The sequence below is a fragment of the Dipodomys spectabilis genome, unplaced genomic scaffold, assembly GCF_019054845.1.
Source record: "Dipodomys spectabilis isolate Male_0828 unplaced genomic scaffold, ASM1905484v1 ptg000002l, whole genome shotgun sequence".
NCBI classification, from domain to species: domain Eukaryota; kingdom Metazoa; phylum Chordata; class Mammalia; order Rodentia; family Heteromyidae; genus Dipodomys; species Dipodomys spectabilis.
Genome location: NW_024870679.1, coordinates 158,711 through 223,372, shown reverse-complemented (window position 1 = coordinate 223,372; position 64,662 = coordinate 158,711). Strand labels below are relative to the sequence as shown.

The 64,662-nt window shown below is 38.7% G+C and overlaps 1 protein-coding gene and 1 pseudogene across 1 annotated transcript; both read left to right on the top strand.

Moving 5' to 3' along the window:
- Positions 1–4,047: 4,047 nt before the first annotated feature.
- Positions 4,048–35,144, top strand: LOC122107252 (guanylate-binding protein 4-like). Its single transcript, XM_042678858.1, has 11 exons — positions 4,048–4,162; positions 10,522–10,717; positions 18,290–18,417; positions 20,538–20,647; positions 21,815–22,011; positions 24,207–24,452; positions 28,146–28,426; positions 29,466–29,678; positions 34,012–34,114; positions 34,416–34,609; positions 34,912–35,144. The coding sequence occupies exons 1-11, from the start codon at positions 4,061–4,063 to the stop codon at positions 35,092–35,094; spliced, it is 1,953 nt and encodes a 650-aa protein (XP_042534792.1). The 5' UTR covers positions 4,048–4,060; the 3' UTR covers positions 35,095–35,144.
- Positions 35,145–62,844: 27,700 nt separating this feature from the next.
- The window catches only part of LOC122108451, a 12,397-nt pseudogene continuing 10,579 nt past the window's right edge, over positions 62,845–64,662 (top strand).

Here is a 64,662-nt window from a genome sequence, read left to right as displayed (position 1 = left end):
TCAGGGACTAACCTGGACTGGCAGAAAAAAAGTGGATATCATTCAGGACCTGGTCCAATCAATTTATGTTCTTTACAGCATCCAAATCCATATCACTCCTTTCACTATCTCCTCCATCACTCCAAAGCCACCCTTATCCTTGTTTGCTTAGAAGATATCCATGGACGATTATGAATGTATTCTCCTTCCCCATTCTTCTTTGTCTACCCGTCTACTCATTTTGAGCAGGTCCATATTCAACTTCCCTAATTGGAAGTTTCTTGTGTGCCCCTTTCATACTCACCCTCTGCTACTGAGATTTCTCATCTGGAATGAGACTGCTTCTGCAACCTCCAACATTATTTTCCCTAATTGGAGAATCAAATAATGAGACAGTGTCTTGTCTAGCTTCTTTCCTTGGACATATGCTCAGTCATACATACACTGGACCACTGAAAAGCTCAGTGGTTGTAGTATCATTTTTCCTGCCTTGGCATACATGGAGTCATGAGTTATTGAGGTCCCTGGTGTGGTTTCTTCCTCACAGTCCCGATTAACCTTGAACTGCAGGTCCAATGTCAACCAGACCTGGAGGCTGCTGAGGTTGGGCAGTAGAACATATCTCCTCCTAAACAAAAACTTCCTTTGATCCTCTTAGTCAATGCCAAAAAATCCAAGATGGGTCCTAAAAGTGTTGGAAATATGTTGAGAGATTGGAGTGTCACACTTGTAGGAATAAAGGCACCAACTTGAACTCAGCAAGACAAAGTTCTTTTAGACAGGAAGCCACGTAAGCAAGTACCCTGAGCCAGAAGGCCATCCGAGTTTTATGCCTAATATGTCACTGCCCTTTGTTCTGATTAGTCAGAACTTAGTTTCACAATCTGTGCAAATAGCTAGTTTAAAAGTGTTTAAAAATTTACCTGAGCAATAACTAAAACCAAGATACCTATAAAAAGCAAAAACTCAGAAAAACCATTTGTACTCACCTGAGTAAGAATTGAACCACACCTTCAACCCCTAGGAAAACAGTTCTGAAAACACAAGGTGTCTAAGTTAAAATACCTTCTTGTAAGATGGAGGCTATCCTTAAAATAACAGTGCTTATGCCAAGCAACGTCTGTGATAGAAAAAAATTCTAACTCCTAAATCAAGCAAGGCCCAGTGGGTACTGGGTAGTAATTTCCCAGCTTCCTTTTGAGAGCTAGATTCTACTCTTTGCAGGGCAAAGCTTGTGTTCCTTCAAGATACCCAGAAAAATCTTGTATTTGTCACAATGTTGTTCTGACATGGTTCATTGATACCTGTCTGAAGGAAACTCTCTATTGGAACTGAGAACATTTTGTCCCACATGCTCTAGTCTCTCTATGAACAGCTTTGATACCCCAGGTAGGCCTTCCACATCCCCCCTCATTCCACTAAGTTATCACTTGTATGTGCTTTCAAGCAACTTCAGACTTCCCTCTTACAGCCCTGATCATCCCTGAGATTATTCACAGTCACTCAAGGTCTTAATATAGAAGATGCCTACCTGATTAAGGCTGAGGCTATAATTTACTTACGGCTTTGAGCTGAAAATGTAGATCAGTGAAAATGGGGTGTAAAGTAAAGGAATAAAGGATTAGCTCAGCAGATCACTTATAGCTTTCCCTGACCCAGTAAAGTACCTCAATGTCTGACAGCAGTTGCCTTGCGCTTGTGAGACAGGTTTTCAGACTCTCAGGGAGGACAGAGATGAGGAAGCCACTGACCATTTTGGTGGCTACAGTTGAAGGTAAGTTTTCCTCCACTGGGATGGGCTCTCGACAGTCATTCCTCCCAAGTGAACTTTCTGCAGGTAATACATTGTCCCAAGTCAGTTTGTAATGTGGACCAGTGAAGCCACCCATTAACTGGATAAGTAGCTTGAGGTGTGCGAGCTGCAATGGCAGGAACCACCTCTTGCAGGAGGGAGGCTTTGGCCCTGGTGCCTGTAGATAGTGATAAGTGGGGATGGGGTGGGCCAGATAGCTGCGGTAATTTCATTTGTTTATGAATATAGCAAGTTAAAAAAGATAAGGGAGCTACATGTGGTGGTACATGCCTGTAATCTCAGCAGGTGAAATTATGAGTTCCAAGCAAACCTGGAACTCATAGCAAGAGTTTATCTTAAAAATTCCAAATAAATGACTTGGCACTGGTGGCTCATACCTGTGACCCTAGCTACTCAGAAGACTAAAATTCAAGAATTGCAGTTTGAAGTCAGCCCAGGTAGAAGAGTCAGTGAGATTGTTATCTCAACCAGCACAATGCAAAAAGTGGAGGAATGGTTCAAGTGATAGAACCAGCCTTGAGGGAAAAAGGCAAACAGCCTTGAGGGAAAAAGGTCCTCTGAGTTCAAGCCCCAGTACTGGTTTAAGAAAAAAAAGTCAACAAATTTAAACTTAAAAATATCTTGGCAAATTCCCACCAAAGTGAAATACTGGTTACAGCAAAAGGCAACATTTTTTCTGTTCAACAAGGCCCAGGTGCTGTGCTAAACAACTGACATATTGTTGGGTTGAACTCAGATAAAATCCCTGGGAGATATTCTTCATTTATTGAATACCACCCACCCCTCAAGTTGTACAAGCTCCAGGCTTCAGCCAAAAGCATGGCAACAGGGTGCATACTTGCTTGCAGGAAGCTTGAAGCCCAATAAAGAGGACTCCCAGAAAGGCAAAGAAAGGTGTTCTGGAAAGTTCACTTGTTTGCTCCAATCCTTGCTTTAGTCATTGATCAGGCTAGAATTATTTGTTGATACCTCTGTCTCATCCCCTACATGGTCATGCCCTCTGCAGGCTGCTTCCTTCTTGCCTATTCCCAAAGTGCTTGGGCAGAGGATCACAGTCTGGGCATGTGCACACACACACTTGTCTTTCTTTTAAGGACAGAAAAGGTGCACCAGAAATCTGTGGGAGTGTGGAGGTGTTGAGCTGCTTCAATGTTGTCATGAGCAACAAAATGTCCTCCCTTGTGTGCTGCTTTCCTAGTATCAGGTGGAAATTCACAGCATCCACTTTGCATGGCCTTGAGAACTGACCATTGCCTAATTAGTGGATTTGTCTCTGAGATCTGCAAATATTTGGAAATGTTCTTGTTTGGGGAGTATGTTTTTTTCTGAACTTCTTACAGTGGTAGGAGTATTCTTTTTTGATTATTTATCTTTTCTTTAAATATGATTATATAATATAACCCAGAAACATAAAAGATGCAACAAATGCCCTGTTCCCCTGTCCCAGTTTTCCTTCCAGTCGTCCTCTGGGTTCACAGGGGGAAAAATAAAACATTTACGGACAACCAATTTTTTGGTTCCCCTGCTCACTCTCCTGTGTTCAAAAACCTCTTTGCGGGGGTGGGTGCTGGCCTCGGCAATTAGACAGAAGAAAACAGGAGACGGTTCCTGCTTGCCAAGCAAAGACAAGGGCTCCAATATCTCTGGGCTTATGTTGCTGAAGTGTGACAGGACCTCCAGTTAACCCCCAGTTCACATTAAAATTACCTGCCTATGACCATGTTCCCATCTGGTAGGAATTAGTGGATCCCTCAAAGAGTATTATTCAGCTTGGTAGATGATCTTAGTAATGAATGCTACTTTCTAGTTTATACCATAATAACCTTTCAATTTCAAGTAGAGTCTAAAACAGAAACAGACATTACATGTTATCCAAATTATATGGCATATTTTATGCCATTTTATGTGGGTGAAAGAAAACTTTTCTGTTTGTTGGTTTAAAACCAAACATCATGATATCTCAAGTTCTTTGATTACTCCTGTGCTTCACATAGCAGGCATATTTCCATTATGATACCCTGTTCTTCCTGAATAAATACCAGTGATCTTTGACTATTCTGCTTTGGTTTTATTATTTGCTTGGTTTACAGTTTGAGAAGCTGATGCAGAACATTGGACTTTTCCTCCCTTTGCTCATAAAGTTGATCCTCTTACTAACTAGGAACTGTGCTCAAGCTCTCTGATTACCTCAGCAACACATGAGTACAGTTTCATTTTCACTGTTCCTCTTGCACAACACTTACTTGGCAGGCTGCCTTATGTGATTTGATGCTCAGCTTTAAACGCAGTGCTTTCCTGACTAGCCAGACAGAAGAACTCAGAGCCAAGGCAATTGAGAACTTGTCTCCTGACTACAGAGCCCACACAGAGGTGAGTTCTGTGGAGAAACACGGTCATTGGTGTGCTATTTCCTTAAGGACCAGCAACAGGGAGCTAGGTCCATAGCAATTTTACTATCTGGGAGTGGGGTGGGGTAGGATGTCGGGGAGGGGTCAGAGGTTAAGGCAGCAGTGGAGTGGGAAGACATGGGAAGCTCCATGGTGTGTAACCCTCCAGAGTGCTTCTGGTAGTTCAGCTCCTAAGGCTCCTTCAGTCCCCAGGCAGCCATGGGGTGGTGAACCCTACCAAAGCATATACAGGAAGAGCTGCTCTTCCTCAGGTGTCCAGCAGGGGCTGCAGCCGAGAGCCCTGCATGGGACACCTACCCTCCTCTGCCTCAAGGGACCTTAATTCCCTCCTGGCACAGAGGGACCAAACCCTAGCCCCAAACCCCAGCAGAGTCACTGCTGGAGGGTCGCTCCTTCCAGCTCTCTCTTGCCCCAACTTCACCATTACCATCAGTTCTCAGATGTTTCCCTGAGGGTAGTCTCCTGGAATTGGAAAAGCTGAGAGCAAAAGTAGTCTTCACTAGTCCATTTTAAACCTCATTGCACGGCTTGCCCATCTTCATGCTGTCCATGTGCACTAGTTCATGGATTCCCGGCAGCTAAGCAGTTTGGACTACGTTCTTTTCTCATTTCTTTATTTCAACATTTGTTGAATGTTACAAACAAAGAATGGTCAAATGTTACAAAGAACAGTAAGGTCTCAGCCTGGGGTCTATTCTGAACTGTTTAACTCCATTAAACAATTCACTGTGTTGAAGCTGAACATGTGAACATGAGGTCAAGATGGTGGGGGCGGGGTGGGCGGAGAGAGGAGGGTGGGCAAATGCAGTCATAATATTCAGAATTCATAGGTGAAAATGAAACCATGTAAACTAAGGAGATGGGCGGGTTGAGGAGAAGCATGAAAGGGGTGTCTTCGATCAAGATTATTATACTCACAAATTGACATGTGAAATTGAATCTCCTTTGTGCAAATTCTTAAAGATAATTTTTTTAATGTGTAATCGTTCCAAGAAGGACCCAAGTGTTTGCTTTGTTATTTGGAGAAAATCAGTTTGGGATAGTTTTAATTGTGTCTTGGTCTAATTCAGGCAATACCTTTTGGAAACCACTAATCCTGTATATGACCTTCTTCTCTTGTTTAATTTGGATTTGAAATCGTCTATGCTCAGCATCTTAGTCCTGCACTGGAATCGGACATGGGGGAGAAAGAGAAAGAAGTAGAGAAAAAGAGAAGTGAGGGGAACAAAGAGTAGGGGAGGTGAGAACGGCAAAGACAGGCAGAGATAGGGAGAAAAGGGAAGTGGCAGAGAGAGAGAATGATGAAAAGGGGAGAGGGAGAGAGAGGAAGTCAGGGGAATTATTGAGAAAAGATAGAGGAGGAGGAGGAACATGTGAAGAAAAATAAGAGGAGAGAAGAGAGAAAAGGAAAGAGACAAAAAGGATAGGAAGGGAAAGAGAGAAGAGAGAAAGAAAGTGAGAGTGGGGAAGGAGAGAAGAGAAAATGGAAGGAGCGGTGGGTCACCCCTGCAATCCTAGCTACTCAGGAGGCTGAGATCTGAGGATCATGGTTCAAAGCCAGCCCGGGCAGGAAAGTCCATGAAACTCTTATCTTCAATAAACCACCAGAGTACCAGAAGTGGCGCTGTAGCTCAAGTAGTAGAGCACTAGCCTTGAGCTGAAGAGCTGAGGGACAGTGCTCAGGCCCAGAGTTCAAGCTCCAAGACTGACCAAAAAAAAAAAAAAGACAAAGGAAGGAAGGAGGAAAGGAAGGAAGTATAGAATAAAGAAAGAGAAAAAAAGCGAAGACTAGGAAAGAAATTAATATTTACAATTTTATCATCCTTTTCCCAGTGCTTTTTGTTTGTTTGTTATGGAGATTAAACTCAGGGCCTGTCTCTGAGCTCTTTCACTCAAGGCTAATGCTCTACCAGTTTTGAGCCACAGAACCAATTCTAGTTTTCTGGAGGTTAATTGGAGGTAAGAGTCTCACAGACTTTCCTGCCCTAGCTGCCTTTGAACCACGATCATCAGATCTCAACCTCCTGAGTAGCTAGAATGATAGGCATTAGCCAGCCACCAGCGCCCAGCTTCCCAGTGCTTTCTTAAAAGTCAAATCTAAAGAAAAGCAATCTTGAGTTTCCCTTGTGTCTAGCACAGTAGTTGAAAGGTCATGGTTGACCCCATTTCTTTGTGTTCTCTAACAGCTACAGAAGAAAGCAAGTTTTACAGAGTAACTCTTTGAAGAAGCCAGTTGGAAGGCAGGTTTTTGGTTTGTTTTTTTCTGACAGAAATGTTCTTCTTCTTTTTTTTTTAATTTTATTTTATTTTATTTGAGAACATACTGTACAGAGGGGTTACAATTACATGGGCAGGATAATGCATACATTTCTTACCAAGCATTGCAGCCTCCTCCTTTGTTTACCCTTCACCTCCCTTCCCAGCCTCCCCCCTCCCTCCCACCCAATCATACCCCCCCCCCCCCACTGACATTGTAAAGCTGGTTTTGACATGACATTTTGTACTTCTCATTGTTGCAACAGGTCCACCTGAAGAAATGTTCTTCTTTAGCCTAGTTTCTTGGTAGTTTGTAATTTTCAGGACACAGTGACACTTATTAACTCATTGTCTCATTTGTTCACTGGAGGTAACAGGACAATCCTATGGCAAAATTTTTTTAAAAAACATTATTGATTTCCTTAACCTCTACAGTAGTGAATCAGGCAGGACTAGTTTTATTTATATTGTTGACAAGATAATGAAGGTGTACAGAGGCAAGTTCTCTTTCCAGGTCTGATAGTGAGTAAATGATGGGAAGCCTGGGTTTTGACCCCTGTAAGACTGTCTTCTGAATCTTTGCTGTGACATCTCCGTTGGCTCTGGATTCTTGTTTCCTCATTCATCCTCCATGGATCCTACTTGCTGCATCTTTCCACTGCTTCTCTCCTGCCTACTCTTCCTCCTCACAGAAAGCCCCTTTCTTTATTCCCATGGATCCTTGTCTCCTTCATATTCAAACTGACTCTTGGTTTGGAGCCATGGAACTGAATCTACCCAAAGCCAGTACCTTATTCTTTTAGAATTTCACTCTTCTAGCCCTGGTACATACTGAAGTTTATATAATAGGCAGGATTTGATATATCCCACAAATATTATGTAGTATTTAAATCCTTCAAAACCAACTGTAGAATTTCTAATGACAAGAGGTAATAATGTGTGTGATACACTGCATAAAATCCTTTACTGAAAATATGGCTCTGAAATACGGGCACTGTAATTTGCATCATTTTATTAGAATTATTTTGGCTCATGTTATATTCTTTTTTTGTTGTTGTGGAAATACTGTTGTTGTGGAAACACAGAGGAGGCAACAATGCTTGATAAGTAATGAGTACATTTCTTATCAAGCATTGTTGCCTCCTCTGTGTTTCCCCTTCCCACTCCTTCCCATCTGCCCCCACCACACTCCTTCCTACCCCCACAACCCCTAGCCAAATTTGTAAAGTTTGTTTTAGACATAACGTCTTCTATATCTCATTGTTGCAATGAGTCCACCGTATCCCTATTTAAACAATTTGTTTTTCCCTTTCCCTCCACAAATTATACCAACATCAAATACAGTGAAAACAGGGGTTATACCATGGAGAAGGGACATACAAAGCAACAAAGAAAATATCTTATAAACATGTAAGAAACAATTTCATGAAAAGAAAAAAACAGAAAAAAATCCATTGGGGTTCATTCCCCTAACATCTACTTATCTGACCTTTTCTGCTTGACTCAGGCATATACTAGTAATTGCAAATAAGGGAAACCATGGGACTTATGTTTCTTTGGGCCTAGCTTACTTCACTTCATATAATATTGTCCAAGTCTTTCCATTTCCTAACTAATGGGGCAATGTAATTCTTTCTGATGGAGCCATAGAATTCCATTGTGTATATATACCACATTTTCTTTTTTTTCTATTTTTTCTGTTTATTTCTTTTTATTTTTATTTATTTTATTTTATTTTTTTATTGTGAAAATACTGTACAGAGAGGTTACAATTACATGGGCAAGATAATGGGTACATTTCTTATCAAGCATTGTAGCCTCCTCCTTTGTTTGTCCTTCCCATCCCTACCCTTCCTCGCCCCGCCCCCCCACCCAATTCTCCCCGCTCTCCCCCCCACACTCCCCACCAAAGTTGTAAAGTTCATTCTTGACATAAGTAATTGTACATCTCATTGTTGCAATGGGTCCACCTGAATCCCTATTTAGACTGTTTTTCCCCTTCCCCTCCACAAATTATACCGACATCAAATACAGTGAAAGCAGGGGTTATACTGTGGGGGAGGGATATACAAAGCAACCAAGAAATATTCTTATAAATGTATTAGAAACATTCGCATGAAAGAAAAAAAACATTTGAATACATATCTTAGGGTTCATTTCCCTAACATCACCTTATCTGACCTTTTCTGCTTGACTCAGACATATACTAGATATTGCAAATAAGGGAAACCTTGGAACCTAAGTTTCTTTGGGCTGGCTTACTTCACTTGATATAATTTTTTCCAAGTCTTTCCATTTCCTAACAAATGGGGAAATGTCATTCTTTCTGATTGAGGCATAGAATTGTGTATATATACCACATTTTCTTGATCCATTCATCTACTGAGGGACATCAGGGTTGGTTCAATATCTTAGCAATGGTAAATAATGCTGCAATGAACATAGTTGTGCGGGAAGATTTAGTATGGTCTTGTTTGTGATCATTTGGGTAAATGCCCAAAGGTGGGATTGCTGGTTCATAGGGGAGCTCTATGTGGTGTCTTTTGAGGAACCTCCATACTGCTTTCCAAAGTGGTTGAACAAGTTTACACTCCCACCAGCAATGTAGTAAGGTTCCCTTGTGTCCACATCCCATCCAGCATCTGTTGTTATTAGAGTTCTTGATTGTAGCCATTCTAACTTGTGTGAGGTGGTATCTCAATATTGTTTTGATTTACATTTCTTTTATGGCTTGGGAGGTTGAGCATTTCTTCATGTGTCTATTGGCCATCCTTCTTTCCTCTTCAGAGAAGTTTCTTCTTAAGTCCTTAGCCCATTTATTTATAGGGCAGTTGTTTCTTTGATGATTTGTTGTTGTGAGATTGAAGTTTTTGTGTTCCAGGTATATTGTAGATATGAGACCCTTGTCTGTTGTATGGCTAGTGAAGACCTTCTCCCAATCCATGGGCTTTCTATTGATATTGCTATCCATGTCCTTTGCCATGCAGAAGCTCTGCAATTTCATGAAATCCCATTTCTCCAACCTTTCTTTGATTTGTTGTGTTTCTGGGTCTCTTTGAAGAAAATTTCGTCCTATGCTAAGGAGACCTAGGGTTTTTCCTATTCTGTCCTGTAATATTTTCAGAGTGTCTGTTTTGACTCTGAGGTTTTTGATCCATTTGGAGTTGATTCTGGTACAGGGTGATATATAAGGATCTAGCTTTAGTTTTCTACAAGTGATTAACCAAGTTTGCCAGCACCATTTACTGAAGAGGCTGTTGTTCTTCTATTCTAAATTTTTAGCTTCCTTATCAAAGATTAGATGGCTATAGGTCTGTGGGTTCATTTCTGGGTTTTCAATTCTATTCCATTGGTCATGTTATACTCTATTTTAGTTCATCCTTCTTTTATTCTACTAATAGCTTGTTCATGTAACCATCATGGTATTTTCATTCTTATGCTGCCATAGTGGTATGCTCTCTATACCAGCATATGATAAGATTTTTGAGATCCTCAGGGTTACTCTGAGAACACCTTTCATCTTCCAATTTTTCTTCTTCTTTTTTCCCACTTTAATAAAACATTTGCATTCATCTAGATAATTAACAGACTACTAGAAAGAATAAATGTTTTTAGCCTTCTTTGTGATTGGAGATTCAATTTTTATCAAACAGAGTGTGAGCAGAGTTATTATGCAATGATGAGTCATCTAAGAGACGTCCTTGAAAAAGAGTTAGCCTAGCCTTTCCCTTACTGATAGGATGGTTCCTATGACAATGAGCTATTTTGGCCAGGAGTTGTTATGTTGAAAATTGAGGGGATGAGTGGGGTTGGGAGACATGGAGAAGAATGAAGGAAGGGTGATGTTGATCAAGATGCATTGTTCTCACAACTTACATGTTGAATTGAAACGCCTTTTTATTGCAACTAAAAGATAAAAATGTATTAAAAATAAATTAATTTTTTAAATAGAGCTTAACACACTTTCTACAAGTGAGATTGTGCTTGCTCCTGGGGTTGCCACTAGATCTGTATTCTATTAATCTTTTATTCTTTCTTCTACTTCTTTTTTTTGGGGGGGTGCAGGTTAACATGGCATCAGAATCCACTGTGATGGCCCCCATTTGTCTAGTGGAAAATGAGAAAGAGCAGCTGATGGTGAACCCCAAGGCAGTCAAGGTTCTTGAGGCGATTACACAGCCTGTGGTGGTGGTAGCCATTGTAGGAAAGTATCATACAGGAAAATCCTACCTGATGAACCGCCTGGCAGGACACAACCAAGGTGAGTGTTTTCCAGGACAGGAGGCATTTGCTGGGATCATTGATAATGCAAGGTAATCATGCTTGTTGTACCATCAAGAAGAATCTGACTCCTGCTAAGGGAAAAACTTGCAATGTTTATTAAGATTGACATGATAGCTTATCAATTTAAATCCATACTCATAAGTTCTCACCCAGTCCTGTAAAAAACAGGAATTTTCCTTATTCTGTTTAGTGACCTTCAAAAATAGTATTCTGGTGCAATCCAATCTTACCTACTCAGTTCCTGTCTTTATTTCCTTCCTCCCACTGACATAATTTTGTTAAGGCTGTAGAATCAATGCAAATATCACCCAGTATGCTTTGTTTATAAAAGTGAAATGAAGGAAGATTGTGAGATATAAGGAAAGCTGTAAAAATTTCATTTTCTAGAAAAAAGAATGCTTTATAATTTTTACTAATTTGGTGAGTCTATAATTACAAACTAAAGGCCTTATAAATAAGGTACAAAAATTGTTCCCCATACTGTCATTTGTATTCTTTATTTTGTTAAATGCAGGTGATTTTCATTTCATTTTATTTTATTCTATTTTTTTTACTAATAATACTGATTTTATTATTTTAATTGTCATAGAACTTAAGGTGTAGTATTAGTATGTATAATAAATATTATAGTAGTATAAATAATATATAGTATATATACCATATACTATATATACTATAAATACTATTTTATATAGTATATATTATATATGCAATAATTATATATATTGTATTATATATATATACTATATAGTATTATACTATACTAATATGTATAGTTTTTTTTATAAACATATTTTTCATTGTAAAAATACTGTACAGAGGGGCTACAATTATATGGGCCAGATAATGAGTACATTTCTTATCAAGCATTGTAATTCTTCCTTTGTTTCCCCTTCCCATCCCTTTATATGCCCCCTGCCCCGTCCCTCCCAGGAAAGTTGTAAAGTTCAGTTTTCGACATAACAACTTGTATTTCTCATTGTTGTAATGGGTCTTCTTGTATGCCTGTTTCAACCAGTTGTTTTTTTTCCCTTCCCCTCCACATGCACCAACATCATACATAGTGAAAGCAGGAGTTATACCATGAGGGAGAGACATACAAAGCAACAAAGACATAATCTTATAAATATGTTGGAAACAATCGCATGAAAGATCTTTTTTTTTTTTTTTTTTTTTTTTTTGTCAGTCGTGGGGCTTGAGCTCTAGCCCAGGGAGCTGTCCCTGAGCAATTCAGCTCAAGTCTCATGCTCTACCACTTGAACAATAATGCCACTTCTAGTTTTCTGGTGTTTTTTTAAATTATAATTGTGATTAAGTGATTACATAATTTCCCAAATTTCACAGTATTGTGGGGTAGTGATGTTCATTTAAAGTCACAAATTCATTCTACCTTTCCTGGAGCAAATTGTCTATCACAGTCTATAACATATAATGGTGTACACATATACACCATAAACTTGATAAGCAGCATGGGGATATTTAGTAGTTGTTCAACCAGATGAGTATAAGTTCTTTGTTTCTTAAGTCCTGTTAATTTTGTTCTATCACCTAACATTTTGGATTTAGCATCACTTATCAGGGAGACCATGTACCGTTTGTCTCTTTGCTCTTGGCTTACCTCGTTCAACATGATTCCTTCAAGCTCCATCCATTTCCCTGCAAATGCCATTATTTTGTCCTTTCTAATGGCTGCATAGTATTCCATTGTGTATAAATACCACAATTTTTGGATCCATTTATCTGTGTTGGGGCATCTGGGTTGTTTCCATATCCTAGCTATTATGAACAGTGCTGCAATAAACATGGAGGTGCATGTGTCCTTGTATATTGGTTCCTGTTGTTCAGGGTAGATGCCTAGACGTGGTCTGACTGGGTCATAAGGGAGGTCAATATTTAGCTTTCTGAGGACCCTCCAGACTGCTTTCCAAAATGGTTGTATAAGTGTACATTCCCACCAACAGTGTAATAGGGTTCCTCTTTCTCTGCATCCCCTCCAGCATTTGTCGTTGGCTGACTTGTGGATGGGGAACATTCTGACTGGGGTAAGGTTGTATCTCAGGGTTGTCTATATTTGCTTTTCCTTCATAACCAGGGATGGTGAACATTTCCTCATGTGTTTCTTTGCCATTTTTATTTGTTCATCTGAGAAGTCTCTCTTTAGTTGTCTTGCCCATTTAGTAATTGGTTTGTTAGGTTTGGGAGGGATTAGTTTCTTCAATTCCCTGTATATACTGGATATTAACCCCTTGTCTGATATATTGTTGGTAAATATTTTTTCCCATTTAGTTTGTTGTCTTTCTAGCTTGGTTGCGATAGCTTTAGCTGTGCAGAAGCTTTTTATTTTAAGCTTTTTATTTTATTTATTGTAGAGTCTCTCTCCAATTTTTTTGACCCTGGGACTCTATTTCAGGAAGTTCCTTCCTGTGCCTATAAGTTCAAGTGTCTTTCCTACTCTGCCCTGAAGTAGTTTCAGAGATTCAGGTATAATGTTAGGGTCTTTAATCCATTTTGAGTTGACGTTTGTGCATGGTGATAGGCTGGGGTTCACTTTTAGTCTTCTGCGTGTGGTAGCCGAGTTTTCCCAGCAAAAGTGGTTGAAGAGGCTGTGTTTCTTCCATTGTATGTCTTTGGCTCCTTTGTCAAATCTCAGCTGACTGTAGGCCTGTGGATTTATTTCTGGATCTTCTATTCTATTCCATTGGTCTTCAGGTCTGTTTTTGTGCCAGTACTATGCTGTCTTTGTTATTGTAGCTCTATATTAGAGTTTGAAGTTCGGTGTGGATATCCCTCCCATGTTGTTTTTATTCACTAGAATTGTTTTGGCTATTCTAGGTCGTTTGTTGTTCCATATGAATGTTTGGACTGTTTTCTGCATTTCAGAGATGTACATCATTGGCATTTTAATAGGAATTGCATTGAATTTGTACATTAATTTTGGCAGTATTACCATTTTCACTATATTAAGTCTGTCTGTCCATGATCATGGGAGGTCTTTCCATTTCCTAGTGTCTTGTGCAATTTCTTTCTTTAACATTTTATACTTTTCATTAAACAGTTCTTTTCCATCTTTGGTTAGGTTAATTCCTAAATATTTTATTCTTGGGGAGGTTATTGTGAGTGGCGTTGTTCCCTTTATTTGCCTTTCTACTTGTACATTGTCAGTGTACCGGAAGGCAACTGATTTTTGTGGGTTGATTTTGTATCCTGGTACTTTGCCTAAGTGATTTATGATTTCCAAGAGTTTGGGGATGGAGTTTTTGTGATTGTGAAGGTATAGTATCATGTCATCTGCAAAAAGGGAGAGTTCAACTTCTTCTTTCCCTATGTGGATCCCTTTAATGTCTTTTTCTTGCCTTATTGCCCTGGCTAAGGGTTCCAGGACTATATTGAAAAGGAGTGGAGACAGTGGGCATCCTTGTCTTGTTCCTGATTTTAAAAGAATTGGTTGTAGCTTTTCCCCATTAAGTATAATATTGGCCATTGGTCTTTCATAAATGGCTTTTATTGTTTAAAGAAATGTTCCTTCTATTCCTATTTTCTCCAGAGCTTTTAGCATGACTGAATGTTGAATTTTATCAAAGGCCTTTTCTGCATCTGTGGAGATAATAATGTGATTCTTCACCTTGGCTCTGTTGATGTGTTGGATTACATTTATTGACTTACGTATATTAAACCATCCCTGCATCTCTGGGATGAAGTCTACCTGGTCATAGTGTATGTTTTTATTTATGTGTTTCTGGATTCTGTTAGCTAGAATCTTGTTAAGGATCTTTGCATCTGTGTTCATCAAGGAAATTGGCCTGTAATTCTCTTTTTTGTTGTGTCTTTGCCTGGTTTGGGGATGAGTGTGATATTGGCTTCATAGAATGAGTTTGGGATAACTCCCTCCTTCTCTGTTTCTCTGAAGAGCTTGAGGAGTATGGGTATTAGTTCTTCTTTAAAGGTCTTATAGAAGTCTGCTGTGAATCCATCGGTCCTGGGCTTTTTTTTTGTTGGAAAACTTCTGATTGCTTCTTGTATCTCTTTGTAGGATATTGGCTTATTTATTTACTACTTCTTTGCTTGTATTTATATAAAAATGCACCCATTCCTGCCAGATTTTCTTCATTTAGAGAGTATAACATTTGTAAGTCGTCCATTGAGATTGTTTGGATATCTTGGATATGTGTTGTGATTTTTCTCCTGGCATACCTAATCCTGTTTATATGGGTTTCCTCTCTTCTTTTTTTAATTAATCTTGCCAATGGTCCATCAATTTTACTTATTTTTTCAAAGAACCAGCTTTTTGTTTGGTTAATTTTGGCTATGGTTCTCCGATTCCCTAATTCATTAATCTCTGCTTTTAGTTTGGTTATCTGGCTCCGTCTAGTAACTTTAGGTTCCCTTTTTTCATGTTTTCCTAGCTGTTTTATTTGCAACATGAGATTATTTACTTGGTCTGTCTCCATTTTCTTGATGTGGGCACTGAGGGCAATATATATGCCCCTCAGGACTGCTTTTACTGTGTCCCACTAGTTTCTTTGCCAGGTATTTTCATTTTCATTGAGTTGTAGGAAATTTTTTATTTCTTCTTTGAACTTTTCCATTACCCAGGCATTGCTAAGAAGTGTGCTGTTCAATTTCCATGTATTAGAGTAATTTCTGTGGTCTGCTTTGTTATTGAGAACTAGCTTGATTCTACTGTGGTCAGAAAGGATACAGGGGATTATTTCGATCCCCTTGTATTTGCTTAAGTTCCTTGTATGAACTAGGATATGGTCTATTTTGGAGAAAGTTCCATGAGCTGCTGAGAAGAATGTGTACTGTGTTGTTTTAGGGTAAAATACTCGGTAGATGTGAGTTAGTTTCTCTTGAAGTATGGCCTCACTTAACTCAGTAGCTTCTTTGCCAATCCTCTGGTTGGTAGACCTGTCCTTTGGTGAGAGTGGCGTGTTAAAGTCTCCTAGTATTATCGTATTGGTATCTATTTTATTCTTTAAGTTTGAGAATATTTGCTTAACATATTTGGGTGCACCAATGTTTGGAGAATAAAAGTTGATAATAGTAATATAATCCTCTTGGATTGTTCCCTGTATTAATACGTAGTGTTCCTCCATGTCTTTTTGTATTGTTTTTAATGAAAATTTATTTTGTCAGGTATCAGGGTTGCTACAGCTGCTTTCTTACTGGAGGCATTTGATTGGTAGATCCTTTTCCAACCCCTCACTCTGAGTTTGTTTATATGTTTGCTTGAGAGGTGGGTCTCCTGAAGGCAACAGATGGATGGGTCATGTTTTCTGATCCCTTCTGCAGTTCATTTTCTTTTGATTGGCGAATTAAGCCCGTTAATATTAAGAGATAGTATAGAGACATGCATTGTGGTCCCTGTCATTCCCTGTTTTCCTCAGTTTTTCTTCTTTCCTTTCCTCCTGTGCTTGCTCACTTACTTCTAGAAATGCCGGTCTGGGTGCAGGTCCCAGTTTCTGATTGCTTTCTTCAGGTTGTGTTCCCCCTCTTAGTATTCTTTGTAATTCTGACTAAATGTTTATGTATTCATTTAGTTTCTCTTTGCTATTAAAAAGTTTCAGTTCTCCATCGAATGTGAATGCTAGCTTTGCCGGGTATATCAATCTGGGTTGACAGTTATTGCCTCGCAGGGCTCGTATGGTACTTTCCCAGGTCTTTCTTGCATTCAGTGTTTGTGTGGAGAGATCTGCAGTGATTCTAATTTTTTTCCCATTGTAGTATAGTTCCTTCTTCATTTTTCTGCATGCAAGATTGTTTCCTTATAGTTCAGATCTATCATTGTTACTATCATGTGTCTAGAAGCGTTTCTCCTGGGATCTTGCTTATTAGGTGTTCTATATGCTTCTGTTATGTAGGTAAGATGTTCTTTTTTGAGATGGAGAAATTTTCACCGATTATCTTGTGGAATATGTGTTGCATTCACTTGCTGTGATCTTCCTCACCTTCGTCCACTCCAATTATACGAAGGTTAAATTTCTTGGCACTATCTGCTTGCTCTTGAATTTCCCTTTGGCATAATTTAAGTGATTTCCCCATATCTGTCATTTTTGGTCCAGTTGTTGTATTCTGTCTTCTGTATCTGACACTCTACATTCCATTTCATTCACTCTGTTAACTGTGGCTTCCATTGTGGTTTGCATGGAGGAAAAGGACTCATTTATGGATTCGATGTTGGTTCTCAAAGTACTGATCTCACCTCTTAATGAGGTATATACTGCCTGTATTTTTGCATGTACCTCGTAGTTGATATCCTGCATCTCTTTCCATATTTCGACCCTGTGTTCTTTCAATTTCATGAGTCATTGCCTCCAGCATCTCTTGGATGTAGCTTTTATCTTCCATTTCTGCTTGCCTCCCACTGGGGTTCTCCCCTGGGTGTCTGCTGGCTATTGGGAATAGCTTGCTATCCTGGGTGTTGATAAACCTTGTAATTTGTTTCTGTGTTTTTCTGCATGGGGATTCAGGGATTATTGGAGAATAATCTGAAATTTTGTTTTGGTCAATAGGTGTCTATCTTTGCTTGGTTGCTGTTTCTGTATTGGTAGCGAGCGTCTTTACCTGATCTCGGTTCTGTTGGGGGCCATCCTCCAGCTGCTGGTCTGACCCACATAGGGTTCTCGGCTCTCTGCTGTAGATCACTGGCAGTTCCCGACTTTGGAAGGGTTGAGCAGCCTAGACTGCTTCAGTTTGCTCCTACAGGTACTCTTGGCAAGATCGGATGTGCTGGATGCACTCTCCCAGATGCTGTAATCTGGTATGGGCTCCTGATGATTTTTTTTTTTTTTTTGGCCGGTTGTGGCTTGAACTCTGGGCTTGGGCTCTGTCCCTCAGCTCTTCAGCTCAAGGTTGGCACATTACCATTTGAGCCTCAGCACCACTTCTGGCCCTTTCTGCTTATGTGGTGCTGAGGAATCAGATCCAGGGCCTCATGCACCCAAGACAAGCACTCTACTGCTGAGCCACCTTACCAGCCTGAGCTCCTGCCTACTATCAGGTACTGGTGGCCTGTGTTGTCCAATTCCCAGCCTAGAATATATGGGTCGGATTCTGGTGGGGTTTTGGCTTCTCTTGTCCTGAGCCCCTGGGTCTTTTGTTGTCACAGGCGTGCTTCACAGGGGGTGCAGTTCCCTGTTTCTCTCCTCTCTGCTGAGGCATATGCTCAACTTTTGACTTTAATTGGGAGGAGTTGGTTGTGTTGCTCAGGCCCCAGATCCCTAGGCCTGGTCGCGGCCCCCCTCATTTTATTTTCTTTTCATTTTTCTTATCTTCAAGTCATTGTACAAAGACATTGCCATTCAACAAAACAGTTTATGAATGCAGTGCATCTCGCTGAGTGTGGGGGATTTTTTTTAAAATAAGGTCATTTTATTTGGTCATTGATTTCCAGAAAATCTGTCCTAGTTCTATTAATCCTCTGCTTATGAAGGCTCCCTTCTTTTTATTTTTCATCATCTCTATTAGCTCATTATCTTATAATATCTCACAATATTAGATTCTCAGAACTTAAAACACACTCATATTATTTTTTTCCCTTTGGTTGCAGGTTTCCCTGTGGGCAGAACAGTGAGGCCTCAAACAAAAGGCATCTGGATGTGGTGTGTGACTCACCCAACGAAACCAAATTTCACCTTGGTCCTCCTGGACACTGAGGGTCTGGGTGATGTGGAGAAGGTAAATCAAAATCATGAATAATTCTCCTTTGGTTTGTTTTTAACTTACCATGTATCACCTTAATTAAATACACACTGTTTACTTCAGTTCCCTAAACTACAAATCCAGTTATGAATTGAGGCTAAATTGTTTCTTTGCATTACTCTGATAAACCCTAATATTTTGTTGTATTATTATTATTAAAAAACTATCCTTTTTCTGACTGTTTTTTGGAAGTGGGTCACTAGGTTTAACCCATTCTTCCTTTTTTTTATTACTCTTGGGCATCAAAGTCAGGGTTTTGTGCATCTTAGACAGTGTTCTACAATTGTGCTACAACCTCAACCTATTATAGCTATCTTAATGTGAGATGGTAGTGATATTAAACTCTACCTGTGACACAGGTTGCATCTACATCTTCTGTAAGGAAGGGTTTTCCTCTACTCGGTCAGCTGCTCATTGATGAAGTCATATCAGTATAAAAGAAAGTCTATTTATGCTTTGATTTATGCTTTTCTGCAAGGTATTGGGGATTGAACAAAGAAGAGCCTTGCATACATACTAGTTATATGCTTACCACTGAGCTGGACTCTGGTCCCTATACCTTGTTTTTGCTTTGTTCCATCTTTGGATATTGAGAGTTCTTTCAGTTTGTTGTCTTTGTTATGGTGAAATTTTATTTGCAGCTGAAAGTATGATACAATGTAGTAAATATTCACTAAAGATGTCACTTCTACCTCCCTATCCTATATTCTATAGATCCATCATTAAAAGTGAAAGACCTAATTCAGGAGCCAACAAACATTTTGTATAACCAGTACAGGTGCTACAGATGTCCAAAAGTGGCCATATAATTTAGGTATATGGGCCAGAGACTATTTACTAGGGATATGGACATCTCAGCACTCACTTATGAGGCTAAGAGGAGTTTGAATCTAATATCATACTATAAATTGCTTTTTGTCTAGAATTACTCACCTCCTCTGTAACTTGGTGGGAATTGAGTAGTACATAGTTCTATTTTTCTTTTTTTTTCTTTTTTTTGGGGCGGTGGTTCTGATCGTGGGGCCTGAGCTCTGGGACTGGGTGGTGTACCTCAGCTCTTCAGCTCAAGGCTAGCACTGTACCACTTGAGCCACAGCGCCACTTCCGGCTTTTTTCTTTTTGCTTATGTGGTGCTGAGGAATTGAACCCAGGGCCTCAGGCATGCATGGAAAGCACTCTATCACTGAGCAACCTTCCCAGCCCCCATAGTTCTATTTTTTTATACTTCATGATCCATCTCATCCTGAATCTTGATTCTGGTTCTATCTTTCAGCCCTTTACACATGCTCACTGCTTCGGCCAAATGATATGAGTATGTGATACATATGTATGGCTTATACTTTATAATATTTCTCGTGTGTTTACTATTAGTTTTACCATGTGTGTGATCTTTTAATCTCTACTTCTAAAAGGTTTTTAAATAAATGAAGCACATTGAAACAACAGGTATTATACCAGTGAGACACTCACATAAGTAAAGCATTTTTCCTATTTATTAAAATGGTCAATTTTTCTCTCACACAATAAGATTTTAGTGTATTATTGGCAGAGATGATCATCTTGGATATATGTGCACATATGTTGCATTTATTTATATACAGTATATATGATGTTTTTTTTTAATTGTGGTCTCCTGTATATAGTTGCTGTAGAAACTATTTTATGCACATTTACAATACCTTCACCCTAAGTAAACCAATACTTGAGGAAAATCACTGTTAATTATGAAAAGGAAGTAAAAACATAAGTTTTTTTGTTTTTCTTTTATTTTTTTTGGTTGGTCATGGGGCTTGAACTCTGGGCCTGGGTGCTTTCTCTGAGATCTTCAGCTCAAGGTGAGCACTCTACCACTTGAGCCACAATGCCACTTCTAGCTTTTTCTGCTGATGTGGTGCTGAGTAATTGAACCCAAGGACTCCTTCATGCAAGGCAAGCACTCTACCACTGAGCAACCTTCCTAGCCCCAAAACTTAGGATATGATTTTCAATTTTGGTCTTCTCTGTATTCTCTATTTCAACTTTAGTCCTAAATGAACAATAAATGAAAGAATGACACAAGTAAACTTCACTGTCCCTTGTTCTCATGTGCTCTCTAGGGTAATCCTAAGAATGACTCATGGATCTTTGCCTTGTCCATTCTACTCAGCAGCACCTTTGTCTACAACAGTATGGAAACCATCAACCAGCAAGCCCTGGAGCAGCTGTAGTATCCTTCCTGGAAAAGAATAGTCATGCCGTTTTGAGTTTAGGAAAATGATAACTAACCCTGTTTCCTTTTTTATTTTGTAGCTCTTCTTTTATTACTTTGTTAATTCTTTGTTTTTAATTGTATAGATATTGTACAGAGGGTGAGCAAGTTAATGAGTACATTTCCTATTAATCACTGTTGCCTCCTCCATTGATTTCCCCCTACCACTGCTTCCCTCACAACTACACTCCCCCTATCCCTCCACCTAAATTGTAAAGTTCATTTTTCAACGTAGTGTCTTCTACATGTCATGGTTAAAATGGGTCAACCAGTATCCCTATTGAAGCATTTTGGTTTTTTCCTTCCCCTCCCCAATTTTAGAGAAGTGTATATACAAAATGCAGGGCATCGGAATCAAATACAATGAAAACAAGGGTTATACCATGGGGGAGGATCATACAAAGAAACCAAAAAAAATCACATAGTATATTTTAAATACGTTAGCAACAATAGCAAGAAAGAAAAAATATATTTGTATCTCTATCTTGAGATTCATTTTGCTTAACATCATCTTATATGGTCATATATACAAAGCGTTTGACCTGTTCTGCTTGTCCTAGACATACACTATTTGATGCAGATAAAGGAAACCATGGGACCTATGTTTCTTTGGGCCTGGCTTACTTCACTTCATATAATGTTTTCCAAGTCTTTCCATCTCCTAGTAATTGGGGCGATGTCATTCTTTCTGAAGGGAGGCATAAAATTCACATATATATATAAATATGTATATATATATATATATATATATATATATATATATATATCGCATTTTCTTGATCCATTCATCTACTGAGGGGCATCTGGGGTTCCATATCTTAGCTATGGTAAATAATGCTGCAATATACAGTTGTGCTGGTATCCTTAGTATGGCCTTGTTTGTGATCTTTTTGGTAACTGCCCAAAAGTAGGATTGCTGGGTCATAGGGGAGCTCTATGTGTAGTCTTTTGAGGAACTTCCATACTGCTTTCCAAAGTACTAATCCTGTTTCTTTATGTAACTCGGTTTTCCTGGTTGAGGAAGGGTACATAACACAAAATGGAATATTATCAATGGATTTGTAGGTGAGATCTGAAACTTGTTTATGATGTATTTTGCTTTTCAATCCTTAGCTAAGATCTCAGCTATGTAACTGAACTAAGAGAGCTAATCAGGGTAAAGTCCACTAAGAAGTCTGATGAAATGAATGACTCTGATGAATTTAGGAGTTTCTTTCCAGACTTTGTCTGGGCTGTTCGGGATTTCATTCTGGAGCTGAAGTTAAATGGCCAGCCCATCACAGAGGATGAACACCTAGAGAATGCCTTAAAGTTTATTCCAGGTATCAGAGGGAGGCCCCCAGGCGGGGAGAGGGAGTGGCAGGGAAGGTTCAGTCACCATTGGGTGTGTATGCTATAATATGATACACTGATTATTGAAAGGCTACTGTTTTTTTTTTAAATGTAATGACTCTTTCTACTTTAGAGTCCTCTAGTATTGTATATGAAAAGAATTCTCATATCTAAAGAAGTTAAATGTATTTCAAGAGAGCATTTAATGAAACAATACATGTAAGCAAATGATTTAGAGAGTTGTATCAATTCTCATGGATTATATGTCATAAAACCTTGAAGTTTAAAAATAAAAACCAACAATTCTAATACGTTGTACCTGAACATTTAAGATATCTTGTTCTAGTGAAATATTTCATCTACAGAATCATATAGAAATAAAATATACAGAAAGTATGATTTAGAAGATGTTTTGGTTTTTCATCTGAACAATTAGTAAACCCACAGAAACTTTTATGCTTGTTCTAGAGTTATCATTTGAAAATCTTCAAGTAGAATATAAAATCACTAAGAAGGGCATAAATACTGGATCAAATTACTTAAGCTCACTTTACACCATGAAAAATTATCCCTCAGGCTGGCAAGGTGGCTCAGTGGTAGAGTGCTTGCCTTGCATGCATGAGGCTCTGGGTTCGATTCCTCAGCACCACATGAACAGAAAAAAAAAGCCGGAAGTGGCTCTGTGGCTCAAGTGGTAGAACACTAGCCTTGAGCTGAAGAGCTGAGGGACAGCGCCCAGGCCCAGAGTTCAGGACCACCATTGAACCCTCTCCCCCCCAAAAGAGAAAAATTATCCCTATCATAATCCATCCTATGATATTGAAAAGTCCAAATACATTAAGTTTTAAGTTTTTGTTTGTGTTTGTCAGTTGTGGGGCTTGAACTCTGGGCCTGGGCGCTATTCCTGAGCTCTTCAGCTCAAGGCAAGCGCTCTACCATTTGAGCCACAGCTTTACTTCCTATTAAGTTTATTTTAAGTAAGTGCTTAATGTAATAAAAAATTTAAACTTTTTAGCATAGAATTATATGTAATGAAATGGGTCAATTTTTAAATCATAGTTATTTTCAACATTATATTTTACTAGTATCTAGCTCATTGACATTCCTCAATAGAGGAATATCATGCAGTGACAACTTAAGAAAAAGCCCTGATATTTCTTTGGTCAATCTTGTATTTACCTTCCCTATAATATGACTCTCTTCTTTGTCAGCCTTATACTTAATGAATTAAATATTTCATACTTTTTAAATGTACATATTATCAAAGTGGAGTATTTCAGGCATTTTAAAAAAATTATCAATATTTTTAGATATTATTTTATTCAGTCTTTCCACATTTATTGATTAATTCTTATACAGCAGGTGTTTACATTGTCTCTGTAAAGCCTCATTCTGTAATTTAGAGAATTAAGAGATCTCCACTCTAGGGTCCAGAGGAAGATGGCAGAGGAGAAGCTAGAGGCTAAACAAGCTCTCGCATAGAAACCAGTTTTAGTATTCCAGTGAACAGTCCTACGCTAAAGATCTCCACTCTATATCTTAGTTAGCTTTACTCTTCAAAATTTTCAGTGAACCTTGCCCATGTAATTGTAACCCCTCTGTATGGTATTTTCACAGTAAAAATAAAAATTAAAAAAATTCAATGAAAGTAGTCTTTAATCAATTTGTGGGAGGTTCTTATACATGTGTGTGTGTGTGTGTGTGTGTGTGTGTGTGTGTGCAATGCGTGTGTGTGTGTGTGTTTGTAACAGCTTTTCTGTTCTGATCTGAATATTATGTATCTTCTTTGCAACATTTTTTCTAGTAGCATCTTATCCTTTGCTGGTATAATTTTAAGCCTCACATTTAATTTCTGACAAAGATACAATAGAATCAGAAAACTGCTTCTAACCATTTTGCTTCACTAGTCACCCAATAAACATTTGTTAAATTCTTAACTCATGAGACTTTCACCAGAACTAGGAAGGTTAATCAATTTCCCCCATTTGTGGACAGATAGATGCCTAATCTTCAATTACTTGTTGTCTTTTTCCTCTGTGCACAAGGTCGGTTTGCAGTGAAGTATCATGTGATTAGGCTGAAGGAGTTTTTAAGACAGTGAGGTAAAATCTATGGAAATGAAAATACGCAACACCTTGCCTGATGGCTGCCCTTCCAACAATCCATTTTTTCCTTTTATTTACAGGTACGAGTTTGAAAATCCAGAATGCCAATGTGCTTAGGGAGTGTATCAAGCATTTCTTTCGAAAACGCAAATGTTTTGTCTTTGATCGACCTACAAAAGATAAAAAACTCTTAGCTTATATTGAAGGCTTGCCAGAAGACCTGATGGATTTCACTTTCCTCGTACAATCCAAAAACTTCTGTTCCTACATCTTTGCCAATGCAAAACCCAAGACTTTAAGAGAGGGAATTATTGTCACTGGGAAACGTGAGTGCTCTTTGCTCCTGGACTTACCTCTATTCTTAATTCCCTGAAACAAAGCTTTTTTTACATGTTTGCATTTAAGCATATAAAATAGTAGTTAATGCTTTCATCTTTTCTAATTATTGTCTCTCTACATGAAGCTTTATTGAGATAGAATATATCTTAAGAAACTATTCCACTGATCATGTAAGAGCTGACTGATACTAAAGATTAACACATGTATTTTAGGTTAAGTAACTAGGACAAGTGTTCTGTATGTACAGAAAGATATTTTGTAAATTTAAAGTACGTATGAAGAAACTAAGATGCCAAGTTCCTAAAGGTTCATTGGAAGTTTAAAATCAAAATTCACTTAAATCCTAGCTACAGAATTGGCTTTAGTAAAAGGCGAAAGATTTATAAGATCTGAAGAGAAAGCAATAGCTGGGCTAAAGAGTTAAAGAGAAACTTCTCTGAAGAGGAAATAAGAATGGTCAATAGACACATGAAGAAATGCTCAACATTTCTAGCCATAAAAGAAGTACAAATCAGAACAACATTGAGATTCCCCCTAACCCCAGTTAGAATGACTATAATCAAGAATTCTAATAGCAACAGATGCTGGAGGGAATTTGGCCAAAAGGGATCCCTACTGCATTGTTAGTGGGAGTGTAAACTTGTTCAACCAGTTTGGAAAGCAGTATGGAGGTTCCTCAAAAGACTCCACATAGAGCTGCCCTATGACCCAGCAATCCCACTTTTTGGCCATCTACCCAAATAATCACAAACAAGGCCATACGAAAGCTACCAGCACAACTAAGTTTTTTTTTTTTTTTTTTTTTTTTGTGAACATACTGTACAGAGGGGTTACAATTACATGGGCAAGATAATGCGTACATTTCTTACTAAGCATTGCAGCCTCCTCCTTTGTTTACCCTTCATATCCCTTCCCAGCCTCTCCCCTCCCCCTCCAATCCCAATCCTTCTCCTTCCCTCCCCCCCCCCACCCGCACCGACATTGTAAAGCTAATTTTGGACATGACAACTTGTACTTCTCATTGTTGCTACAGGTCCACCTGTATCCTTAAACGACTTGTTTTTCTCCATCTCCTCCACAAGTTATACTGACATCAAATACAGTGAAAGCAGGGGTTATACTGTGGGGGAGGGACATACAAAGCAACAAAGAAATAATCTTATAAATGCGTTAGAAACACATGCATAAAAGAAAAAAGAACATTAAAATACATATGTAAGGGTTCATTTTCCTAACATCACATTATCTGAACTTTTCTGCTGAACTCATACATATACTAGATATTGCAAATAAGGGAAACCATGGGACCTGTGTTTCTTTGGGCCTGGCTTATTCCACTTAATATAATTTTTTCCAAGGTTTTCCATTTCCTAACAAATGGGGCAATGCCATTCTTTCTGATGGAAGCATAGAATTCCATTGTGTATATATACCACATTTTCTTGATCCATTCATCTACTGAGGGGCATCTGGACTGCTTCCATATCTTAGCTATGGTAAATAATGCTGCAATAAACATAGTTGTGCTGGTAGCTTTAGTGTGGTCTTGTTTGTAAACATTTGGGTAAATGCCCAAAAGTGGGATTGCTGGGTCATAGGGGAGCTCTATGTGAAGTCTTTTGAGGAACCTCCATACTGCTTTCCAAAGTGGTTGAACAAGTTTTCATTCCCACTAACAATGAAGTAAGGTTCCCTTCTGTTCACATCCCCTCCAGCATCTGTTGTTGTTAGAGTTCTTGATTTTTCCCATTCTAATTGGAGTGAGATGGTATCTCAATATTGTTTTGATTTGCATTTCTTTTATGGCTAGGGATGTTGAGCATTTCTTCATGTGTCTATTGGCCATCCTTCTTTCTTCTTCAGAGAAGTTTCTCTTTAAGTCTTTAGCCCACTTATTTATTGGGCAGTTGTTTCTTTGAGGATTTGTTGTTGGGGGGTTTAATTTTTTGAGTTCCAAACAACCAAGTTTTTCACAGTATTATTCACCATAGCTAAGATTTGAAACCAACCCATACACCCTCAGTAGATGAATGGATCAAGAAAATTATATATATATATATATATATATATATATATATGTATATATATATATATATATATATATATATATATATATAGGAATTCTATGCCTCCATCAGAAAAAATGACATTTCCCCATTTGTTAGGAAATGGAAAGAATTGGAAAATATATATTAAGTGAAGTAAGTCAGGCTCAAAGAAACATAGGTCCCAAAGCTTCCCTTATTTGCAACAAATAGTATATGTCTAGGACAAGCAGAAAAGGACAAAAGCTATGTACATATGACCATATAAGGTGATGCAAAGTGAAATGAACACCAAGATAGGGACACATGTGGTTTTTATCTTCCTTGCTGTTGTTTTTAATGTATTTATAATGTACCAGGTTATTTTTTTGTTTCTTTTGTATGTTCTTCCCCCATGTTATAACCCCTATTTTCACTGTGTTTGATTCCGATGCCCTAAAATAAGGGTACAGGTTGACCCATTGTAGCAATGAGATGTAGAAGATACTATGTTGAAAATGAACTTTACATCTTCAGTGGTGGGAGCTGTGAGTTCGAGTTGGTGGGGAGGAAAGGGATGAGGAGGAAATAATACTTGATAGAAAATGTACTAATTACCTTACTCATGGAAGTGTAACCAATCTGGAGAGTATTTTTAGACATATATATATGTGTGTGTGTGTGTGTGCGTGTGTGTGTCTTTGTGTGTGTGTCTGTGTGCCTGTGTGTGTCTGTGTGTCTGTGTGTGTGTGTTAAAAAGGAAGTGGTTCTGTCATGAAATTCTTGTTAACTGAAAATGCAGATTTTCATTGTTATTTAGAATTGTGTTCCAAAAGATAGATAATTGTTTTCATTTGTAAACTTCATTCACTTTTGTTGTGTTATCTGCTCTTTTTTTAACTTTATATGGAATTCTCTGGACAATACACTGATCATATTGGTGGTTATCATGAACTAATTGTAATGTGTGAATTAAGATCCTGATGAAAAATAATGAATAGGAAAAACAGTACTACCAGAAGTAGACTTTGTCAAATAAGATAAAGGATTTCATATCAGCTACTCAGGAATCAGTGATTGAGAAGATAAATATTGGGGTAATGTAGGGCAAAAACTCATGAAGAAGCTACCTCAATCAGTAACTAGGCATGGTGGCTTGTGCCTGTTAACACAGATATGCAGAAAGCATAAATAGGAGGCTCACAATTCATGATAGCACAGGTATACACAAGGGATGCTATCCTTAAAATAATATCAAAGCAAAAGTGGGCTAGGAATGTAGGTGTAGTAGTAGAGTGCTTGCCTAGCATGCATGAAGCCCCGGGCTTGATTGCTCAGCACAACATAAACAGAAAAAGGCAGAAGTAGCACTATGGCTCAAGGGGTAGAGTGCTAGCCTTGAGCAAAAGAAGCTCAGGGACAGTGCCCAGACCCTGAGTTCAAGCCATAGGACTGGAAAAAAAGCAAAAAGTGTTGGTGGCATAGTTCTATTCATATAGCACCTGCTTAGTAAGCTCAAGGCCATGAGTTCAAGCCATGATTTCACCAAAAAAGTGTGAAAGTTGTTTAAAGTCTTAATGTTTTTCAGAATGCCAATTTTAGAATAAAACAGAAGTGTAGCTTGACGTTTCTCCTTAAAATATTGGGTTCATCCAGGACTGGGGACTCTGGTGGAGACTTATGTCAGTGCTATCAACAGTGGAGCAGTGCCATGTTTGGAGAATGCTGTGACTACCCTGGCCCAGCGTGAGAACTCAGCAGCTGTGCAGAAGGCAGCGGACCACTACAGCCAGCACATGGCTCAGCAATTGAGGCTCCCTACTGAGGACTTCCAGGAGCTGTTGGATGTGCATGCGGCCTGTGAGAGAGAAGCCATCGCAGTCTTCATGGAGTTATCATTCAAGGATGACAAGTGGGAGTTTCAAAAGGATCTGATGGTACGATGTCCGCTCCTGGTCTGTCTTTCATGACGTCTTCCCCTTTTGAGACAATGCTTATGTTCATCATTTTAATCCTATGGATCATTTCCTATCTGTACTTTTAGGAGCCTGGAATTTTACAAGTGTGAAAATTCCTATAAGCTGATGGGTACCAGACATTTCTCTTTTATTGTTGCATAATAAATTACAAAATGGTTGGCAAGTAAAAAACCCAGGCCCAGTAGCTCATACAGTAATCCTACCTACTCAGAAGACTGAGATCTAAGATCATGGTTCAATGCCAATCTGGGTAGGAAAGCCCATGAGACTGTTATCTTCAATTAAACAGCCAAAGTGCATAAGTGCAGGTGTGACTCAACTGGTGCTAGCCTTGAGCAAAAGCTCAGGAACAGAGCCCAGAGGTCAAGCCCCACGAACAGCATTAAAAAAAGCGAGATTGCATTTATATATTTATGATATACCATTATAGACATATGACATACGATCCTGTTTATCGTAAGTATAGTGTGTGGATGTTGCATAAGCCCACAAGTGCTGTTTCAGGGCATTCAAATGCGGTCATAACTTCAGGCTCTACAATCAATTTGCTCTTGAGATAAAAGCACAACAAAGCACTTTTCATATGTGCTTATATGTGGATGGTGTGAATTAATGAATGCTTCCAAAAGTATGAACATATGAGAAACTTCATTGATAATTGCATACTTTTTTAATGTATGCATTTTCATCTTTGCAACACACATCCTAAGATAACTGTCCTTTTAGCCATGTTCCACTTGACATTGCTTATTTTTTTGGCTTTATTGTTGTTCATCACTGGGCTGTTAAAAGAATTATGTGTGTACTGTGATTGAATCCCATCATTTTATAGAGAATGAGCCTGGCTCTCAGAATGTTCAGGGATTTACCAATATTACCCAGGCAGTTTTTTCTGTCCCAATGTGTACTCAGGCCTTCACCTTACTTTCTCCAGGTAGATCACCATAGACTTTCTTTCTAATACCTTCTTTGTTCTGTATTCCTATGGTCTTAACAGAATACCATAGAGAGAAAGAAGGAAGATTTCATCCAACAGAATGAAGATGCATCTGTCAAATACTGCCAGATGGAGCTGAAGAAAATTTCCCATTCTTTCATGGAAAGCATTTCCAATGGCACTTTCTCTATACCTGGAGGGCATAATCTCTACTTGGAAGGCAAGAAGAAGGTTGAGCAGGACTACAAGCTAGTTTCCAGGAGAGGGGTGAAGGTGAGGAATAAGGGGATGAATTGCAGTTAACCAGAAAATCTCATTATTAAAGAACACAGAATCACTTGTGAGAAGAAAGTCTGTATTTTTCCTTCTATATCCAACATTATTTATTCTTAATCCAGAAACTCCCAGATAGAGTAGAATTTTTTCATGGGCCAAATTATTCGATTGGCTCTTAGTCAAGTTGATGAGATTTAAAAATTAAAGATACCCCATTCGTCTATTCACAAGAAACTGATAGTCTTGCCTCAGAACCAAATAGCAAATTGAATTTAACAAGATAAGGTATGTCATGCTGGCATGAACACCAAGTAAAAATAAATATGGGATTAATATGGTAACAATATGAGTGTTAATAATGCTCACACATATTCAAAATTATATGTTATGGTTCATTTTGGGTTTTTTCTTTTTGTTTGATTTAACTCAAGTTGTTTCATGTTCCAACTCATATCACTTCCATTTCAGCCTCCACAATGCTATGATTAGAAGTATGCACCACTATGTCTCAATTTCAACACCATATTTTATATCATGAATATTCAGGAATCTGTAGTTTCATCCTACTTGAACAAGTATAATTCGAATTTCAGAAATATCCTATAAATTACTACTAACATTATCCAAGTTTTGTAGCTGAGAAATGTGAGGCATAGGGAAGCTAACAAGTTGCAAATTCCTAGAGCCTGTACTCGGGAAACCTGTTAAACAGTTCATAGGATAGCCATACAGAACTCTAGAGTTAGCTCAGGAAATATTTCTCCAAGAGTAGAATGAAAGTCAAGATGAATTTTCAGAGGATTCCATGTAGTTTAAAAGAAGAATATAGGTATCTTGTTAGAAGAATAGAATGTAGGGATATTAGTTTACCTATCTCTCCCTCTCTCTCTCTCTCTCTCTCTCTCTCTCTCTCTCTCTCTATCATTTTCTATCTATCTGTCTATCTATCCATCTATTTATTTATTTTGGTACTAGGTTTGAGCCTAGGATTCCTATTTTTTGTTCGGCTTGCATTCTTGTCTGGTGCACTCACATTCGACTCATGCTTTTCGTTTTTCTCTTTGCTGGTTATTTTGGAGATAGATACTTGTGGATTTTTCTACCTGGGCTTGTTTCAAATGAGAATGCCTTACATCTCAGTCTCTGACTAGATATGATTTATAAGTCTGAGCCACCCGTGCCCAGACAGAGGCTATACATTTTATTTTTATTTCTTTTTATTTTATTTTATTTGCCAGAAAGATTGTGCACTTTATTTATTTTTTTAATTTTATTTTATTTGTGAACATACTGTACAGAGGGGTTACAATTACATGGGCAAGATAATGCATATATTTCTTACCAAGCATTGCAGCCTCCTCCTTTGTTTACCCTTCACCTCCCTTCCCAGCCTCCCCGCTCCCTCCCCATCCAATCCTCCCCCCCCTCCCCTCCACCTACATTGTAAAGCTCCTTTTTGACATGACAATTTGTACTTCTCATTGTTGCAACAGGTCCACCTGAATCCTTAAATGACTTGTTTTTCCCCATCTCCTCCATAAGTTATACTGACATCACATATATTGAAAGCAGGGATTATACTGTGGGGGAGGGACATACAAAGCAACAAAGAAATAAACTTATAAATGCGTTAGAAACACATGCATGAAAGAAAAAAAAACATTAAAATACATATGTAAGGGTTCATTTTCCAAACATCACATTATCTGAACTTTTCTGCTGGACTCATACATATACTAGATATTGCAAATAAGGGAAACCATGGGACCTGTGTTTCTTTGGGCCTGGCTTACTTCACTTAATATAATTTTTTCCAAGTTTTTCCATTTCCTAACAAATGGGGAAATGTCATTCTTTCTGATGGAGGCATAGAATTCCATTGTGTATATATACCACATTTTCTTGATCCATTCATCTACTGAGGGGCCATCTGCGTTGGTTCCATATCTTAGCTATGGTAAATAATGCTGCAATAAACATAGTTGTGCTGGTAGCTTTAGTGTGGTCTTGTTTGTAAACATTTGGGTAAATGCCCAAAAGTGGGATTGCTGGGTCATAGGGGAGCTCTATGTGAAGTCTTTTGAGGAATCTCCATACTGCTTTCCAAAGTGGTTGAACAAGTTTACATTCCCACCAACAATGAAGTAAGGTTCCCTTCTGTCCACATCCCCTCCAGCATCTGTTGTTGTTAAAGTTCTTGATTTTTGCCATTCTAATTGGAGTGAGGTGGTATCTCAATGTTGTTTTGATTTGCATTTCTTTTATGGCTAGGGATGTTGAGCATTTCTTCATTTGTCTATTGGCCATCCTTCTTTCTTCTTCAGAGAAGTTTCTCTTTAAGTCTTTAGCCCACTTATTTATTGGGCAGTTGTTTCTTTGAGGATTTGTTGTTGGGGGATTTAATTTTTTGAGTTCCAAGTATATTTTAGAAATGAGACCCTTGTCCGTTGTATGGCTAGTAAAGATCTTCTCCCAATCTGTGGGCTTTCTATTGATCTTGCTAGCTATGTCGTTTCCCATGCAGAAGCTCTGCAACTTTATGCAATCCCATTTGTCCAACCTTTCTTTGATTTGTTGTGTTTCCGGGTCTCTATTCAGAAAATTTCGGCCTGAGCCAAGGAGACCTAGGGTTTCTCCTATTCCATCCTGTAATGTTTTCAGAGTGTCTGCTTTGACTTCGAGGTCTTTGATCCATTTGGAGTTGATTCTGGTGCAAGGTGATATATAAGGATCTAGCTTTAGTTTTCTACATGTAGTTAACCAATTTTGCCAGCACCATTTACTGAAGAGGCTGTCTTTGTTCCATTCTATTGTTTTAGCTCCCTTATCGAAGATTAGATGGCTATAGGTCTGTGGGTTCATTTCTGGGTTTTCAATTCTATTCCATTGGTCCTGAGGTCTGTTCTTATGCCAACACCAAGCTGTTTTGATTACTCTGGCTTTATAGTAGAGTTTGAAATTTGGTATTGATATTCCTCCAGCAGTGTTCTTTCCGTTGAGGAGCGTTTTTGCTATTCGGGGTCTTTTGTTGTTCCATATGAATTTTTGAATTGCCTCTTCTATTTCCTTGAAGAATGAGGTTGGAATTTTGATAGGTATTGCGTTGAATTTGTTGATAGCCTTGGGAAGTATTGCCATTTTCACGATGTTAATCTTTCCAATCCAGGAGCATGGGAGGTTTTGCCATTTTTTAAGTTCTGTGTTGATTTCCTTTTTCAAGATGTTAAAGTTTTCATCATAGAGGTCCTTCACTTCTTTGGTTAAGTTAATTCCTAGGTATTTTATTTTTTGTGGGGCTATTACAAATGGAGTTGCTTTCCTAATTTCAGCCACACTTTTCTCATTGTTGGCATACAGAAAAGCCATTGATTTTTGGGGGTTAATTTTATAACCTGCTACTTTGCCAAAGTTTTGAATCAGCTTGAGTAATTTGGGAGTGGAGTCTATGGGATTCTTTAAATATAAGATCATGTCATCTGCAAAGAGGGAGTTTTATTTCTTCTTTTCCTATTTGGATCCCCTTTATGTCTGCATCTTGCCTTATTGCTGTAGCTAGGCTTTCTATTACTAGATTGAAGAGAAGTGGAGAGAGTGGACATCCTTGTCTTTGTTTGAGCCTAGGATTCCTCTTTTTTGTTCAGCTTGCTTTCTTGTCTGGTGCACTCACATTCGACCCATGCTTTTAGTTTGGCTCTTTGCTGGTTATTTTGGAGATAGATACTTGTGGATTTTTCTACCTGGGCTTGTTTCAAATGAGAATGCCTTATATCTCAGTCTCTGACTAGATATGATTTATCAGTCTGAGCCACCAGTGCCCAGACAGAGGATATGCATTTTAGTTACATGTAAATCTCATTGATATCCTGGAATAGCAATGGATTTCTCTGTTTCAAAAAAAAGAGCTGGAAGCTGGGTGCTGGTGTCTCATGCCTATAATCCTAGCTATGCAGCAGGCTGAGATCTGAGGTTTGCAGTTCATAGCCACCAGGAAAGTCTGTGGTACGGTTGTCTCCAATTAACCACTAGAAGTGGCATTGTGGTTCAAAATGGTATGGTGCTAGTCTTGAGCACAAAGGTCAGGAGAAGCCAGGTCATTAGTTCAATCCCCACAGTGAATGAAAAATACTGGAGATCAAGGACAGAGGCTGCTATAAATGTTTCTAAGCACTACAAGAGAGATTGGCTTTGCTATTATGGTTCAAGAAGGAACAGACACAGAGGAATCTTGAAGACAATTGAAATTTTACAGGATTTAGAAGAAAATAATTTCTGTAACAAGAGAATAGACTTTTGTTGTTTGACATATTCCACTTGTTTATTGGTCTCCTAGGCAAATGAGGTTTTCCAGACATTCCTGCAGTCCCAGGATGCTATAGAAAAATTGATCCTACACTCAGACAAAGCTCTCACTAATGGAGTGAAGGCCATAGCAGGTACTGGGGAAGGTAATGCTTTCAGAAGAGGGGGTTGGTTCCTGAAAACCTTAACTGATGGACATGAAGATCTTTATGAAAGGAGCTTCCTGTTCTACACTGGAATGTACAAGATGCTAAATCTGAAAAATAAAAGGTCAGGACTAGTCATAGCCAGTGTGGCAGCACATTTCCATGTCATTCTCACATGTGCCTGGGTTTGATCGCTGGAAAAATTCAGAGACAGTTTGGGTTCTGATCCCAGGAAGTTAGGGTTAAGGATTGATTCTTGTTTTTCTTCTCTAAAACAAATGTGTAATAGCTGAGCGGGCTGCAAAGGAAGCAGCTGAGAAGGAGCGGGAGGTGCTAAGAAAGGAACAGAAGGAGCAGCAGCAAAAGATGGAGGCCCAAGAGAAAAGCTACAAGGAAAATATGGCCCAACTACAGGAGAAGATGGAAAGGGAAAGAGAGAATCTGATAAGAGATCAGGAAAAGAAGCTGACACACAAGCTGAAGGTGAGTCTGGATGGGGCCTGGGATATATCACAAGGATACTTGTGAGCTTGCCTTTGCCAGCTCCTCCCACTTTCCTGAGAGAATCGCAGGGAGCTAGGACCACATATGTTCTTACTACCCATGACTCAGGAGGAAACTTTGGACAAATGTTTCAAAGAACACTGTGGTGGAGTGTGGGGAAAGAGAGACAGAGACAGAGAGAGAGAGAGAGACAGAGACATCCTTAGCTCCTAGGGTTGTTAAGGGAAAACTCTTGATATTCAGTAATTTTTATTTTCAGGGTTTACTTTTTTATTTTGTAGATTCAAGAAGAAATGCTTAAAGAAAGTTTTAAAAGGGAATATGTACATATGGATACCAAGATTCGTTCACTGACAAAGGAGATTGAAACAATCGAAAAAAAGTATGCTGAAAAACCCAAGAAAGAGGATCTATGGGGTGTAACGTTTGGTGCTTTTTACATCAGTGTCAACAAAACAGAATAGACTCAGGATTTCTATTAGGAAGTAATAAAGAAGCCATTCTTTTGTCTGAATCTTAATTTTTCAAATTGATATCATGCTACTGTTTAAAAACATGAAAACAAAAAGGGGACACAGGAAAGGAGGGATGGTGAGCAAATGTAGTTATGTTTTAACAAACATTATATTAAAAATGAATGATGTACTTTTGGGTAGGGACCAGAGGAAAAAATAAGGGGAAAGTGAGAGAAGGGTGGACATTACCCAAGATCCATTGTACTCAGAATCTGAATTGTGGAACTATAACTGCTTTTTACAACTCCTTAATAACAATAATAAATATTGAGTTTAAATATGTCAAAAAACAAAAGCTACAATGGAAATGAAAAAAGTAATGAATATATTAGGGCCTGTTGTATAAAACCTGAACTTAACATCAGTCCTATTAGTGTAACTAATAAGATGATTAGAAGACATATTGGAAGAATTACTAGCCTCTGTATCACATCAAATTTAAAGATAATAAAATATTTTAAGTAAAAAGTTGTTCATAAAAAGGTAAATGAAGGGGCTGAGAAGGTGGCTCAGTGGTAGGGCACTTGCCTTGCATGCCTGAGGCCCTGGGTTCGATTCCTCAGCACCACATAAGCAAAAAGAAAAAAGCCGGAAGTGGTGCTGTGGCTCAAGTGGTTGAATGCTAGACTTGAGCTGAAGAGCTGAGGGACAGCGCCCAGGCCCAGAGTTCAAGCCCCACGACCGGACCCAAAAACAAACAAACAAACAAAAAGTTAAATGAAAAGTAATGAAATACTGTGGAATGAAAGTCAGAAAAACTCAGAACACCTCTTTAAATATCACTGAAAGACTTAATTTTTGATTGATAGAATCAAAATGTAGATGATTCCTGTCAGTATGTCAATATGCATTTATACAAAGATGTATGTAACACAAATTTTCTGGAAGAATATTTTAATGTTTATATGTCAAATTACAAATATTACAATTCCCTAGACAGACAAAACCCAAAGTTCAGCAAAATTAAACACCAAGATTTGTGTACTCAAAAGTGGTGGGGTCAAGAGGAAGAGGGGTAGCTTAATGAAGAGGAGAATAGAGGGAGAATGCAGTCAAGAATCTAATGTATTACCTATAAAAATAACAAGAGTGAGAGAAGGGCTGGGTAGAAAAAGGAGGATGAGCATGTTGGAAGGGGTGACATTGCTCAAGATATATTGTGCTCAGAAACTATTCCTTTGTACAACTACTGAAACGTAATAATAAATAATTATGAGCAAGATAACCAAGGAAATTCTAGAAAATGAAAAGATTGATGAATTAGAGCGCAGAAGCTCCAACCGTGTTGTAGAATCCAACTTATATATATCATAGTGGCACCAGCCCTTTAACAGTTAAATAGCAGTAAAGAAAAATCTTGGACTATAAGTTCTGTAGAATCATGTATCCAATAATTTTTAATTTCATTTGGCAAAAATAAATTTTAAAAATCTCTGTATATATATATATGCATATATGCACACACTATTGAGAGGCTTCAAAAAGAAATCTAGAGAGTTATGTCACAAGGTGTTAAATGCAGAAGCCTGTGCTCCATTTGAGCATTATGTGGTAGTTTGCCCCTGTGCCAAAATATATACAAAGGCATATGTTTTTTGGTAGACAACTGGGAATACCTGTCTGTCTGGTACTAATACAGTTCTCCTGCCGAGTATGTGTTTAGTATGATATTTATTTATTATTTAGTCAAAAATAAAGATGAGAACAGAAAACAAAAATTAGCAAACATTTGTGAGATTGAAATAATCCCACTACAGGATGGATTATGAAATGTGGAAAATTGTGCCAGTCAGTTCAATAGAAAGAGTGTGGCTATCACAACAATGGAAGAAGCACAGGTCTGCATCCTGATCTTTCTTTCCATATATATAAAGCCTGTGATGATGACTATAAATGGTTTTCAAATTCCAACTCCATTTGTATAAAGTTAGTGAATTAGAAGAAAACATTCTCTTCAGGTCCAACTCAGAGATTTTGGATCCCTCTCAGCTGTTTTGCTGAGGACTTTGATGAACTAAACTTGTGTCCGTTGGATATGTTATTTTTGGATTCTAGGATTTTTCACACAGTCTATCGACTTCTTTAAATAGCCCAGTTTTCATATCTAAATTGTGTCTTTTCCAGAGTTTGTTCCTCCTTATGTTCTCCTACTTCAAACCTTGAACTGCATGTGTGATTCTTGAACTATGGTATCACTAATCCTTTCTTGGAACTACAAAAATGATACCACACATGCATTGCTATCTCTCCTGCTATCTCCTCATCCCATGTATTTGGTCTTGACTACCATTTATTTTTAATAACTAGATACTATTCAGAACAAATACACTAGTTATTCTAGATAACTTTTTGAGGCAAGTACTCACTGAAAAGCCAGAAAGGAACTTGACAGAAGATACAACCATAGAGAGACCCCAAGCTCTCACAGCTGAGGCACCACCAAACTGCTACACTCATCTCTGCAAATGCACCTAGCAGACTCAGGCAGCCACACCCAAGGCTGCCTGCCACCTGCCACCTCCAGCTGCTTCTGTTGCAGACCAGCATGCCACTGGCTCACCTATCCCCAGAGTCCACACCAGTATGCTGCAAGAATCTCCACCTGCTCCTGCCAGTGTCAGGACTCCCCAAGCCGCCACAGGAGAGACTCTTCAGCATCAGCAGAGCCACCCCCCACCTTCACCTGCCAACACCCAGACCCTCTCAATGAGAACCTGCAAACGCCATTCTACACACCAGCACACCAGCAGCTACAGACCTTGTGAGTAACCCAACTGGGTCCACTCCCTGGAAGGCAATTCCCTGTGGTATCCCAAAGCCCCCTGACAACAGCCTCCTTCCAAAAGGGTGGGATCATACCAGAACAGAGCATGAACATAACTTCTGTTCCTAAGGTTCCTGTGGCTACCAGGGAAAGACTGGGAATACAGTTCCAGTTCTATGATAGCAGCCTAAAAACCTGAAACCCCCAAAACTCCCTCCCACGAGGCCTGAGAGTGGGACTGTAGATAGCAGGGAGCCTCCCCCATCAAAAGGCCATCTGCTCCCAACCAAGCCACAAGGAAGTTGGACTACAGCAAGGCATACAAGGTTCTATCAGGAATCTGCTCTGAGGACTTTGGGAAGACTAAAGCTCCCCCAAAGAACCAAAAAAAAAATACATTCTTTAGTTTTTTATTCTTGTTTGTGTTTAGTTTTGTTAGTTTTTTTTGTCTGTCATGGATGCTGAACTCTTGGCCTGGGCACTGTACCTCACCTCTTCAGTTCAAGGTTAGTGCCCTACGACTTGAGCCACAACACCATTTCCAGCTTTTTCTGCTTATCAAACTCAGGACCTCATGCATGTGAGCCACCTTCCCAGCCTGTTTTGTTTGTTTTTATGTCTGATCATTTGTTGTTTGTTTTTATTTCTATGGGTTAATGTGTATTGTGATTTAGGATTTGCTATTCCACTTACAGATTCTATTTGTCATTATTAGTTTTTTCTTCCACTTTTCAATCTCCTAATTTGTAAGTTTTTTTTTCCTTCTTTCTTTTCCTCTCACTCTCCTCTTCTCTTTTCTCTCCACATTATACTACTACACCATCAGAGCTACCCTGCCTAGTTCTATACACAAACTAAGGTCACCTTCTATGTGTGTAAACAATAATTATAGGAGTTGACTGAGATTCAGCGATTCTCCAATAATATCTGAATAATCTTTCTCTAATCTCAGCAAGTCTCCCAAATACACTTATTTATAACTTATTTTTCTTACCTTCATCTGGATCTTTAATCTACTCCCTAAGTAACCTTTCTTCGAATTCATTTCCACCATTCATTTCTATATTCTCCTACTACATATACCCATCCCCTAATCTGTTCTTACCCCTCTACTATCATTATACCCAGGGTCTCTTCTGAACTTAACTTCATATCTCTCCAATCATAACTCTTCATTTCTCCATCTGCTCCAGCTCATTGATCCCTAACAGTTTATATCGGAACCAACTTTACAGTTGGTTCTTATATTTGACCACAAATTTGGTTCCATTTGACTATTTTGAGTACAAGGGGCCCATCTTGTTAACTCTAAGGACCAGACTACTTATCAGCCAAAAACAGGTTGGCTCAAAAGTTGCAACTATACATAATCTGGACCTCAAAGCCACAATATCCCTCTCCAAGAAAAGAAAAAGAGAGCTAAATAGGAAAATACCTACACATAACTTTGAAACCCTACGATAGATACATCTACATGACACTAGGTTGGCTCTGGTCCAAAAAAACACTGTACTACTGTCGCCCCAGTGTGGTTCTTGTCTCCAAGTGGGTAGAACTAATCACAGAAACACAAGGAACATGGCCAACTGACAAATCCCAACACCATCTCCACATAAACAAACTACAGAGCAGTCCTAGAATGACATAGAGGATAATGCTCAAGATAGATTAAAAGCATGGCTGGTTAACCTGCTCAATGAAAAATTGGACACCCTGCATAGGGTTATCAGAAAATGTGATGAGGCCAACCATAAACGAATAGATGACTTCATGGCCTCCACAAATAAAAAGATAAATGAATTACAGCAAAGGGAGAAAGAAGCTAATGAAAAGATAGGAATCCAGATTAAGTAGTGAAATGAAAAGTCTGAGGGCCAACTCTTGGAGGTGAAGCAATCTATTCAAGACTTAAAAGAAAACCTTAATAAAGAGTTGGCCATCCTTCTTTCATCTTCAGAGAAGTTTCTCTTCAAGTCTTTAGCCCACTTATTTATTGGGCAGTTGTTTCTTTAAGGATTTGTTGTTGGGGGATTTAATTTTTTGAGTTCCAAGTATATTTTAGATATGAGACCCTTGTCCATTGTATGGCTAGTGAAGATCTTCTCCCAATCTCTGGGCTTTCTATTGATCTTGCTAGCTATATCTTTTGCCATGCAGAAGCTCTACAACTTCATGCAATCCCATTTGTCCAACCTTTCTTTGATTTGTTGTGTTTTGGGTCTCTATTAAGAAAATTTCGGCCTGAGCTGAAATGTACTCATTATCTTGCCCATGTAATTGTAACCCCTCTGTACAGTATTTTCACAATAAAAAAATTAAAATTAAAAAAAGAAAGAAATTCTATGGTGATGTTCATGGAAGAAGTAAGGTGAAGGCCTCGGAGCACATGCTGACAGGGGAAGGAGCCATTACCACTTCTGAAAACAGTCTGAGTAATATTGGTAAGTCCCTGAACATTCTAAGAGCCAGGCTTATTCTCTGTAAAATGATGGGATTCAGGAACAGGCCCCACACAATTCTATCAACAGCCCAGTGATGAACAACAGTAAAGCCATAAAAGAAGCTATAGCAAGTGAATGTGGCTAAAAGGAGAGTAAGCTCAGGATATGTGTTGCAAGGATGAAAAGGAATGCATTGAAAAAGTTTGCAATATTTCTAAAGTTTCTCATCTGTGCATGGTTTGGGAACCATTTGTTAATTCTTGCAATGTGCACATAAGAGTGTGAAGTGCTTTTATGCTGACTGAAAATTGATTGCAGAATCAGAAGATCTGACCTCATTTGGGTGCCCTGAACAGAGCACTTGCTGGCTTATCCAACATCCACACACTATACTTATGATAAACAGAACATTATGGCATATATACATATATATATATATCAACTGTATGTTATAAGTATATGATTGCATACAACATACAGAACTATAGGTCATATGTATACAATGGTATGGAATAAATATATAAATGCAAATTTGTTTTTTTTAATGCTGTTCCTGGGGCTTGAACTCAGAGACTGGGCTCTGTTCCGGAGCTTTTTGCTCAAGGCTAGCACCAATTGAGTCACACACAGCTCCACTTCTGGACTTTGGCTGTTTAATTGAAGATAAGAGTATCATGGGCTTTCCTACCCAGATTGCCTTTGAACCATGATCTCAGATCTCAGTCTTCTGAGTAGGTAGAATTAATGTATGAGCTACTGGTGTCTGGTTTTTTACTTGCCTCCCATATTATGATTTATTATACAAGAATGAGAGATAAATGTCTGATACCCATCAGCCTGTAGGAATCCTCACACTCATAAAATTCCAGGCTCCTAAAAAAATATAATGAAAGAAAGACCTCTTCAGTAAATGGTGCTGGCAAAATTGGTTAACTACTTGTAGAAAACTAAAGCTAGATCCTTATATATTACCCTGCACCAAAATCAACTCCAAATGGATCAAAGACCTCAGAGTCAAAGCAGACACTCTGAAAACATTACAGGATGGAATAGGAGAAACCCTAGGTCTCCTTGGCGCAGGCTGAAATTTTGTCAATAGAGACCCGGAAACACAACAAATCAAAGAAAGGTTGGACAAATGGGATTGCATGAAGTTGCAGAGCTTCTGCATGCAAAAAACATAGCTAGCAAGATCAATAGAAAGCCCACGGATTGGGAGAAGATCTTCACTAGCTATACAACAAACAAGGGTCTCCTATCTAAAATAAACTTGGAACTCAAAATATTAAATCCCTCAACAACAAACCCTCAAAGAAACAACTGCCCAATAAATAAGTGGGCTAATGACTTAAAGAGAAACTTCTCTGAAGAAGAAAGAAGGATGGCCAATAGACACATGAAGAAATGCTCAACCTCTCTAGCCATAAAAGAAATGCAAATCAAAACAACATTGAGATACCACCTCACTCCAATTAGAATGGCAAAAATCAAGAACTCTAACAACAAGAGATGCTGGAGGGGATGTGGACAGAAGGGAACCGTACTTCATTGTTGGTGGGAGTGTAAACTTGTTCAACCACTTTGGAAAGCAGTATGGAGGTTCCTCAAAAGACTTCACATAGAGCTCCCCTATGACCCAGCAATCCCACTTTTGGGCATTTACCCAAATGTTTACAAACAAGACCACACTAAAGCTACCAGCACAACTATGTTTATTGCAGCATTATTTACCATAGCTAAGATATGGAACCAACGCAGATGCCCCTCAGTAGACGAATGGATCAAGAAAATGTGGTATATATACACAATGGAATTCTATGCCTCTATCAGAAAGAATGACATTTCACCATTTGTTAGGAAATGGAAAGGCTTGGTAAAAATTATATTAAGTGAAGTAAGCCAAGCCCAAAGAAACATAGGTCCCATGGTTTCTCTTATTTGCAATATCTATTATATGTATGAGTCAAGCAGGAAAGGTCAGATAATATGATGTTAGGAAAATGACGCCTTAGATATGTATTTAAATATTTTTTCTTTCACGCATTTGTTTCTAACTCATTTATAAGATTATTTCTTTGTAGTTTTGTATGTCCCTCCCCCACAGTATAACTCCTGCTTTCACTATATTTGATGTCACTATAATTTGTGGAGGAGATGGGGAAAAACAAGTCGTTTAAGGATACAGGTGGACCTGATGCAACATTGAGAAGTACAAGTTGTCATGTCAAAAACGAACTTTACAACTTTGGTGCAGGGGTAGGGGCATTGGATGAGGGGGCGGGGGGATGCTGGGAAGAGATGTGAAGGCTAAACAAAGGAGGTGGCTGCAATGCTTGATAAGAAATGTACTCATTATCTTGCCCATGTAATTTTAACCCCTCTGTACAGTATGTTCACAAAAAATAAAAAACAAAAAATAAGGTGTTGGCCACCATTAAGAAAGACCAGCAAGAAGGAAAGGTGATAAACTCCAAGGTTAAAAACTTTCAAAGTAGAATAGAGGAGGCTGAAGATGGAATATCGGAGGCTGAAGACAGTTTAGAGATAAAGAGTACACAGTTATTCATAACAAAACTAAGAAGCATGACAGATCACTGCAGGAAATACAGGATACATTCAGAAAATCTAATTTGAGTATAACAGGTATATAAGAGGGCCTGTAGACAGAAGCCAATGAATTAGGAAGTGTGTTCAGCAGAATCCTAACAGAGGACTTTCCAAATATACAAAAAGACAGGCCCATCCAGATACAAGAATCCTTTAGAATCCCAGCTAGACCAGACCAGAACAGGTCATCCCACTTCCACATTATAATCCGTACCAGCTCAATAGCCATTAAAGACAGAATTCTTAAAGCTGTCAGGGAGAAGAGAACAATCACATATGAAGGTAACCCAAGCAGAATTACCTCAGACATGTCAGCAGACACCATAAAAGCAATGATGGCCTGGAAAGAGGTATGCCAAGCTACAAAGTCAAATAACTATCAATCAAGAATAATCTACCCAGCTAAGCTTTCATTTATAGCAGAAGGACAAAGGAAAACTTTTCACAGCAAAGAAAATCTGAAGCAATATATCTCTATGAAACCAGCTCTCCAAAAAATCCTCAAAGACATTCAACATATAGAAATCCAACAAGAACAGATTCTAGGCAATGAACCAGTCCACAAACAGAGGAATATATAATAACAACAAGAGCAGCCAAGGTGCAGTTTCCCACCAAAATATGGATAAAAATGAAGGGGCAGACAAACACCTCTCATTCCTAACCCTTAATATTAATAGTCTTAATCTCCAATTAAGCGACATAGATTGTCCAGTTGGATCCAAAAGCAAGATGCTTCTATCTACTATCTTCAAGAGACACACCTTGCCCACAAAAATAAACCTATTCTGAAAGAAAAAGGCTGGAATAAACTATATCAAGCAAATGGCATCCATAAACAGGTGAGAGTTGCAATCCTAATGTAAGATAAAATAGACTTCAAATTAAAATCAAGGAGAACCGATAAAGAAGATCATTGCATACTAATTAAGGAATCTCACCTTCAAGAAGATATTACGATTCTAAACATCTACTTAGTAAATAACAGAGCACCAAAATTTATCCAAGAAACACTACTTTCTCTCAAATATCACTTCGATCCAAAGACATTAATGATGGGGGACTTTAATACAAAACTATACACCACTCTCCCCACTAGGTAGATCAACCCAGCAAAAACTCAACAGAGAAAACTTGGATTTTAAAATCTGCATAAATCAAATAGACTTAATGGACATCTACGAAATATCTCACCCAGCAGCATCGGATAGCATCATCTTCTCAGCAGCACATGGAACATTCTCCAAAACAGACCATATTCTAGGCCACAAAGCAAATCTGTCCAAATTCAGAAACATCGAAATGATATCCTACATTCTCTCAAACCACAGGGGAGTTAAATTAGAATTCAACACCAAAAGCCATCAAAGAAAATCCTGTAACACATGGAGGCTGAACAACACACTGTTGAACCAGCAGTGGGTGGTGGAAGAGATTAGAAAGGAAATTAAAATGTTCATGACATTCAACAAATTACCAGCTCCTGTGGGACACAGCAAAGGCAGTACTCTGAGGCAAGTTTATAGCTCTGAGTTCCTACATCAACAAATTGGAAAGATCTGAAACCAACAATTTAATGAGGCATATAAAGCTCCTTGAAAAAGAACAAGCTAAACCCTAATCCAGTAGATGGAAACAAATACTTAAAACTAAATCCGAATTAAATTACATAGAGTCCAAAAAAAACTATAGAAAGAATTAACAAAGCAAAGAGGTGATTCTTCAAAAAAAAATAATAAAATTGACAGGCCCTTAGCAAATCTTATGAGAGAAAAAAAGAGAACACACCCAAATAAACAAAATCAGAGATGAGAATGGAAACATCAATACAGAAACAGACAAGATTCAGAATATAATAAGGGGATACTTCTCAAATTTTTACACTAACAGATCTGAGAATCTGAAAGATATGGAGATATTTCTAGCAAATATTGACACACCCAAACTAAACCAAGATGATTTAAAACAACCTAATAGACCCATATCAATCATCAAAATAGAAACAACAATAAAAGACCTCCGACCCAAGAAAAGCCCAAGACCAGATGGATTTACAGCTGAATTCTAGAGGCTTTCAAAACAGAACTTACACCAATATTCTCCCATCTCTTTAATGAAACTGAAAGCCAAAATTCACTACCACACTCTTTGTATGAAACCAGCATAACCCTCATCCTAACTCCAGGCAGGGAAACATCAAAGGAAGAGAACTATAGATCCATTTCTTTTTTTTAATTGTGAAAATACCATACAGAGGGGTTACAATCACATGAGCAAGGTAATGAGTACATTTCTTATCAAGCATTGTTGCCTCTTCCTTTCTTTCCCCTTGCCATCTTTTCCCATCTTAGATCCATTTCTTTGATGAATATCGATGTAAAACTTCTCAACAAAATCTTAATAAATCGACTTCAACAACTCATAAAAAGAATCATACACCATGATCAAACAGGATTCATTTCAGGGACGCAAAGCTGGTTCAATATACTGAAAACAATTTGTGTGATTCATCACATCAACTAGAGCAAGGATAAGAACCACAAGTTTGTCTCAATAGATGTAGAAAAAAACATTTGACAAGACCAACACCCCTTATGGTGAAGGCTCCGGAAAATCTAGCAATTCATTGAACATTCCTTAATATAAAAAAGGCTATAAATGAATGTTCATCAAAGAAATAGGTCTATAGTTCTCTTTCTTTGATGAGTTCCTGCCTGGTTTTGGGATGAGGGTTATGATGGCTTCATAGAATGTGTTTGGTAGTGAACTTTCTCTTTCAATTTCATTGAAGAGTTGGAGGAGTATTGGTGTGAGCTCTGCTTTGAAGGCCTTGTAGAATTCCGCTGAAAAACCATCAGGTCCTGGATTTTCTTAGCTGGGAGGTCTCTTATTGCTGTTTCTATTTCATTTAGGAATCCATGGAACATTCCTCAATACAATAAAGGCTGTATATGACAAACTTACAGCCAGCATTATACTTAATGGTGAAAAACTAAAGCCATTTCCTCTTAATGCAGGAACAAGGCAAGGATGTCCACTCTCTCCACTTCTCTTCAATCTAGTATTAGAATGCTTAGCTACAGCAATAAGACAAGATGCAAACATAAAGGGGATCCAAATAGGGAAAGAAGAAATAAAACTCTCCCTCTTCGCAGATAACATGATCTTGTATTTAAAGAATCCCATGGACTCCACTCCCAAATTACTCAAGCTGATTCAAAACTTTGGCAAAGTAGCAGGGTATAAAATTAACCCTCAAAAATCAATGGCTTTTCTGTATGCCAACAATGAGAAAAGTGTGGCTGAAATTAGAAAAGTAACTGCATTTGTAATAACCCCTCAAAAAATAAAATACCTAGGAATTAACTTAACCAAAGAAGTGAAGGACCTCTATGATGAAAACTTTAAAATCTTGAAAAAGAAAATCCAAACTTAGAAAATGGCAAAACCTCCCATGCTCCTGGATTGGAAAGATTAACATCGTGAAAATGGCAATACTTCCCAAGGCTATCTACAAATTCAACGCAATACCTATCAAAATTCCACCCTCATTCTTCAAGGAAATAGAAGAGGCAATCCAAAAATTCATATGGAACAATAAAAGACCCCGAATAGCAAAAATGCTCCTCAACAGAAAGAACACTGCTGGAGGAATATCAATACCAAATTTCAAACTCTACTATAAAGCCATAGTAATCAAAACAGCTTGGCATTGGCATAAGAACAGACCTCAGGACCAATGGAATAGAATTGAAAACCCAGACCAACCAAAAAAAAGAATTAAAGTTCATGTTTGACTAGTATTTCCCAAGGAAATTGTTTAATATATAGAGAGGGAGCCTTAAAATGGAACTCTAGAGATAGTAACATTTCAAGAATTGTAATATGATTGGAATATGATGTATCTGGAGCTAGAGAATGGGGAATAAGAAAATTGGATATGCAATTTTGACACTTTGCACGGCTCAGTGACACTAGCATTTAGTTATCATTTGACAAAATACTGGAAGGGCTGTTCAAGAATTGAAGAAATATTGGAGTGTTGTTACTAGTCTTGATTAATATAAGTAAGGGCAAATCAATGATTAGACGGAAAGAAACTTGATCTTAATTTTGCTAAGACTCTTAACTTCTATTTATCATTCCTTAGGAAGAGTCTGAAAAATTCAAAGCAATCCAAGACACTGAAGTAAAATTTCAGAAGCACTGCATAATTATCTACCATCATCACTCATCTACTTAATGGGTGAAATGTTTATTTGTGTTCCATTTATTTAATATATAACCAGTAATATATTATTAAGAATTGAAGGAATATTATATTAGGCTTTCCATTGTCAATGTTATAAGCTCTCTTACTTGTCTAAGAAACTGCAAACTTAGGCGATAAGAGTTAATTTTTTAAGTTTCTCAAAAGATGTTTCAAGGGCCCATGGAGAGGAGTAAGAGGACATGATATCACATCAACCACTTTATGCCAGTCCTTTCAAAATTAACCGGAACAGGTAGGTCAATAGAAGTGTGAAGCCTGGCCCCTCGAATGTTCCTAGCAGTCTACCTTTTAACTGGACAGGAATTTACATTCTTGCCTTTGTTACCAGATGTTCTCCCTACCTAATCGCCAGATGTGAGAAGTAACTAGGGACATTTCCACCAACACCAGGACAGCCTGTAATGCAGGAGACAATTTTCAGCCCCAAATCCTTCTTCTTGCCATTTGTTTGCTCTGTAGTGTTTTTTTCAGTCTGTCAATGCCTCATGAGACTTCTCCAGACTTCATCCAAGACACTTGCCTCCTCCAGACTTCATCTAAGAACTCATGCCCACCAAGGGACAGCTGCTGCCTGCTGCCTTCTCCCAGAGGGGACCACATCTCAGCCTTTTACCCTAATGTTGATGCCCCTTGTCAGCAGGAAGTAGCCAGATATAATCTGCACCATATTTCATGATTATTAAAAGGCTAGAATGTAAGTTTCCCCCTGGGAAGGCAGAGCAGATTCATGCCTCTTCTTGGTTAAGTCTCCACCCAGTACCTGTGTCACCTAGGTAACCGACACACTTGGAGGCAGCCATTTCCACCCTGCTCAGGTCACACCTGCTTCCAGTGTGGCCACACCTTCTTCCACCCTGGCCTTGATAAGTATGACCTGGCTTTGGTTTCATCCTTTTTTATTCCTGCTGCATAAGCTTCAATTTTGACAAGTGGGGGCCTACAAATAAACCTTTCCCTTGCCTGAATACCACTTGCTACTCTCTTTAGTCAGCTACCAATTGAATTTACCTAACAAGTATATCCTGACCCGTTGTATTCTGGGTAATATTCTGGATGGGTACCCAAGAGTGGTATTGATGGAACATAGTGTGTACTTCTATGTTTAGTGCCTAAGGAATCTCCAAACTTCCTTCTAAAGCAGTTGCACTATGTTACATTCCCATCAATAATATAATAGTGTTTCTTTTCCGTACATTCCCCCAGCATTGTTTGTAATCTTGCAGATGGCCAATCTTATTAGGGTGAGATGGAATCTCAATGCTGTTTTGATTTGCATTTTCTTTTTTACCAGGGATGCTGAGAATTTCCACATGTGTTCTTTTGGCATTCTTATTTCCAAGAAGCCTCTATTTAGCTCCTTGGCCATTTATTAATTAGGTTATTGATTTGGGATTAATTTCTTAAACTCCTTGCATAGTCTGGATATTAAGTCCTTGTCTAATATCCAGTAAAGACAAAGCTGGTAAAGATCTTATACCACATTGCAGGCTGTCTTTGTAGTCTTTTGCCTTGCAGAGTCTGTTTAGTTTGAAGCCATCCTTTTTTGTCAATTTCCTTTCCAATTTGTGCTCCTGAAAATCCAAAGTTCCTGACTGCCAAGAAATCTTAATGTTTCTCTTAGTCTTTTCTATAGTAGTTTTAAGGTCTCAGGCCTTACTTTGAGGTCTTTGATCCATTTTGAATCACTATCTCTGTTTTCTACATATGGATATCCAAGTTTCTCAACACCAATTTGGGGGGAACTGTTTTTTTTTCCAACATATATTTTTGATTTCTTTTTTAAATATCAGATGGATGTGAGTGTATGGGTGTAATTCTGGATATTCTAGTCTATTCCATTGGGCTGAAGCACGAAGCTTTTTTGTTATTATAGTTCTGTAGGAATGTGTGAGGACAGAAATTATAGTAATATCAGCATTGCTATTACCCAGATTTGCTTTGTCTATTCAGAACCTTTTGTCATTCTATATAAATTTCTTTTTCTTTGTGAGGCATTGAGAAATATCCACATACCCTACCTTATTATTATTTTGTGGTGCTTGCTTCTTTCTTATTCCTTATTTTACTTTCTACAATCTACTTGTCAGCCTTCAGGACTTGGCCAGGTTCAATAGTTGTCATCCTCCAATCTAGTTTTTGTCCATCAGTGCCTGTCCTTGCCTAATTACGTTGTCATCCTTCAGGGCCTGACCTGGCCTAAACTGGCCCAGTAGAGTTGTCTTTCAGTATCTGACCTCCCCTGGCTAGTACAACAAAGTCATTGCTCTTGAGCACCTGGAAAGTTCTGGCCCAATAGAATTGTTGATCTCCAGTGTCTAAAATAGCCTGGCCCAATTGAGTTGGTGCCCTTTGGCACTTTTCATATTCTGTCCTAGCCTAATCCAATCAGGTTGTTTTCCTTCATGTCCCAATTGATTTATTGACCTTCAGGGACTGAAGTAGACTGGCAGAAAGAAAGTGGATATCATTCAGGACCTGGTTCAATCAATTTATGTTCTTTATATCATCCAAATCCATATCACTCCTTTCACTATCTCCTCCATTCATCCAAAGCCACTCTTATCCTTGTTTGCTTAGAAGATATCCATGGACAATTATGAAGGTATTCTCCTTCCCCATTCTTCTTTGTCTACCCCTCTACTCACTTTTAGCATGTCCATATTCAACTTTCCTAATTGGAAGTTTCTTGTGTGCCCCTTTCCTACCGATGAGATTTCTCATCTGGTATGAGACTGCTGCCTCAACCTCCAACATTTTGTTTTCCCTAATTGGAGAATCAGATCATGAGACAGTGTCTTGTCTAGCTTATTTCTTTGGACATATGCTCAGTCATACATACACTTGACCACTGAAAAGCTAAGTTCTTGTACTCTCATTATTCCTGCCTTGGCATACATGGGGTCATGAGTTATTGAGGTTTCTGTTCTGTCCCCTTCCTCACATTCTTGATTATCCTTGAATTGCAGGTCCAATGTCAGCCAGACCTGGGGGCTGCTGAGGTTGGGCAGTAGAACATGTCTCCTCCTGTACAGAAGTTTCCTTTGATCCTCTTAGTCAATGCCAAAAAATCCCAGATGGGTCCCAAAATTGTTGGAAATATGTTGAGAGATGGGGGTGTCACACACTTAGGAATAAAGACACGAACTTGAACTCAGCAAGACAAAATTCACTTAGACAGGAAGCCAAGTAAGCAAGTACCCCGAGCCAGAAAGCCATCTGCATTTTATTCTTACGGTGTCACTTCCCTGTGTTCTGATTGGTCAGAACTTAGTTTCACAATCTGTGGAATTAGCTAAAGTAACTAAAGGCAGGATACCTGTAACAAGGAAAAACTCAGAAAAATCATTCTTAGTCAGCTGAGTAAGAATTGAACATCTCCAACCCTTAGTAAAACAATTCTTACAATACAATGTGGCTAAATTATAATACATTCTTGTAAGGTGGAGGCTATCCTTAAAATAACAGTGCTTATGCCAAGTAACCTCTGTAATAGAAAAAATTCTAACTCCTAAATCAAGCAAGGCCTAGTGGGTACTGCTTAGTAATTCCCCAACTTCATCTTGAGAGGTGGATTCTACTCTCTGCTGGGAAAATCTATTGTTCCTTTAAGAAACCCAGAAAAATCTTATATTTGTAACAATGTTGTTCTGAATTGGCTCAATGATACCAATCTGAAGGAAACTTGTCCTGACCCACAGAACGTCAATGAGGGCAGTGAACTTAAGTGAGAAGGAATGAAGGGACAAGAGACACGAAGAATGACAGCAAGTCAGGGATTCTGATCAAGCTGCTAATTTTTATTTTTCACACAACAGTATTTATATGCTTGGAATAAGGAAGCTTTTTCATTGGCTGAAGCAGCTGCAGGGTGCTTGCTTAGGGCAAGGTGAAAAGTGGTCGTTAGTAGCTGCAGGGTGTTTGCTTAGGGCAAGGTGAAAAGGTGGTTGTTACTTAGGGCAGGGTGAGAAGGTGAAAAGGTCAGATTCTGTAAACAGCCTCAAGATGTTCCAGTGAGATAGTTGGCTCCCAACAGACACTCACTATAGGAAACTGAGAACACTTGTCCCACATGCTCTAGTCTCTCCATGAACAGCTTTGATACCCCAGGTAGGCCTTCCACATCCCCCCTCATTCCACTAAGTTATCACTTGTATGTGCTTTCAAGCAACTTCAGACTTCCCTCTTACAGCCCTGACCATCCCTGAGATTAGTCACAGTCTCTCAAGGTCTTAACATAGAAGGTGCCTACCTGATTGAGGCTGAGGCTATAATTCACTTATGACTTTGAGTTGAACAAGTAGATCAGTGAAAATGGGGTGTAAAAGAATAGAGGATTAGCTCATCAGATCACCTATAGCTTTCCCTGACCCAGTAAAGTATCTGAATGTCTGACAGCAGTTGCCCTGCCCTTGTGAGACAAGCTCTCAAGGATGACAGAGATGAGGAAGCCAATGACCATTGTGGCTACAGTTGAAGGTAACTTTTCCTCCACTGGGATGGGCTCTCGACAGTCATTCCTCCTAAGTGAACTTTCTGCAGGTAACACATTGTCACAAGTCAGATTTTAATGTGGACAAGTGAAGCCATCCTTCAACTAGGTAAATTAGCTTGAGGTGTGGGAGCTGCAATGGCAGGATCCACTTGTTGTAGGAGGGAGGATTTGGCCCTGGTGCCTGTAGATAGTGATAAGTGGGGATGGGGTGGGTCCAGATGCTGCGGTAATTTCGTTTGATTATGAATATATCAAGTTAAAACATACAAGGAATCTACCTGTGGTGGTACATGCCTGTAATCTCAGCAGGTAGAATTATGAGTTCCAAGCAAACCTCAAATACATAGCTAGAGTTTATCTTAAAAATTCCAAAATAATGACTTGGCACTGGTGGCTCATACCTGTGATCCTAGCTACTCAGAAGACTAAAATTCAAGAAATGAGGTTTGAAGTCAGCCCAGGTAGAAAAGTCATTAAAGATTCTTATCTCAACCAGCACAATGCTAAAAACTGAAGAATGGTTCAAGTGATAGAACCAGCCTTGAGGGAAAAAGGCAAACAGACTACAGCGTCCTCTGAGTTCAAGCATCAGAACTGGTTAAAATAAATGCAACAAAAATTAAAATTAAAAATATATTTGCAAATTCCCACCAAAGTGAAATGGTGGTTACAGCAAAATGCAACATTGTTTCTGTTCAACAAGGCCAAGGTGCTGTGCTAAACAACTGACATATTGTTCGGTTTAACTCAGATAAAATCACTGCCAGACATTCTTCATTTATTGAGCACCACTCACCCCAGAAGTTGTGCAAGCTTCAAGCTTCAGCCAAAAGCATGGCAACAGGATGCATACTTGCTTGAGGGAATGTGGGAAGCTTGAAGCCCAATAAAGAGGACTCTCAGAAAGGCAAAGAAAGGTGTTCTGGAAAATTCACTTGGTTGCTCCAATCCTTGCTTTAGCCATTGATCAGGCTAGAATTATTTGTTTATACCTCTGTCTCATCCTTTACATGGTCATGCCCTCTGCAGGCTGCTTCCTTCCTGCCTATTCCCAAAGAGCTTGGGCAGAGGATCACAGTCTGGGCATGTGCACACACACACTTTTCTTTCCTTTAAGGATAGAAAAGGTGCACCAGAGATCTGTGGGAGTGTGGAGGTGTTGAGCTGCTTCAGTGTTGTCATGAGCAACAAAATGTCGTCCCTTGTGTTCTGCTTTCCTAGTATCAGGTGGAAATTCACAGCATCCACTTTTCATGGCCCTGAGAACTGACCATTGCCTAATTAGTGGATTTGTCTCTGAGATCTGCAAATACTTGGAAATGTTCTTGCTTGGGGAATGTGTTGTTTTCTGAACTTCTTACAGTGGTAGGAGTATTCTTTTTTGATTGTTTATCTTTTCTTTAAATATGATTTACAATATATAACACAGAAACATAAACGATGCAACAAATGCCCTGTTCCTCTGTCCCTGTTTTCCTTCCTGTAGTTCTCTGGGTTCACCTGGGGGAAAAATAATACATTTAGGGACAACCAGTTTGTTGGTCCCCCTGCTCACTCTACTGAGTGGCTTTTACTTGTTCAATAAACTCTTTGCAGGGGAAATTAGAAAGAAGGGAACTGGAGACCGTTCTGGCTTGACAAGCAAAACAAGGGCTCCAATATCTCTGGGCCTGTGCTGCTGAAGTGTGACAGGACCTGAAGTTAACCCCCAGTTCACATTAAAACTACCTGCCCATGAGCTATTTTGCTTCCCTTAATTTGTCTGGCACAACCTCTGAATCCAGGTTAGAAACTTGAAAGAATTGTCATGGAACACTCTGAGTACATTATATTTTGTGTTGTATTTGTGGGTTTGTGGTAAAGTTGATTCAAAGCTCAGCTTAGAGTTGGCACTCTGATAAAACTATTCCTAAAGGTGTTGAGAACAAAGATCAAGTGGCATCTTGAAATCATCTTTCTTATCTCCATTTGTGAAAACCATCAATATTTCTCTGAGCCTCTCGTAGTGTCTTGTTTCTCATCGACAAATGATGTTAAACATTTTCACACGTCCCAACCCAAGGTAATGTTGCTTGAACACAGATCCTTGTGTTTGCTCAGCTCTTATCCTCACAGCTGGTGCTTTATCACTGAGCCAAGCTTGTAGTCACCATTTTGCTGGTTAATTGGAGGTAAGGTCTCACAGACATTTTGCCTGGTCTGGAACCCTAATCTTCCAGATTTCAGGCTCTTGAGTAGCTAGAATTGCAAGTGTGAGCCATCAGTGACAGCTTGTTCAAACCGTAAATTTTCATATTTTCTCTACTCTTACTGGCTTGGTAAAAGGCAGGTATCAGCCTCCAAATCTTCAGAGATAAAAATCATGCTTGAACTGAGCACCTCCTAAAAGGCACTAGGAACTCGTCTAGTTTAAAAATGATATAAACAGTAAGATAATATCTTATCAGAGTCTAAAACTATAGTCCAGATCTAAAACAGAATATTTGCCTGTATGATAGATAAAATAATAGTGGAATTTGTAAGTTTTATTTTCACGTGTGTGTGTGTGTGTGTGTGTGTGTGTGTGTGTGTGTGTGTGTGTGTGTGCCTGTGCCAATTCTAGGGCATGAACTTAGGCCTGGGTAATGTCCTTGAGTATTTGTTCCTCAAGCCTAGAGCTCTACTTGATGAACATGTCCTATGTTTTAGCTTTTGCTTATTTAATTAGAGATAAAAGTCTCAAGGACTTTCCTACCCAGGCTAGCTTCAAACCGTAACCAACCAATCTCTGCCTCTTTAGTACCTAGGATTACAGGTATGAGCCACTGTTACCTGCTTTTTTCAAGTATTGAAAGTATCTTTTATCAACGCTGGGGGATAGTGATAACTCAGATGGTAGAATTCTAGCCATTCAAGTAGAGAACCTGTATTTAATATCTAGTATTAACCCCCCACACACCAAAAAACGAAAGGAAACATTCTCAGAACACTTCAGATTTACAAAAGGTCAAGCCACTGCAATCAACTAAATCTTCATACACATTAGTTTTCAAAACTTGTGTCCCTAAACTCTATGTCCTTTCTGATATTTTAATTTACTGTCTTATGATTTAAATATGAAAACTTTAGTAGAAAGTACAGTAATTATTTCCCCCTGTGCTGAGTTCAAACTGTGATCTTTGCAAAGCCAGGCAAGCCTGTAACACTGATAAACTCCCTAGCTTAATATATTTGTGTGTGTGTGTGTGTGTGTGTGTGTGTGCTTAGACCTAGGGACTGGTTACTATCCCATAGCTTTTTCACTCAAGACTGGCACTCTACTACTGAAGCCATACCTTTGCTTCTCAGTTTTTATAGTTATTTGGAGATAAGTCTCATAGACTCTCCTGCCTGGGCTAGCTTTAAACTGTGATCCTCAGATTTCAGCCTTCTGAGTAGCTAGTATTACAGACTTGAATGAACTGTGCCACACTTGGTAGCTCTCATTTTCTAAGAGGAAGAATACATTGTCCAAAGTATAAAAGAAAGAAAGAAATGTACTCATTACCTGACCTATGAAGTGGTAACTGTTCTGTACAGCCTTAATAATAACAATAAAATTATATTCAAAATAAAAAACTCCTCTGACAATAGGTTCAAATCTTGGACTGTATTTTCTTGTAAGATGGAGGCAGTGTTTATGTCAAGCAAGTACTTTGATAGAAAAGATTCTAGCTCCTTCAACCTGAGCAAAGAGTTCATGATTAAACTCCATCTCCAACAATAAACTGGGAAGGGTGACATATGCTGTGTCCCTGTGTCCCTGGTAGGTGTTCAGTTTGGTAGTGAAGTGTCAGACAGAGTGACTCCCAGCCAGAGTGACTCCAAACTTAAGGTAGTCCTTGAGTCTTTGAAAAGCCTGGAGCTTGTTGAGAACCACAGTATGAGTCAGCCTATTTCAAGGGAAACAGGAATAGTTGCAAAGAATCAGAGATAAGCAGAAGAAAGACCCCTGGATTGCTCACTTTGTATCATAAAAGTACGAGAAAACAGAGTTCAGGGCCTTCCTGCTTAACCAGCTGGGACTGTGTGCAGGGAGGTCTAGCTCCAGCTTACGATAAAGGACTCTTTTGCTTTTGCAAGGATTAAGGTCTCTGGTGGTCTTTGGGGGGTACTGAAAGTGGCGCAACAGTAGGATTGCTATTCAGGCTGGCTCTGAGGGCCAGAGGCTCCATAGAATTGAGAAATGTAAGAGAAGGGGTCGGTTGAAGGATGATGAAGCTGTTCAAGTGATGACCCAGATGAAGATACATTGTACACATACATTTGTATAACCTGGCAACAAATTCAGCACATGACCTAAACTGAAGATGAGTCAGGGAAGGGGTGAGGTGAAAGGCATGGGTGAGAGTCTTGAAAGGGGTGACATTGATGAAGATTCCCTGTATTCATCAACCGCTTCAGTGAAGGGCAGCACCTTTATACAACTATGCAAAGACAATCAAAATAGTCAAAAAGAAGAAGAAAGAAATCAGGCTAGAGGCATGGCTTTTATGATATACATGCCCTCCTGGAAAGAGAATATTCCCAGTCTGACACTCAAAATATATACACACACATTCATACACAGTATTTTTCAATACATAGAAGTTACCAAGAAATTGCTTCTTGAAATCAATAATTACTCTTTATTGGGTCATTTGTGGGACTTGAACTCAGGGTTGGGCACTGTCCATGAGTTTGTACTGCAGGCTAGCCCTCTACCAATTGAGCCACAGTGCCACTTCCAGTTTTTGAGTGGTTAAATGGAGATAAGAGTCTCATAGGGACTTTTCTGCCTGGGCCAGCTTTGATCCATTGTCCTTAGATCTCAGCCTCCTGTGTACTTAGGAAGTATTCATCATGAGACATCACCACCCAGCTAATCATTACCTTTTGAAAATGAAGGAAGGTTTATTTCTATGACTATAAACCACTTCATAGAAAATAGTTATAATATGCAAAACCAGTGAAATAAAAACAATAATTAATTCCTTCAATGAGCTAGCAATATTGCAAAATTTAAAGTATATATCTCTATGATTTAATCCTTGTGGATTTATAAACAGTGTTCATCACTGAAATCACACTAAAAATTAATTCATTCTTAGTGAATATCTCCATAGTTACCTTTAGACAATAAATAAATTGACTTGGGAAAGCTTCTTGAGTAGGTAGAAATCTCATTCTTGTGTCAGTAAAATTCACAAAAGATTTCAACTGTCCTTGGAATAGTGTTTTGCTTCTTGATGTAAACAGTGGCTATTCTTAGTGAGAAGGAACACAGCTGACTTCTGGATTTTACTCCTATTTCCAGGAAACACTATTCTGCTTTTACTTTCAGTTGCTTTTATTAGAGGCAAGCGGAGACTCAATCTGTGTTGAGAAATAAGCCCTGAAATACACTTTTTATTAAAACTCATGGGATAAATCTAATCATTAGCATTTATCAAAACATCAGCTGGCAGGCTGAGAAAGGTAGAGCGCTAGAGAAGAGATGCAAAATGGATGAATCTTTTCTAGTTTTTCTATTGAGGGTTAAACTGAGTTTAAACCCCTGTTGGACACAATGACAAGTAATTTCAGGATCTGAGCATCTGTTGTGAGAACATGAGTAAGAGTCTTGTTTTTAGGCTTATAGTTCTATCTATGTTGGCCTGAGGCCTAGATGTCCAACAGTTCTGACTTCTAATATTAGATATTAGATTGCCATATACAGTGTACAATATGTATCCTACTATGTCCAGCTCATACCACTCTACATTGTGATGGTGATGCTGATCATGTTGCTTAGAATAAGATGTTGTTGCTAACTTTTACTGTTGAAGGAATTTCCAAAATGCCCCATTATATTTGCTGTTAACACTTGAATATTTTTAGCATAGATAATTTCAATAAATATTCTTTCTAGGGTTATTCTCTACATGTTTTCATGCACATGACCATGTTCCCATCTGGTAGGAATTAGTGGACCCCTCAAAGAGCATTATTCAGCTTGGTAGATGATCTTAATAATGAATGCCACTTTCCAGTGTATACCATAATAACCTTTCAATTTCAACTGGAGTCTAAACCAATAACAAACATCATATGTTACTCAAATTATACAGCAAATTTTATGTCATTTTATGTGGATAAAAGAAAACATTTTTGTTTGTTGGCTTAAAACCAAATCTCATTGTTTCTCCAGTTCTTTGACTACTCTTGTGCTTTACATAGCAGGTATATTTCTATTATGGTACCATGCTATTTCTGAGTAAATACCAGTGATCTTTGACTATTCTGTTTTGTTTTTATTCTTTGCTTAGTTTCACTTGTAAGTTGTTGCAGAACATTGGAACTTTCCTCCCTTTGCTCACAAAGTTGATCCTCTGACTAAGTACTGTGCTAAAACTCTCTGATTACCTCAGCAACACATGAATACAGTTTCATTTTCAGTGTTCCTATTGCACAACACTTACTTGGCAGGCTGCCTTATGCGATTTGATGCTCAGCTTTAAGAGCAGTGCTTTCCTGACAAGCCAGACAGAAGAACTCAGAGCTAAGGCAGCTGAGAACTTGTCTCCTGACTACAGAGCCCACACAGAGGTGAGTTCTGTGTAGAAACATGGTCTTTGGTGTGCTATTCCTTGAGGATCAGCAACAGGGAACGAGGTCCATAGCAATTTTACTAGCTGGGGGTCCGGGAGGCGGGTTGGGGAGAGGTCAGAGGTTAAGGCAGCAGTGGAGTGGGAAGACATGGGAAGCTCCATGGTGTGTAACCCTCCAGAATGCTTCTGGTAATTCAGCTTCTAAGGCTCCTTCTGTCCCCAGGCAATCATGGGGTCGTGAATCCTACCAAAGCATACACAGGAATATCTGCTGTTCCTCAGGTGTCCAGCAGGGGCTGCAGCAGAGAGCCCTGCATGGGACACCTACCCTCCTCTGCCTCAAGGGACCTTAATTCCCTCCTGGCACTGAGGGACCAAACCCTACCCCCAAACCCAAGCAGAGTCACTGCTGGAGGGTCGCTCCTTCCAGCTCTCTCTTGCTCCAACTTCCCCATTACTCTCAGTTCTCAGATGTTTCCCCGAGGGTAGCTGCCTGGAATTGGAAAAGTTGAGAGCAAAAGTAGTCTTCACGAGTCCATTTTAAACCTCAGTGCATGGCTTGCCCATCTTCATGCTGTCCATGTGCACTAGTTAATGGAATCCCTGCAGCTGAGCCGCTTGGACTACTTTCTTTTCTCATTTCTTTATTTTAAGATTTTTTCCCTTATCTTTTATTTATTTATGTATTTATTTATTTATTTGTGAAAATACTGTACAGAGGGGTTAAATTACATGGGCAAGATAATGAGTACATTCCTTTTCAAGCATTGCAGCCTCCTCCTTTGTTTCCCCTTCCTATCCCTTCCCATTTCCCCCCCCACACACTCCCACCCAATCCTCCCCTCTTCCCCCAAAGTTGTAAAGCTCGTTTTCGACATAAGGACTTTTACATCTCATTGTTGCAATGAGTCCACCTGTATCCCTATTTAAAGGATTTGTTTTTCCCCTTCCCCTCCACAAATTGTATCAACATCAAATACAGTGAAAGCAGGGGTTATACTGTGGGGGAGGAACGTACAAAGCAACAAAGAAATAATCTCATAAACGTGTTAGAAACAATCACATGAAAGAAAAAAAACAGTTGAATACATATCTTAGGGTTCATTTCCCTAGCATCACCTTATTTGACATTTTCTGCTTGACTCAAACATATACTAGATATTGCAAATAAGGGAAACCATGGGACCTATGTTTCTTTGGGCTTGGCTTACTTCACTTAATATAATTTTTTCCAAGCCTTTCCATTTCCTAACAAATGGGGCAATGTCATTCTTTCTGATGGAGGCATAGAATTCCATTGTGTATATATACCACATTTTCTTGATACATTCATCTACTGAGGGGCATCTGGGTTGGTTCCATATCTTAGCTATAGTAAATAGTGCTGCAATAAACATAGTTATGCTGGTAGCTTTAGTGTGGTCTTGTTTGTAAACATTTGGGTAAATGCCCAAAAGTGGGATTGCTGGGTCATAGGGGAGCTCTATATGGAGTCTTTTGAGGAACCTCCATACTACTTTCCAAAGTGGTTGAACAAGTTTACACTCCCACCAACAATGCATTTCAACATTTGTTGAATGTTACAAACAAAGAAAGGTCAAATGTTACAAAGAACAGTAAGGTCTCAGCCTGGGATCTATTCTGAACTGTTTAACTCCCTTAAACAATTTACTGTGTTGAAGCTGAACATGTGAACATGAGGTCAAGATGTTGGGGGCGGGGTGGGCGGAGAGAGGAGGGTGGGCAAATGCAGTCAAAATATTCAATATTTATATGTGAAAATGAAACCATGTAAACTAAGGAGATGGGCGGGTTGAGGAGAAGCATGAAGGGTGTCTTCGATCAAGATGATTGAACTCACAAATTGACATGTGAAATTGAAACTCCTTTGTGAAACTTCTGAAAGATAATTTTTAAATGTGTGAGCTCCATAGTAAGACCCCAGCGTGCTTGTGTTATTTAGAGAAAATCAGTTTGGGATAGTTTTAATTTAATTGTATGTTAGTATAACTCAGGCAACAGCTTTTGGAAACTACTAATCCAGTATATGACCCTTTTCTCCTGTTTAATTTGGATTTGAAAGCATCTATGCTCACCATCTTAGTCCTGCACTGCAAGCAGACATGGGGGAGAAGGAGAAAAAGAGAGAAGAGAGGGGGAGAAAAAGTAGGGGAAATAAGAATGGGAAGGACTGGCAGAGATAGGGAGAAAAGGGAAGTGGCAGAGAGAGATTGATGAAAAGGGACAAGGGAGAGAGAGGAAGTCAGGGGAAAGATAGGGAAAAGACAGAGGAAGAAGAGGAGCATGGGAAGAAATACAAAAGGAGAGAAGAGAGAGAGAAGGGAGTAGAAAAAAGGAAGGGAAGGAGAGAAGAGAGAAAGAAAATGAAAGAGGGGATGGAGGGGAGAGAAAAAGAAAGGGACAAAGGAAAGAAAGCAAGGAAGAAAGAACAAAAGAAAAAGAAAGCAGAAAGAAGGAAAGAAAGAAAAAAGAAAGAAGGAAGAAAGGAAAGAAGGAAAGAAGTAAAGAGAGAAAGAACAAGAAAGAATAAAGGAAGAAAGGCAGGAAAAAAAGTGAAGACCAGGAAATAAAGGAATATTTACAATTTTATCTTCCTTTTCCCAGTGATTTTATTTTTATTTTTGTCATGGGGATTGAACTCAGGGCCTGTCTGAGTTCTTTCACTCAAGCCTAATTTCCATTCTGAGCCATAGAATCACTTCCAGTTTTCTGGGGGTTAATTGGAGGTAAGAGTCTCACAGTATTCCTGCCCAGGCTTGAAACACGATCCTCAGAACTCAGCCTCCTGAGTAGCTAGAATTATAGGCATTAGCCAGCCACCAGCGCCCAGCTTCCCAGTGCTTTCTTAAAAGTCAAATCTGAAGAAAAGCAATCCTGAGTTTCTCTTGTGTCTAGCACAGTAGTTGAAAGGTCATGGTTGACCCAATTTTTTTTGTGTTCTCTAACAGCTACAATAGAAAGGAAGTTTTACAGAGTAACTCTATGAAGAAACTAGTTGGAAGGCAGGTTTTTGGTTTGTTTGCTTTTTTTTTTAACAGAAATATTCTTCTTTAGCCTAGTTTCCTTGGTAGTTTACAATTTTCAAGACATAGTGACACTTATTAACTCACTGTCTCATTTGTTCTCTGGAGGGAACAGGACAATCCTACTGCAATTTTTTTTAAAAATATTGATTTCCTTAACCTGTACCGTAGTGAATCAGGCAGGACTAGTTTCATTTATACTGTTGACAAGATAATGAAGGTGTACAGAGGCAAGTTCTCTTTCCAGATCTGATAGTGAGTAAATGATGGGAACCCTGGGGTTTGACCCCTGGAAGACTGTCTTCTGAATCTTTGCTGTGACATCTCCGTTGGCTCTGGATTCTTGTTTTCCCATTCATCCTCCATGGATCCTGCTTGCAGCATCTTTCCACTGCTTCTCTCCTGCCTACTCTTCCTCCTCACAGGAAACCCCTTTCTTTATTCCCACAGATCCTTGTCTCCTTCATATTCAAACTGACTCTTGGCTGGGAGCCATGGTACTGATTCTACCCAAAGTCAGTACCTTACTCATTTAGAATTTCACTCTTCTTCCCCTGGTACATCCTGAAGTTTATGTGATAAGCATGATTTGACACATCCCACAAATATGTAGCATTAAAATCCTTCAAAAGCAACTGTAGAATTTCTAATGACAAGAGTGAGTAATGAGTGTGATACACTGCATAAAACCCTTTACTGTCTGAAATACTGGTACTCACATTTGCATCATTTTATTGGAATGAGCATCATTTTCTTAGAATTATCTTGACTCATGTTATATTCTATCTTAGTTCATCCTTGTTTTATTCTACCAGTATCTTGTTCTTGTAACTATCATGGTATTTCCATTCTTATGCTACCATAATGGTATGCTCTCTATTTATAACAGCATATTATAAGATTTTTGAGATCCTCAGAATTGCTCTGAGAACACCTTTCATCTTCCAATTTCTGCTCTTTTTTCTACTGTAATAAAACACTTGTATTCATCTAGACAAATAACAGGCTACTAGAAAGCCTACATGTTTTTAGTCTTCTTTGTGAGTAGAGAGACAATTTTATCAAGCAGAGTGTGAGCAGAGTTATTATGCAATAATGATTCATCTAAGAGATGTCCATGAAAAAAAGGTAGCCTATCCTTTCCCTTACTGATAGGATGGTATCTCTGACAGTGAGCTGTTTGGCCAGGAGTTGTTTTGTTCAAAATTGAGGAGATGAGTGGGGCTGGGAGACATGGAGAAGAATGAAGGGAGGGTGATGTTGATCAAGATGCATTGTCCTCACAAACTGACATGTTGAATTGAAACTCCTCTGTTCAGCAATTGAAAGATAATAAAAATGTATCCAAAATAAATTAATTTTGTAAAAAGGACTTAACACACATTCTCCAAGAGAGATTGTACTTGCTTCTGGGGTTGCCACTAGATCTGTATTCCATTAATCTTTTATTATTTCTTCTACTTCTTTTTGGGGGGGGAGGTGCAGTTTAACATGTCATCAGGATACACTGTGATGGCCCCCATTTGTCTAGTGGAAAATGAGAAAGAGCAGCTGATGGTGAACCCCAAGGCAGTCAAGGTTCTTGAAGCGATTACAAAGCCTGTGGTGGTGGTGGCCATTGTAGGAATGTATCGTACAGGAAAATCCTACCTGATGAACCGCTTGGCAGGACCCAACCAAGGTGAGTGTTTTCTAGGACAGGAGCCATTTGCTGGGATCTTTGATAATGCAAGGTAATCATGCTTGTTGTACCATCAAGAAGAATCTGACTCCTGCTAAGGGAAAAACATTAAATCTTTATTAAGATTGACATGAAAGCTTATATTTTTAAATCTATACTCATAAGATATCACCCTACTCTTTTACAAAACAGGAATTTTCCTTATTCCGTTTAATGACCTACAAGAACAGTATTCTGGTGCAATCCAATCTTACCTTCTCAGTTCCTTTGATTATTTACTTCCTCCCACTGATATAATTTCATTAGGACTATAGAATCAATGCAGATGTTACTCAGTATGCTTTGTTTATAATAGTGAAATAAAGAAAGATTGTGAGATATAAGGAGAGCAGTAAGAATTGCAATTTCTAGAAAAAATGATGCTTTATAATTTTTACTAACATATAAGGCCTATAAACCATATAAATAATGTAGAAAAATTCTTTCCCATACTGTCATGTGTATTTCTTATTTTGTTAAATGCTGGGTGATTTTTGTGATATTTTTACTGATTTTTAAATTTTAATATCATCAAGTCATTGAACAAAGGCGTTATCATTCAACAGAGCAGTTCATGATTGCAATGTATCTTGATCAGTGTGGTGATTTCCTTAAATAAGGTCATTTTATTTGCTCCTTCTTGGTTTCCAGAAAATCTGTTGTTAGTTCTATCAACCCTTTGCCTATGAAGGCTCCCTTCATTTTATTTTATATCTTCTCTTCTAGCTCATTATTTTGAAGGACAGACTCTCACAGTATGATATTCTAAGAACTTAAAGCACACCTATATTAATATTTTTCTCTTTGGTTGCAGGTTTCCAGCTGGGTAGTACAGTGAGGCCTCAAACAAAAGATATCTGGATGTGGTGTGTGACTCACCCAACGAAACCAAATTTCACCTTGGTCCTTCTGGACACTGAGGGTCTGGGTGATGTGGAGAAGGTAAATCAAAACCATGGAGAATTCTCCTTTGGTTGCATTTCTTAACTTACCATATGTCATCTTAATTCAATTTCCACTGCTTAATTCAATTCCTACAACTACAAATCAAGTTATAAATTAATGCTAAATTGTCTCTTTGTATTACTCTGATAAATTCTAATAAAAAATTAAAAAGATTAGGTTATTCTTTTTAAAAACTTTCCCCTTTTTTTCTGACTCTGTTTTTTGGAAGTGTGTCACTAAGTCTACCCATTCTTTGTTCTATTATTAGTCCTGGGCATCAAATCAGGCTTTTGTACATCCTAGACAGTATTCTACCAGTGTGCTACAACCTTAATCTAGAATTGACATCTTAATGTGAGGTAGTAGTGACATTAAATTCTACCTCAGACACAGGGAGCATGTACATGTGCTGTCAGAGATCTTCCATAAGGAAGAATTTTCCTCTACTCTGTCAGCTGCTTATTTACTCAATTATTCATATCTGCATAAAAGAAAGTCTATTTATGCTTTGATTTATGCTTTTCTGGAAGGTATTGGGGATTGGACAAAGTAGAGCCTTGCATACATACTTGTTATATGCTTACCACTGAGCTGGACTCTGGTCCCTATACCTTGTTTTTGCTTTGTTGCATCTTTGGATATTG

Coding starts and splice junctions, on each gene's coding strand:
- LOC122107252 (XM_042678858.1), top strand. CDS start 4,061: ATGCTCAGCTTTAAACGCAGTGCTTTCCTGACTAGCCAGACAGAAGAA. Junction 22,012..24,206: donor TGCCTTAAAGTTTATTCCAG/GTATCAGAGGGA, acceptor TTTTATTTACAG/GTACGAGTTTGAAAATCCAG. Junction 29,679..34,011: donor TTTCCAGGAGAGGGGTGAAG/GTGAGGAATAAG, acceptor TTGGTCTCCTAG/GCAAATGAGGTTTTCCAGAC.